The 72,089-nt window shown below is 35.4% G+C and overlaps 3 protein-coding genes and 2 pseudogenes across 3 annotated transcripts; 4 read left to right on the top strand and 1 right to left on the bottom strand.

Moving 5' to 3' along the window:
* Positions 1 to 12,116: 12,116 nt before the first annotated feature.
* Positions 12,117 to 22,963, top strand: LOC136223997 (uncharacterized). The gene is made up of 11 exons (XM_066012198.1): positions 12,117 to 12,338; positions 14,100 to 14,220; positions 14,295 to 14,449; positions 15,827 to 16,111; positions 16,218 to 16,347; positions 16,593 to 16,700; positions 16,784 to 16,886; positions 16,978 to 17,103; positions 17,260 to 17,453; positions 17,567 to 17,692; positions 22,656 to 22,963. The coding sequence occupies exons 2-10, from the start codon at positions 14,168 to 14,170 to the stop codon at positions 17,658 to 17,660; spliced, it is 1,248 nt and encodes a 415-aa protein (XP_065868270.1). The 5' UTR covers positions 12,117 to 12,338; positions 14,100 to 14,167; the 3' UTR covers positions 17,661 to 17,692; positions 22,656 to 22,963.
* Positions 20,777 to 21,550, bottom strand: LOC136222825 (uncharacterized; the record flags this gene model as incomplete). The annotated part of the gene is made up of 1 exon (XM_066010532.1): positions 20,777 to 21,550. A coding segment is annotated over exon 1 (774 nt), but the record flags the coding sequence as incomplete, so codon positions are not given.
* A 10,286-nt stretch (positions 22,964 to 33,249) lies between the features above and the next one.
* On the top strand, positions 33,250 to 38,329 carry LOC136223999 (receptor-like protein EIX2). The gene has a single exon (XM_066012199.1). It carries the CDS (start codon positions 33,266 to 33,268, stop codon positions 35,672 to 35,674), a length of 2,409 nt encoding a protein of 802 aa, XP_065868271.1. The 5' UTR covers positions 33,250 to 33,265; the 3' UTR covers positions 35,675 to 38,329.
* A 10,541-nt stretch (positions 38,330 to 48,870) lies between these two features.
* On the top strand, positions 48,871 to 51,710 carry LOC136222826 (receptor-like protein EIX2; annotated as a pseudogene).
* A 15,785-nt stretch (positions 51,711 to 67,495) lies between these two features.
* Positions 67,496 to 72,089, top strand: part of LOC136222828 (receptor-like protein EIX2) — a 5,329-nt pseudogene continuing 735 nt past the window's right edge.

Consider the following 72,089-nt stretch of genomic DNA (forward strand, 5'->3'; position numbering starts at 1 on the left):
ATCTGTATCTCCTACTGTTGGCGGTACACCCATATCTGCTTCATCAAAAGGAAAGAGCAGTACACCAATTCACGAGGTATCTTGATTTATTGTAATGTTTATTGTTCTTTATAAGCTATCTGCTGTTCTTCTGATCTCTTTCCTTATGCGTTCGCAGCCTATTCCCGATATTAGCGGGTGGTGGACTAGGACCTTTGGCATGGCCGTGAGTTTCTCCTGTAAGGACATTGTTTCTTCCATATGCAATGTCCTTGTGCGACTCCCCTCTGCTTCCCGCGTGCGAGAACAAGTACCGCTTCCTACTGCTATGGAGGGGATCGAGAAGCGCGCCATAGAGGTATATTATTGTTTTGGGGGTAGAAGCTTGTCATTCCCTTTCAAGGATTTTGTGTCCATAGTAATCGCATGTTTTTATTCGCCCTTATTCGCGAGCCGTCTTATATGCAGATTATCAATTTCGCGGAGGGCGCTCTCCGAAGGGATGCTGAACGAGCCAAAGAGTTGGAGAACCTTGGTACTGAATTGGCGACTCAGAAGTCGCTTTATGATGATGTCCAAGGGAAGGTAAAGGCTCTTGAAGGCGCTTGCCAGAAGGCTATGAGCGAGAAGGAGGAAGCTCTCAAATCCCTCCAGGCTAAGTCCGACGAGCTGCAAAAGGTCCTTGATGATCTAAATTCATCCAAGGAGGCTCTGGAGATGCAAAAGAAGAGGGCTGAGGAGATTCTCGCTGAAGATGGTGCTCGCATCTATTGGTATGGGGAGCGAATTCATGCCGCTTATGAGCATGGACATCCAGATCGAATACTTAACCGCCCCAAGGTTCCCATTCCTGAAAAGGATTTAACTGAGAAGTGGGACAAGCTGGAAGCCGAGGATGCTGATATGGATGAGGTACTCCTCTTAGATTGGCAGAGTTTTCAGGCCTCTCCAATTAGCTGCGAGATCCCTAATCAGAACGCGGAAGAAGAGGTACCACAAGGCGTTTCTCAGTCTGAGCAAGAGGTACCTCTCTCTGAAGCGGTTACTGATTCGAGGGTTGAGGATTCGCTTGAAGCAAATCCGCCCACTGGAGGAGATGAGGGAGCCGCTGAAGGCGAGGAGGGCAATATGGGTGAAGGAGAGGAAGTTGTAGCGTAGTTTGATTTATATTTTGAACTGTTGTATGCAACAAACTGCCCGTATATATTAATTTTCTTTTACTTGCCGCTTTACCTACATGTGCGATTGTCGTTTTATTCCTTGTTGCCCCTTATTTTCATATGTTACCCTTGTCTTTTGCCGACTTCATCCTTGTAATTCTTTGTAGTTAGTTTCGTTTTCGCTAGGGTGGCCAGACCCTTTTTGCAATTTTTTGAGTACTCGTTTATTCGCTTAATTTTATGCCTTATCTTATGATTTTTCTTTCGAAAATAATCATAAGGTTAATCATAAGGTTTTGCGAGTGATGCGTAATCATGCATCTGCCTTTCTTTAATAGGCAACACATTTATGTGTTTTTAAGATTAACCATAAGGTTTTGCGAGTGATGCGTAATCATGCATCCGCCTTTCTTTAATAGGCAACACATTTATGTGTTTTTGTGATCATGTTGAAAAGGATCCGCATTCGGACGTAGTATATTGAATAAATGTAATAATTGAATACCTTTATTGATAAAGAAAAAAGGCTTCTTATTACATGGGTACATAAACTGCGTGGGATCAAAGCCTCATTAAAACCTTTTATCAGAAAATCCATTGGGAAAAACTCATAAAAGGAAAAAGAGTACTCGTCATTTCCTTGAACTACTCGGCCTGTTTATATAGGCGTAGATTCTCTAGATTCCAGGTGCGCGGGAGCTTTTTGCCGCTCATTTCTTTTATTTCAAAAGTTGATGGTCCTAGCTTCTTGGATACTTTGTATGGTCCGATCCAGTTGACGCCTAATTTGCCTTTGCCTTCTCTGGATTGTATTTTATCCGCTTTTTTCAAGACCAAGTCGTTCTCGTTGATTATCACTTTTCGCACCCTTCTGTCATGATATTTCTTGATTCTATTGCGGTACACTGCCATTTGCATGTAAGCTTTTCCCCTTCGTTCTTCAACAGAATCCAATGCATCCCTAATATTGATAGGATTTTGTGTGTCGCAATAATAAATTATCCGATCTGTAGGCGACTTGATTTCAATAGGCAGGACCGCTTCGGCTCCATAAACCAGCGAGAAAGGTGTTTCGCCCGTTGCTGCTTTTACAGAAGTTCTGTATGCCCATAGCATATGGGGTATCTCATCCGCCCAACCTGTTTTTTTTATCACCTAGCCGCTTCTTGATTCCCTGAATCATGGCCCTGTTGGTAACCTCTGTCATACCATTCGATTGAGGATGATTTACAGAAGAAAAATGATTCTTGATTCCCATGCTTTCGCAGTATGTTTTGAATTTGACACAGTTGAACTGGGTGCCATTGTCGGTTATAAGCTTTTGTGGGATTCCAAATCGCATGATAATGTTCTCTCGTAAGAACTCGATCATTCGCTCAGGTGTTTGAGCGGTTACTGCCTCTGCTTCTACCCATTTGCTGAAGTGGTCAACTGCGACTATCAAGTACTTCCTTTTCTTTGTCGTTTCTGGGAATGGGCCCACTATATCGATTCCCCATGTTGCGAATGGCCATGCCGTCATTATAGTGATTTGTTCGGCTCCGGGAACATGCTTTTCATTCGCATGGATTTGACAGCTGCGACATTCCGCAACCATCTTCTGGGAATCCTCCACCACCTTGGGCCAGTAATATCCCATCAACTTAACCTTTCTTGCCAACGCCGCCGAGGCTTCATGTGCGCCACAAATTCCTTCATGTAGTTCTCGCAGCATGTAGTCTTCTTCATTGCGGCTAATGCATTTCAACCATGGACATGTATACGATTTCCGATACAAAGTTCCATCTCGAATTGAGTATCTCGCTGACTGCCCAATTAGCTTTCTGGCTAAGCTTTTATCAACCGGCAAATCTCCCTGTTCCAAATATTGGCGAATGGGCATCCGCCAATCTTCATCATCTACCAGTTCTTCGATGACCATAATCTGATCGACTTCGAACGCTGGTGCCGATCTTATCTCCAAATCGCATGCTTTTTGACTCCATGGTTCTCTACTCGCCGCTGCTTTTGCCAATTCGTCAGCCTTTGTGTTTTGGCCCCGCGGAACATGCACCATTTCCCAAACGACTCCCTTGCGTGTTAGCTCCTGCGTCAATCTGCCGACCTCTTTATGGTATTTCACCAGATCCTCCTGTTTCACCAGATAATTTTTTGTGATCTGATTTATCATGAGTTTAGAATCGCTGTAGATTATCACTCTTTCCGGCGTAAGTTCATTAAGCAACTTCAATCCGCATATCATTGCCTCATACTCTGCGGTGTTATTGGTAGTTTTGAAAGTTAACTTTGTCGCATAGTACAGGTGAATAACCTCCGGGCCTTTGATGACGACTCCCAGTCCAGCTCCATCTGTGGATAATGCCCCATCTGTGAACATGCTCCACTCTTCTTTTTGTGCCTTTGGACATTCGTCATCATCCCACGTGAACTCATTCACGAAATCGGCGAGTACTTGACTCTTTAGTGCTGGTCTTCCTTCATAGCGAATATCGAATTCTCCTAAGCGAATTGACCATTCCATCAATCGGCCGGATGCGTCAGGTTTCTGCAGTACCTTTCGCATTGGAATACCAGTTCTCACAATGATAGTATGCGCCTGAAAGTATGGTTTTAATCTAGCCGCCGTGGTTATCACCGCGAGGGCCATTTTGTCTAACTTCGAATACCGGAGTTCTGCATCCTTCAAGACTTTGCTCACATAGTACATTGGATATTGTTGTCCTTCTTCTTCTCGAACCATCACAGTGCATATCGCCATACTGGTGACGGATACATAAAGAAATAAATCTTCTCCATCCTCCGGCCTGCTCATTAAGGGCGGATCACATAGTAATCGTTTTATACCCTCAAATGCCTCTTGACAATCCGGCGTCCATTCAAAGGACTTAGATTTTTTGATGGCATTGTAGAAAGGTAGACATCTCCTAGCTGAGCATGATATGAATCGCCCTAATGCCACCAACCGCCCATTCAGTCTCTGTACTTCTCTTATGTTCCTCGGTGTTTTCATCTCCATCACCGCTTTTACTTTCTCCGGATTCGCCTCAACTCCCTTGCCGCTAACAATGAAACCCAGGAATTTTCCTGCTCTTGCTCCAAACGTGCATTTTTCTGGGTTCAATTTGAGGCCATATTTGATCAGCACTTCCAGGATTTCTTTAATATCCTGCGGGTGGTCTTGCATCTTCTTGCTTTTAATGATCATATCATCTACTTAGATCGAGAAGTTCTCGCCTGACTTGTCTGAAAATATCTTGTTCATCATCCGCTGATATGTTGCTCCCGCGTTTTTCAGTCCAAAGGGCATCACCTTAAAGCAATAAGTTGCCTGATGAGTTATAAATGATGTCTTGATTTCATCCGCCTTCTCCATGGGTATCTGATGGTAACTGGATTTCACGTCGGTGAACGATAAAGCTTCAAATCCTGCCGTCCCATCTACCAATATATCAATGTTAGGTAGCGGATACATATCCTTCGGACAAGCTTTATTCAGATCTTTAAAGTCGACGCACATTCGGTACGTTCCATTTGGCTTTTTGACTAGCACCACATTGGCTAGCCACTCCGGATAGGTGACTTCTCGAATTGCATCTGATTTTAGCAAATCCGCCACAGCTTTTTCAATCGCCTTCTGCCTCTCTGGAGCGTGTCCTCTTTTTTTTGTCGCACTGGGGTTGCACCTTTGTCCACATTCAAACGATGGGTTGCTATGTCTGGACTTATTCCTTTCAGCACTTCATTTGGAGCTGCGAATGCCGACTCGCATTGGATCAACACCTCGGTAATGGCTTTCTTCATTTCTTCTGGGAGTCCTGCCGCTATTCGTACGTTCTTGTCATTTGAGATGGCGAATAGTTCCGTTTCTCCCAACGCTTCCACCGGCAACTTCTCATCAACCTTATCCTCTTCATCTGGTCTTGGTTCAAGTGACAATGTATAGGCTTGTTGAGATACAAGTTGATCACCTTCCACTATGACTCGCCCTTGGTGTGTTGGCAAATGTAACGTCAAATGCTTCATTGAGATGAGCGATTCCGTTTCCGATAGGAACAGACGCCCCAGAATTATGTTGTAGGCCAATGGGAGATCAATAATTGCGAATTCTAGATCACCTCGCCATTTTAGATTCTTATCACCCATTTCTGCCTCCAGCACCAACTGTCCACTTGTTTGAGATGATTGACCTCCAAAACCAGTTACATCCATGAACGTATGTTCCACTCGTTCGTCATTAATTCCCAGCTTGTTGAATGCAGTCCGAGTAATAACATTACAAGAACTGCCTGTATCAATAAGGACCCGCTTAACGTCCCATCCTTCTACAGCCATTATAATCACCAAAGCATCCGCATGTGGCTCCGTGATTCGCGCAAATGAGTAATTGAGGGCATCCCCCCTATGTGTGTTGCTTTTTCACTGTTCACGGCGAGCCCTTTTTGTTGGAGGCTCATAGATCCCGCCTGCTATCACGTTTATCACCCCTTTTTTCTGCTTCTTTTCTGGCCTTGCATCCACTTCACGCGGGAGCGTTGTTTTCTCGTCACTCGCCTCTTTTCTTACGAATTGACTCAGTTTGCCTCTCTCGATCAGCTTTTCAATCTCCTTCTTCAATTCATAGCAATCGTTTGTGTCATGGCCATTCAATCTGTGGAACCTGTAATATTTGTTAGGATATCTCCCCAAATTGGTTCGTCCCTTGGCCTCAGGAAACTGCACATCCTTTTTCAGGGGGCTTTTCTCAATCCAAAGTAGCACCTCATGACGAGTCGTGTTCAATGGTGTTTGGTATCCCCCCCTTGAAAGGAACGATTGCCCTTTCGAACAAAATTATCCTTGTAATGTGTTTGGTTTTGATGCCGTCGACCATCTGAAGTGTGTCTAGCTGCCTCCCGTTCTCGCCTTGTTTGAGCTCTATGCTCCCTGTTAACGTCGTCCACTTCCATGAATTCTTTTGCTATCTTCATGAGTTCAGCCACGGTGCGTGGCTTGTTCCGGATGATTTCCTCCCGCATGCTCCAATCCGTGGTTCCATCCGCCATGATATTGTGAATGCTCACTATATCCGGGTTCTGTAACCGCACCAGAATATCATTAAATGCGACAACAAATTCCCTTAGGGAATTATAATTTCTCTGTTTGATCTCCTTCAGCTGCCTATCCGTCACATCCGCTGATTTACAGCCCACGAACTTTGCACAAAAATCACGACTGTATTGATTCCAGTTGTGAATGGATTCAGTAGGTAAAGACCGAAACCAATCAGATGCTGCTCCGCCCAAAGTGGTCGAGAATAATCTGCAAATTATGCTTTCACTCGCTCCTGCGACATCCATTAATTCTCTATAGTTCCTGACATGTGCTTCAGGATCAGAATTTGGGTCCCCATAGTATTTAGGTATCACCGGCGCTTTTATCCTGTGATCTGGAATAAATTCCCGCAACGATGGAGCGAAGGGCGAATCGCTCTGCACCTCTGCTCTCGCCCTAGGTGTGTACCCCATTCGCTCTATCATACTCCACAGTTGATCTTCCAATTCAATATGGGGTATTCGCCGATCCTCTTCCATCCGCTGCTGGTGAACTCTAGGTGGCATCCACCCGCCAATTGGTGTTGAAAGTTGTTCCTGCCGTGGTTCTAGCCGCCGTCCAGTTATAGGATCAAAGTTCCAAGTGTGCTCCTGTCCAGACGTATTCGCCCCAGACGTCATCAACTCTGAATATCCGTGAACAAAGGGCTCCGTTTGTCGTAGCGGAAGGATTCCTGACATTCCCGGCGTCGGTTGGGATGTTTGCCAGGTCGGATGGATCGTCATACTAGGATCGTGATACGAGTAGTTGCCTGGGTGGCTGTGTGGGTTCATGCGACTACTCTGACCTATCTGATTTGGCTCTCGAGATGGCTGCGGAAGCGCAGATATGGTGGCAGTAGTCAATGGTTGTGTGGAGATGACAACAGGTTGTTGAGGAGCAGCCGCCACGGCGTTATTGTGATCAGCGATTGCGGTTAGCAAACTAATCATTCGATCCCCCGCCGCTTGGCTCATATTTGAAGCCAAGACTTGTCCTGCCATTTGGACGAAATCGCTATTGGACATCTCCATCTCAGTTTGCGCTTGGACTTCCAATAATGGACTCAATTGTCCCGAAGGGTTCGTCGAGCTAGGCACCATAGGTTGTGTACTCGCAGGCTGCGAATTCGCAGTCCGTGGACCCCTTGAGTTCATACTAGTTGATCTTGTTGTAACGCCGGTCGTTCGTGATGGTTCTGACATGTTCTTTGTGTACCTTTAACCAAATGTTGGTAAAAAAGGTCCACGATCACCGCACCAATGATAACTTGCTGGATCCGATTAGATGATCTCCACCGTAGTTACCTGCAAAACAGAACCGGAGACAGGATCTCCGGGAAAACTCTCCGACGATCAAGTCAGTTTTTGTAGGAGGGTTGGTAAATTGATAATAGTATTGCTGGAAAAATATGAACGTACCTCCCCCTCTGGCCTTATGGCTTTTTATAAGTGTTCTGAAGTAACCGCCGAGGGCGGTTACTCCTTCTAGGCCACGTCCCTTACGTGGCAACAAACGTGTTTGAGTGGGAGTTTTAATGCTCCGTTTAGGATGTCGGGGTGGTTATTCGCTTTACCCGCTTCCTTTATTCGGAGCCCTTTGATCTTGGACCATGGGTCTAAGTGTAGATTGGGCCCGTGTTTATGATTCGGCCCGTTTTGGCTTCGCGGATCATCAAACGGGTAAATTATATACATGGTGTACAATTTTTTTTATCATTTTTCATATTTTTGTGTATAATTTTTAATTTTGCACATAAAAGTATATAATTTTTTAGTGATCTCCTACTAAAATGTACAACCAGTAATTGTGATTTGTCAACACGCCACGTCAGTAAATTGACATTCTTAAAAGTTGACTGGTTAACGCAAAGTCAACGCACCACATTAACAACTTTAACTTTTATTGAGGTCAAATTTTTGACGAGACACATTGACTGATCATAATTACCGACTATACACTTTAGTGGGAGGTGACCAAAAAATTATACAGTTTTGTATGCAAAATTGAAGGTTGTACACTAAAGTGTAAAAAGATGACAAATGTTATACACACGTATGTAATTTACCCTGGTAGCAACACTAAAATACAGCTAAAGAAAGTAAAGAAAATATGACTTAGGATAGAAAAAATATTCGAGTAGGGTTGATAATTTTTAATACGAAAACACGATTGTCATAAAAGTTATTTTCAAGTATTTTTTTTAATAACCATATGAAACATATATATGAGATAACACGATTCTTACACAAAACACAAAATTGTCACCTCTAGATTCGAGATAGTTTAAGTAGATAGAGATTGTACATAAAAATTAGGATATAAGTCTTTAGTCTTTTACTTGGATATATTAAGCCCGTGATGACCATAAAAGTCAGCTTTGAACATAAAACTCGGCTAACAAAGTGTTATTCAATTCACATGCATTAATTCAAAATTTTATTTCGACATATTAAGCCTTTAAAATTTATTTTTCAAGTATTTATATCATATATAACCATATAAAACATATATATGAGATAACACGATTTTGACATGAAACACGAAATTGTCACCTCTAGATTCAAAATGGTTTAAGTAGATCGAGCTTGAACATAAAAGTTATCATATAAGCCTTTAATCTTTTATTTAAGCATAATAATCCCCCGATGACCATAAAAGTTAGCTTTGATCATAAAACACGGCTAACAAAATGTTATCCATTTCACATGCGTTCAAAAAATTTAATTTAATAGTTTGAAACAATTTTTATTATATCTAATATGTCTATAGAAAAACTGTAAAAATCTTATTTCGAGTTGTAAAAAATATAATTTTAATATAGATGAAATGCATAACTCTTCTATAATTCAATTAGATATTCACAACTAACTAATTTGATAAGCAGAGCCTAATGTACCAAACATAAATGATCGGATAAAAAAAAATCAAGAGGTTAATGCACTAAATAAAGAAAAAAACCGGGGTGTGTTTTTGCCGTTTAATAATAATAAAACATTATTATTTGATTGAAATATTTTGTTTGGAGCTAAAATATTCGGATAAGGTAAAGAAAATATGACTTAGGATAGAAAAAAGAAGGAAATAGATTTGAGTAGTGTTCAACAATTTTTGGCACGAAAATACGATTTACATAGACAATTCGACTGATATGATATGATTGACATAAAAGTTAATTTTTAAGTATTTATATCATATATAACTATATGAAACATAACACGATTTTGATACGAAATATGAAATTGTTACCTCTAGATTCGAGTTGGTTTAAGTACAGAGAGCTTGAGGTTAAAAATTAGAACATGTCATCTTTGATAACCAATTTCAGCACTTAAAATTAATACTTAAGTGTTCATAAAAAAAAAAAAAATTAATACTTAAGTGCTTAATGGGTTTAAGTTTGTTTGATAACACAACTTAAATATTTGTGTTAAGTCACAGAATCACTTGGCCTTGTTTGATAAACCACTTAATTGCTTAAATTAAAGTGTTAAGCACTTATTTAATTTAAGTGCGTTTGATAACAGTTGTTTCTCTACCACTTAAATTAGTTAATTAAGTTAAAAACCACTTATTTTGATAAGTCAGAATATTTAACTTAACATTTTAAGTTAAACATTATCAACTAATATTTTTATAAAATAAAATCATTCAATATTTTCAGCACTTATAATATTCAGCACTTAAAATTCAGTACTTATTTTTTCAGCACTTAATTTTCAGTTTTATCAAACAGCACCTTATTCTAGTAAATCAAAAAATTTAGCTTAAAAGTTTAAGGTCAAGATTGTTATTGAGTACTTATTTTTAATATTTATCAAACAGTTATATCATTTAATACTTTTAGCATCTATAATATCCAACACTTAAAATTCAGTACTTATTTTTTCAGCACTTAAGTTTAAGTTTTATCAAATGCCACCTAAATAATTTATTAGTTCTTATATTTTAACTTAACACACTGTTTAATTCTTGTATTTTTAATAACACATTGTTTAGTTCTATTTAACAGTTTAGTCCCTCAAATATTTGATTATTAAACAGTTTAGTCCCTTATAAGTAGAGATGACGACAAGTATGGTACCCACGGGTAGTGCCAATCCCAAACCTTTACCCGTTTATATTTTCATTACTCGTACCTGTCCCATTATCCCTTAATGGGCATACTTCATAAATCCCATCCTCGTTCCATTTAAATCGTGGGAACCCTTAACGTTAAAAAATAATAAATAATAAAAAAAAAAAATATATTACAAATTTAACAAAGAATAAATTTAATAAACCATCCATAAACAATGCATCTACAAATTTAACAAATATTCCAAATTTTAAATTCTAAATCATTCAAATTATCAAGAAATTAAAATACACTTAAAATAAAGAGATAATGTGCAAAAATATCCTAACATTTACAGCCAGGAATAATTTTACCGATAACATCTAAAGTGGTGCAATTTTACCCATAACATTGTCAAGTTGGGTCAATTTGAGAAATAATTCACCAAACTGTCATCTCGGTCATAAATCTTGTCATCCACACTTCATGTGTGAGTCATTTTATCTCTCATTAGTAACAAATCATAAACATACAATTAGACGTGAATTTTTAAAAAAAAAAATTAAAAAAATATAATATCTATGGTACGAGTTGGACAAAAAAATTCAAAAAAATTTCGCTGAATTTATAAATTTTAATCTTCAATTCTATTATTCAATCACATAAAATATTAATTTTTTTAAAACGAGTTGATATGTAATTGGTGTAGAATAAGAAACAAAATATTGGTATTTTATAATAATGTATGAAATTGACCAAACCTACCAACGTTAAGGGTAAAATTGCTATTGACTGCAACGTTAAAGGTAAAATTGCACAATTTTAGACGTTAGGAGTAAAATTACTTCTGACTGTGAATATTAGGCGTATTTTTGCACCTTATTCCAAAAACAAATAGGCAAAATATATAGAGTGTACCAGGTAACGGGTACCTTAAGGTTGAATTATGGGGCATCCACCCAGGGTCCATGATTTTGAGGGGTCCAAAATTTTATTCTTTTATCCAGTATATGTCAAATTTTATTGGCACTACACCCATTTGGCTCTCCAAACTAAAATTTTAAAGTCAATTGGGACCATAAATTATCAAAATCACCAATCAAGTCCTTGAACAAAACAAAAATCATCAATTCAGTCATCGTCTTATCCTAAAATTAGAAAGAGTGATTATTTGATATAGACTGTAATAATCTCTGTGTGTTGTTTCAAAATGAATTTGAGGAAGATGGTATGAAACTGTTCAACATAATGATTTTCGATGAGACCTTAATTGATGATTTTCTTAGAATGATGATTCAATTGATGATTTTTGCATAGTTTAAGAATCTGATTGATGATTTTGATAGTTTAAGGTCCTAATTGAATTTGAAGCCTTAGTTTTGGAAGCCAAATGGGTATTGTACCAATTTTATTCTTGGCATTACACTCATTTTTGTCCCTAAATTAAAACTTCAAAGTCAATTAGGACCCTAAACTATCAAAATCATCATTTAGGTCCATAAATTAAGTAAAAATTATCAATTGAGTCTCTATCCTATCCTAAAATTAGAAACTGTAATTAAGTAAAAATCATCAATTGAGTCAATAATCTCTGTGTTGGTTCAAAATGGGTTTAGGGAAGAGAGTCTAAAACTGTTCAACCGAATGATTTTCGATTGATGATTTTTTTTAGAATGAAGACTTAATTGATGATTTTTGCTTAGTTTAGGGACCTGATTGGTGATTTTGATAGTTTAAGGTCCTAATTGAATTTGAAGCCATAGTTTAGGAAGCTAAATGGGTATTATGACAATTTTATTCTTTTATCCAGTATAAATTATATTAGTAGTCTTATATATTCACCTAGGTCTAGTGTTTATCACTGTCTGCTCTCCCTCCCTGCGATTTCACAAATCTTCCACTGAAATTTAACCTCTGCAAAAGTGCGATCAAATTCAAGGATTCAATTTCTTCAAGTGATTTTATCTATTCGTTTGCCTCTCCTTCTTCAATCTTCCGGCTCTGCTGCTGATTGCTGCGATTGGCTTCTCTCCCTTCAGTTGATTTGCTTCTTCTTAGGGCTGCGATTCTAGGTTAGCATCTTCATTTCTCAACCTAATGATCAATTCTCTTGTTGGTTCAATCCTCTTAATTTTCACTTTTCAACTTAATTTGCATAATAAGGTTTTCAAATTTGCATAAGTCTTCTGTTCATTCTCTTGTTGGTTATGTTCAGCTCCTTGAGGTTAGATTCAAACATAAGGTTTTCAATTTTGCTATCTCTTGTTAGTTATGTTTGTGTCGAAACCTCAACCGAAATTGAGCCATTTTTGTTTGTGTTTGATCAATTTTGTTTGTGTTTGAATTATGTACTGATCAATTCGAACATGCTTATTGCCCTGCCTTTCTATTTTCTTTCTTATAACCGGAGTGGTGAGACCCCAAAATTGAACTTTTGGGGCTATACTACCAATATATATTGTATTGAACTTCATTCTGTACATTTATTAACGGATGGATATTCTCCATGTCATATATTGTTTCTTGGATACAGATTGATGGTTAGTGTCAGATGGATACATTTATTGTATTGAACTTCATTCTATAGCTTTTAAGTGTGGAAGAGCCATAGGATTTGATTTTAGATGATAGATTAGTAAATTCTTTTATTGCACTAGTAACAGATGATATCATAGATGACCATTAGCTTCTATGTAAGTTTCTTTCTCTTCCTTTATGCAGCATATGAGAATTCAGAGAACAATTTAGTTATTGTGTGGAAATTCTATTTATTCGTTAATGATTAAGAATATGTGTTTCTTGTGGAAGCAAATGGTGTGTTAATTGGTTTGATTCAACTCATGGTTTCATTTGAGGAATATGAGAGATCATGGGAACAAAACAGAGAGTTGGGATGATATGGACACTTCTTCAGCTGATGCTGCTTATACCTCAAACCACAAATTAGATTAGTAAATCAACATTGTATAATTATTACATGATCTCCTTTATCTTCAAAAAAAGAAAGAAAGTATATATGAAGGGCCCCATATTTATCATCTTGCCCCGGGCCTCTAAACAGTCAGGAACGGCCCTGCCCATCCCATACCCTTTCATACAGGGTACGAGTAATCCCATTAGGGTCGGGTAATATGCCGGGTACCTGTTGCCATCCCTACTTATAAGAGACTAAACTGTTGAGTAAAACAAAAGTGAAGGACTAAATAATGTATTATTGAAATATAAGGAGTAAACAGTATGTTAGGAAAACGTATAGGGACTAATAAATTATTTATCCAAAATTAAATTCCAAATTCAGCCCAAACAGATCATTGTGAAAGTTGTTGGACTTCGTTGCATTTTACCCTGGAAAAGAAGAACCCATAAGGCCCAAATCGGCGAGTCTTCAGTTCTCTTCTCTCTTCTCCATCAAGCTCTTCAACACTCTTTCTTTGTCGTATCAGTGAAACCTTCCCCTCCTTGGTTCACATGCTTCTTCGACCTCACCTTTAGGTGTGTTTTTAAATGTTCTTAATGTTTTTGTTGTTTTCGCAATCAATTTTCTGTTTCTTTCTCTGTAATTTGCTGCTGTGAATTCCTCTTTCGACCATTTTCTTTTTTCTAAATTGAAGCTTTCATTTATTGATTTTCCATGACTTTTCGTCTCTATCTTTTGAGAAATGAAATCGTGATATATCTAGCTTTATTCGATTCGTTTCAGTTGCGATTAACTGCTGATAATTTGGTTTTCCTAAACTCTGTTTTGTTGTCGAGAAAACTAAGACATGTTGGCTTTAAGACTTAAAGTAATTATTTTATTTGCTCGTGATTTTATTTTTCGCTGTCTATTGTAGGAGCTAGCGGGGTAGTCGTGATTGGACGTTGAGACTCAGCAGTTTCGGGGGGAAATTTTTGGGTTATCATGCCAGACGTGCAATCTCTTGTCAATGATTTTGTTAACAAGCTTAAGAAGCGGTAAATTCCTTATTTGAAATAGAATTTCTGTTCTTCTGTTGATGTTATGTGCTAATTTTGTTTGTTGTGGCCAGTAAGATTGAGGGCTCACAAGCCACGGCCAGGCAGGCAGCTGAGCTGCTAAGGTCTGTAATTTCACAGCAGCGAGTGCCTCATACCAACCAGGCTGGAGCTTTGATTGATGCCATCAAAGGTGTTGGAGAGCAGCTAATTGCTGCAAACCCTGTTGGTATGTATGGCATTTAGTTTTCTAGTGTCTAAATGGTATGTTACTTGTTCTATTTTGTTCAATTGAATTGGTATTGATTGAGTTATTTGGTTATTAGCTGAGCTTATAAAAGTTACGAATTATATGGGAATACTGAACAGGGTACACTTTGATATGATTGCTAGAAGCACTAGTCAAAGAGGCAATGACATATATGTTTTTCTTATATATATGAAGTTGTATCATATAAGCAAAAGGTTGTAATTGTTGTATGTTCTCCAAATTTATTGAGAATTTTGATTTTTGTTACTTTATTTTTCTTAGAACTTGCAAAAAACATCTTGCTATTGAAACAACTTTTTTGTGTGTGTAGTGTAGACTGTAGAGTATGTTATGGGTCCGGGAATAGGATCTCGTCACGGGTCTTTCCACAGTGAAATCAGATACGATTCCTTTGTTGGTATTTGTACCTTTCTTTGAAGGACCTATTTGTACCCTTAAGAGATCACAATCTCTTCCTGAGATTTTTGACTTAAAATTCTGCTTTCCTTATGTTTATTCGATAAAAATCCCCTTTTAAAGAGGTACAATGACTCCTGATCACATAAGGTATCCTACCCTAAATAGGATTATACCAAAATAGGATTCTAAATGATAAAGACTAAAGATATTCCTAAATAACAAAAGACTCCTAAATAACAATAAAAACACTGTTAGTCTTCCTAAATAATAAATAATAAAAGACTCCTAAATAATGAAGACTCTTAAATAATAAAAACTCCTAAATACTATAACATAAAATACAACGATTGTAACGGAGTACTGCTAGAAAGAATTCAACTCGACCAAGATTCATTTCAATCTAGCTATGGAGGCTTACACTGGTAATTTTTACTGTTCTGGATTCTTTTTTGAAATGGTGATGCCAATGTGGTTTTTTCATGTTATCATGCACACTTATTTTTACTCCTTTTTTCTCTAGCTTCTTTCGTTTTGTTAATTTTCTGCACTAGCATGCTGTTGATCATCTATATTGTAAATGCCCCAATCATCTCAGCAACATTTCTTCGACTTATCCAAGATGCTATATTCACTGATTTATGTATATAGCCATCTTAACAGCATTCTCCTCGACATTCTTGTCTGAGCCATTCTTTTTTATGGACATGCTATGTGTTGTGGATTCCATAAAGAGAGAATAGGGAGAAAAAGGAGATGTATATAGGAATCACCCTTGTCGGTCGAATTCAATATGCCTAAAACGATGCATGGGACTGTTTTTCATTTCAGGAACAATTTCTTATCCACAATGTTTGTTTTTGTGTCGTTTTCCGAGGAATGTTGATGCTTGTATGTTTTCTAATCTGTTGATCTCTGCATTGTATAAACACGTTGCAGAGCTGGCTGTGGGTAACATAGTTAGGCGTGTTTTGCACATTATTAGGGAGGAGGATCTTTCTGTTGCAACAGATGCTATTGCGGGCTTGTCAGTTGTGAGTGATGATGATGATGATGATGGTAACCGAGATGATCACCCAGTTTTGTCTGCCGCTGCTGTTGCTGCTGCTGCAAGAAGCACTTTGCGCCCGCCTTCCTTGCAGACCTTGTTGGAGGACATGCCTGACTCAGCAGCTGTTCCTCGTACTTCTTCATCCGGTGGTGATTCTGAAGGAAAAAGCAAATGTAAGTTCTGTGTTTTTTATGATCCTTTGTGCTTTATTTTACAAATACTCCACTAGTATTCTTTGAATCTGAATTGGTGTAACCATCATTTCGTTGCTGTCATCAGCTGCTGATAAAAGTTGTAGAAGCCGGAAGCTGAAACACGATGTCATTGAAGCAGTTAATGAGCTTATACACGAGATTACAACTTGTCATGAAGAGATTGCTGAGCAAGCTGTGGAACATATCCATCACAAGTAATTAGTTTCTCCTTCCAATGAATTTATACTTTTCTTGTTTATACAGATCCATATGGTATTTTTGCTTGATTGTCTGCAGAAACCTCCTATTTTTGTAAGATGGTTATAGAATGTATAGTTCTCTGTTCTTGTTTATTGATTGTCATGCGGATCATATTGTATTGGATACTATTTTGTTCTGCATCACTAATGTCTTCATAATTTCTTTGTTTACTGATTCAACTACTAATTTATATCATCAGCGAGGTAATCTTAACTTTAGGCAGTTCAAGAACAGTTTTGGAATTTCTTTGTGCTGCGAAGGAGAAGAAACGATCATTCCGAGTATTTGTTGCTGAGGGTGCACCGAGGTTTGTTCAAATGGCTTGATCTTTGTTCAGTTTTGGCATTCTCTGTCATTGGATTTTCTCATCTTTAGTTGGTATTCCTCTAGGTATCAAGGGCATCTTCTTGCTAAAGAATTGGTTGCGAGAGGTTTGCAGACCACTTTGATTACTGATTCTGCAGTTTTTGCTATAATTTCTCGAGTGAATATGGTAAAAAGAGAAGTCCCCCCCACCCCCCACCCACTTTTTATTTCCTGCAGAAGTTTATGGACTGCTATTCATTTGGAACTTGTATGTGAAGGTTATAGTTGGAGCTCATGCAGTCATGGCTAATGGAGGTGTTATCACGCCTGTTGGATTGAATATGGTTGCACTTGCTGCTCAAAAACATGCAGTTCCTTTTGTTGTGCTTGCTGGAAGTCATAAGGTAACTTGTTACAACTTGCTCTAGATGTTCGGGAGTGAGCAAGCAAACCATCTTTCCATGGTCCTCTAAGTATCAGAATTGGAACGCCAATGTCACAAAACTTAATTTCTTAACATTAAACTGTCTTTTGACATGTGGTATTTTCGTACATGGCAGTTGTGCCCGTTGTACCCGCACAATCCTGAGGTCCTATTGAATGAATTGAGATCCCCATCTGAGCTTTTGGATTTTGGAGAATTCTCCGATTGCTTGGATTTTGGGGTAGGCACTGGTTCACCTCTTCTACATGTTGTCAATCCAACATTTGACTACGTCCCACCAAAGCTTGTTAGTCTCTTCATTACTGACACGTAAGTTCAACTACTCTTTGAAGATTGCCCCTTTGTTAGTCATTCTTCTTTTCGGATCAATGCATACAGCATTTAGCAATTCAACACGTACTAATCATCAATTTTGTTAACAGTGGAGGACATAATCCATCGTACATGTATAGACTCATTGCTGATTATTACTCTGCTGATGATTTGGTGGTGCAAAGAAGACCTTCTGGGAATTGAGGGAAAGATTTGATAGATTTACTAAATATTGAGTACGTATTCTCTTCTTTCTTCGTTTTCTTGTGTTTTTCTGTGCATTGTGCGTTTCGCCTTAAAGTCACATTATGTTATAGTGTGCTTGAAAAGCAAAATAGCTAATTTAGACTTCCTGTCGAATCTGGCCATGCCTCTTGAAACCCAAAAGTTATAGTTTTGCAGTCTTTTTCTAAGCTAAATTACTCTAACGGTCACTGAAGTTTGTCTTCTATTTTATTAAGGGCATTGAACTTCATTTTCTTTTAATAAAATTATTAAATTTCACATTTGATTTCAATACAGTTGTTTCGGGCCAATTTGTATATAAAAACTCACCAGAATGTTGACTTGACATATTAGTATATGCCAACTAAGCACCACGTCAGACAAGAATATGAATCTGGCCCATCAGTGTTCTTCTACACAAATGGGCCTGGAATGACTTTATTGAAATAAAATGTGAAGTTCTGTGATTCTAATGAATGAAAATGAAGTTCATTTACTTTTGTGAAACAAATCCTAAACTTCAATAACCTTTCTTGCATTTTACCCTATTTTTCTATGTTATCCAGCAGCGTATTTTAAATTGTTTTTCCAGAAAAATCAACCAACCACGAATATGAAATCTGATTCTTTTATTGGTTTGATTTGGGTTCACATATCCGTATTTTGCTTAATCTTCATATTTCAACAAAACAGCAATCCATATACTATTGTAGGTAGGATGAGATGAGAGTACTGAATCAGTCAGTTCCGATCACATGGACCTTAATGCCATGTAGTATTTGGTCATTCACCGTTAGATTTAGGAGTATTAGAATCTTAGGGTGGAGATTCAAAGCATCCTATGGTTTAGATTTAATAAGCCTAGATCTTATGTTACAACAACAACAACAACAACAAAGCCTTAGTCCCGAAATGATTCGGGGTCAGCTAACATGAACCATCATATAAAACCGTGAAATCAAGTCGTGTCAGCGACACAAATTCTCTCCCTCCACTCTTTCCTCTCCACTACCATATTTTCCTCAATCCCCAATACACTCATATCACTCTCGATCACCCTCCTCCAAGTTTGCTTAGATCTTCCCCTACCCCTCACCACTACATCCCTTTGCCACTTTTCAGTCCTCCTAACCGGCGCATCAAGCGCTCTTCGTCTTACATGGCCAAACCACCTTAGTCGGTTTTCCCTCATTTTATTCTCAATAGATGTAACCCCTACTTTTGTCCTAATTATTTCATTACTCACCCGATCCTTTCTCGTATGACCACACATCCATCTCAACATACGCATCTCCGCCACCGACATCTTATGAGTGTGACAGTGTTTCACTGCCCAACACTCCGTACCATATAACAGTGCTGGTCTGATTGCCGTGCGGTAGAATTTTCTCGTCAATCTATTTGGCATGCCGGGGTCACAAAGGAAACCCGTAGCGCTCTTCCACTTCGCCCAACCACATTTAATCCTATGAGCAACATCTCCATCTACTTCTCCATCCGTTTGGATAATAGATCCTAAGTACCGAAAGCAATCCGATGCCTGAACAACTCTCCCATCTAGGGTGATTGTCCCTGCCTCCCTACTCCTATCGCGGCTAAACTTACACTCCAAATATTCTGTCTTATTTCGGCTCAGCTTAAAGCCTCTAGATTCTAAAGTTTGTCTCCATAGTTCCAACTTCCTCTCCACGCCTTCTTTCGTCTCATCAACCAACACAATATCATCTGCAAACAACATGCACCATGGTATACCATCTTGAAGTGAACTCGTTAGTTCATCCATAACGATGGCAAAAAGAAACGGGCTTAGTGCAGAACCTTGATGCACTCCAATCGTAATAGGGAACTCTTCAGTCTTCCCAACACTGGTGCGTACACTCGTGCATGCTCCCTCATACATGTCCTTTATGATGTCAACATATTTCCGCGAAATGCCTTTCTTTATTAGGGCCCACCAAAGTACTTCCCTTGGTACCTTATCATATGCCTTCTCCAAGTCAATGAAAACCATATGCAAGTCTTTCTTCTTATTTCGATAGTGCTCCATTAATTGTCTCATTAGGTGGATGGCTTCCATAGTTGATCTTCCCGGCATAAAACCAAACTGGTTTTCCGAGATCTTCACCGTCCTCCTTAGCCTTTGTTCGATCACTCGCTCCCACAATTTCATAGTGTGACTCATTAATTTGATTCCCCGATAGTTGGCACAATCTTGGACATCGCCTTTGTTCTTATACAACGGGATTAGGATACTTTTCCGCCATTCGGATGACATCTTATTGTTTCTCCAAATTTTGTTGAAGAACGTCGTCAACCATTCGATTCCTCTCTCCCAAACATCTCCAAATCTCAATAGGGATGCCATCAGGTCCTACTGCTTTCTTCAATCTCATCTTATTTAATGCCATTTTGACTTCACCCTTTTGAATTCTCCGTATGCATTCACGATTTATCATATCGTGAGGGATACTTATATCTCCGACCTTTTGTCCGCGATCTCCATTAAATAAGTTATCAAAATAGGACCTCCATCGTTCCTTGATATCCTTATCTCCAACTAGGACTTTTTGGTCCACATCCTTCACACATTTAACTTTTCCGAGATCTCGCGTCTTCCTATCTCTCATCCGAGCAATTCTATATATGTCTCTTTCCCCTTCCTTCGTATCCTATCTTGTGTACAAATCCCGATTCACCTTTGTTCTAGCATCTCGTATGACCTTCTTTACTTCCCTTTTAGCCTCTTTGTACTTTTCGTAGTTCTCATCACTCCTGCACTTCCCTAATATTTTATAGGATTCTCGCTTACTCTTTACTGCTTGTCGTACTTCTTCTGTCCACCAAGATGTGTCCTTACCCGGTGGCATGCTACCTTTAGATTCCCCTAGAACTTCCTTCGCTACTTCCCTTATACTATGCTCCATCTTAGTCCATATCGAATCTATATCTAAATCCATATTACATGTCCAAATATCTTTTTTGGCCATCTCATCCACAAATTTTTGTTGATTCTCCCCTTGCAGTTTCCACCACTTAATCTTAGTCTCTACTTGTGGTGTTTGTTTTCTTATACATTTCATACTTCGAAAATCAAGCACCACTACTCTATGTTGGGTTGTCGTACTCTCACCAGGGATCACCTTACAATCAATATAACTCTTTCTCCAAGCACTCCTTACTAGGAAGAAGTCAATTTGGCTCGCATTACCGCCACTCCGATAAGTCACTAAGTGGGATGTTCTTTTCATAAACCATGTGTTCATGATACTCAAGTCATAGGCTGATGCGAATTCCAAGATATCATTTCCTGCTTCATTTTTATCTCCAAAACCATACCCTCCATGAACACTCTCAAACCCATCTCGTCTAGAACCTACGTGTCCATTGAGATCACCACCTAGTACCATCTTTTCATCGTTAGGAACCTGTTGCACCACTTTCTCTAAGTCCTCCCAAAAAGCTTGTCTTATAGAGACATCTAATCCTATTTGTGGCGCATATGCACTTATGACATTCACAACCTCATCTCCTATCACAAGCTTAACACTCATAATCCTATCGCTCTTCCTAGACACCGCTACTACATCATCAATATACTCCCTATCAATAAGAATACCTACTCCATTTCTACCCTTATTTTTTCCTGAGTACCACAGTTTATAACTCCAAGGAGCTATCTCTCTAGCCTTGGCTCCAACCCACTTGGTTTCTTGTAGGCACATTTTATTTATTCTCCTCCTCTTCATAACATCTACAATTTCAGCTAATTTTCCTGTCAAAGAGCCTATGTTCCATGTCCCAAAGCGTAACCTATTACCCCTACCCCTACCAGTACCATGGACTAGCTTATTTACCCGCAACCCTTGCATATTTTTCACTACACCCGGGTCTAAGAAGTGCAGCGCGTCGCTGAGTAGGGAACGCCCCCACGATATTCATATTATGGTTCATGTCATAAGATGTGGCTAAGTTTTACGCTGGCCGCCACAAACCTACCGCAACCCTCCTCCTTTGTCCGGGCTTGGGACCGGCTGTAAATGCCACCAAGTGACCCTCACAGGCGGAGTTAAGCCTAGATCTAATGTTAAATGACTAAATTCATTTGGTCATTAAGGTGCATGTGAACACGGCTGCTGAATCAGTATAGTAGCTTTGTTTCAAGCTAGATGCTCAACTCGAGTAGAGGTGTGCATTATTCAGTAAAAACCGAATTATCGAACCGACTCAATTCGGTTTTTTTAGCTTTTCAGTTTGGAATTGGTTATAGTTTTATACATATTTCGGTTCGATTTTGGAAAAAAATGTAAAAAAACCGAACCAAATTGAACTACTCATGGTATCATGCATTTATATATCTATTTTGAATAGAAACTGGGAAGAAGAGGGAAAAGGAAAGCTGCTGGACTTCCCAACTAGTATTTATATATGTATATATAGTATGAAGCACCGACATGGGTGCAACAAACGTCAATTTAGAAAAATATGAGACATGGATGCTGGCATGTATATACGCATATTTGATTTTAGAAGTTTATTTTATTTATTTTTTAATTATGGTTGAGATAATTTAGTATCTTTGGAAAGTACTCTAATTTTCCTTTGTTGTTGAGGCAAATTAATTGAGGAAATATACAGTGATTTCATTTGTTTGTATTTTTTTTTATCAAAATCCCGTTTAAAACTGAAGCTCGATTCTGTTATAGTTCGGTTTTACATGCTATTTGGTTCAGTTTTAATAATTTTGGTATGGCATTCCGTTTGATTTAGGAGCGGCCTCTTGTCCCCAGTACACCCTTGTGGTGGGACCCCTCCCCGGACCCTCGCTTAAGTGGGGACGCGTAGTGCATCTGGCCGCCCTTTTTTTTTTTTTTTTATAAACCCCTATCAGTTCGACTACCGAACGCAGATGTTCATCTTTACAGAATCCTTACATCTATAAGATTTGTAATATATTGAACAATTCCTACATTTCAGGGTATACGCCTGTATGTAGAAGCATGGTAGCAACTCAGTCAGCTGCTGTTCGTGACATTTTCTTCGTTTTGCTTTCGGACAGTTCGAAAAAGGCGGATGGAGAAATTAAGGTAATTAGCTGTGTAAGGTACAATCTTAACGTTCCTGTAATCTTGGAAAAGGAAAAAAGACATGAGTAACATAGAGACATGCCCGGGAATGGTCATTTTTGTTATTGTGACAGAATTAAAGAATGGAAAATCGGATTTTGTATCTGTGAATTAGAGGCTTCGTATATTACGAGAAAAGTGATGATGCTTATTTTGAAACACCGGTATTAGATGTTAGAACAACTGCTGTAACTTTTTCTGTTGCAGCAACATCTGATATTGAACATCGGTTTCGTATAATCTCTAACAACCTAGACAAAAGTCGGGAATTTTTTGAACACCGGTTTCGTATGCTCTCAACTTTGACCTAACTTTATGGTTACTGAAATTTTGGGATGGGACATAAAATTTCTTGAATTTTGCCTTTTACGCTTCTTTTGGAAGGACAATGGAAAGTGGATGATGTACTAATGGACAATGTATATTATATTGGCTCTTATTTGAGAAATATCTCCATTTAATGCCACGATCAAGATCTTCGTGATTTGAATCATACGATTCGACTCGGTTCATGATTCGACTTTGTTGCAAGTAAAAAGGAAGTTCTTTTAAAATTTATCCTTCTGATATTAGAACCTCATATTCCGTCTTTAACTGCCGTAACACATTTTTTACATGCAATTTTTTTTTTTTTATGCAATCGAGTGGTTAATTGACTACATTTTAAATAAGTTGAGTGGGCGATTGGAACATTTTGAAAGACTAAAAAATTAAAAAAAATCATAATCAAAATTCAAAACTGAATGCAATTTATAAGAATTGTTGTGATTTGAGAATCAAGAGATTATAATTCCATCTAGGTTAGGTTGATATGAATTCTTTCGGGACAAATTAGAATTGCATTTTAAATTAATATTATATGCAATTTTAAGTTTAATATGAAAAATATTTTATATTTTATAATATTAAGTATTGGAAGAAAATCTTATGATACGGTCACGATTCACAAAATAAGTAGTATTTCGATTAATGAGTTGAATTTCAATTTGACGTGCCTTTTAGGCTTCTGATATTAGTTGGATGGCATAATCCAGATGATTTGTTGCTTTTAATTAAAATGCATTTTTTAAACATCGAGTTACATTATACGTACATTTTTTAGTAGCGTTTCAGTTTGTGTTGGTTCCTCCTTTTAATAACCATTCATATACACCTCCTTCAAACAAAGTCTTATTAACATATCTACTATTAGCAAAGTTATTTCTAGGCGCTAATTGAATGGATAGAGTTCTTAGAAATTAATTGGGAATTAAATAGATCTGTTTTTTTTTGTATTTTTAAAATTTTAATAAATAAACTATTATAAATACAATTAAAATATAAGTTATACAATATAAAAATAATAATATAAAATATTTAAGATAGAATATATATATATATATATATATATATAAATTAAAAATTAAAATAAAATTCAAGAGCCAATTTGTTTAAATAAAATTTTAATAGTATTTTATCTAAAATTAAAAAAATTAAAATAAAATTCAAGAGCCAATTTTTTTTACACGGGGCGTCTAGAGCCGTCTAGGTGGCAAAAAAATTGGTAAACCGTGCCCGACTTGAAAAATTCCGGATAGTGTTCTAAAAATTCTTGCCTAAGCGCCCAATTTTTAGAACACTCACTACTAACAATAAATGCACAATAAAATGAAGAGTTCCTTTTTTTTTTATCTTTCTTGGAACAAGTAATAAAAAGTAGGATAAGGTACAAAAATACTTTCAAAGTTGGCAGTCAAGAGTAATTTTACCATTAATATTTAAAATGATGCAATTTTATCACTAACCATATTGACAACCCAGATTAAATGTTAGTTGTATAAATTTGAAAAAAAAATTTATCAAACCATTTTCTGTGTCATTAATCATGTTATAACCGCAAATGTGCGTCTTTTTTTATCATTAATTAGTAACAGTCTTAAATATAACCATAAATTTCTTTTTGTACAAGTTGGACAAAAAAATCCAAATATTTCCTCAAATTTAAAAATATTAATATCAAATTCTATTATGAAATTATAAAAAATGTATTTTTCTTAAGAAACAACTGATATGCAACTCATGCAAATTACAGTAAAAATATATGTGTTCTTAATTATGTCTAAAATTGGTCCAACTTACAAATGTTAGGGATAAAATTGATGTTGGCTATCAATGTTAGGTGTAAAGTCGTACTATTTTAGACGTTAATAGTAAAAGTGTTCTCGGTTGTCAATGTTAAAGGGTATTTTTACACATTATCACATAAAGATTTGGAAAACGTTACACAATCAATACTATGATTATTGGATAAGAACAAATTGGGATCTCACATGTAAAATGTTGCATTAACGTTTCAATGACAAAGCAATTTAAAACCGTATAGAGAATATCTAATAGAGGGTGCTTGATTGATTGTTTGGTGAAGTGATGATGACTTTGAAAACCTTGGAGTGTGCCATATATATTGGAGTGACAATCGGTGCTTAAAAATTTCTAGTAATGTTGTCACTTTTTGATACTATTATTTTGCTTTTTTTAATATAAAAAATTATTTAATTGCTTACTATAATTATAAATAAAAAAAATTGAGCAATAGAGGATGTATTTTTGAGATAATATTTACTATTAAAATAAATTATATGTAAAATAATTATTTATAGGCGATCATTGTCATTATTAAAACATTTTTTTTAATAAAAGTTAATGAAAGTGATGCGCAAGATTGATGAAATAAAATATTATATTTTAATACAATATGTTAAGTTTTGGTAATTTTTTAAACATATTCTACTGGAGATGCTCTTAACCGAAGATGTCACATTAACTTCGACTCATATTAAGAGTTTTCCATGCGGTGAAGCTCTTATTCTAGTGGTTGAGAACATACATATGACTAGGAAGGTCATAGGTTCGAATCACATGAGGTGTGGTGATGATTTTTCTTTATTATTTACTGTAAGCGCATTGTGCGCAATTTAAATAAAAAGGTTGTAAGAACTGGACCTGGTAGGCAAATAAGTTCAGAGGTACTTAAAATAAAACATCATTGAAACTTGTTGAATCGATCGGTTGAACCATTAAACTGAAAAATCGTTCATGGATTAGTGGATTTCACGGATCAAAATTTTAGCTCTATTAAGGAAATTAAAATTTAAGTTGGATTTTACTATTATTTTTTTAATAATTCATTAATGAATTAATTATTAGATAAGTTTTTGAGAATTTGAGGGTTTGTGCGTTACAAAAACTTTATTACTTTAATTTTTATTCATACTTTCAGTTTTTTCCACAGTGATACGGAGATATTACCTCTTTTACTTTCGAATTTATAATTATATAATACATAAAAAATTTAATTTCTAATTCTATATTTATAATTTCTATTAACTTTCTATGAATTAAGATAGAAAAGAAGAGAAAGGATTTCTGTTATTGAATGAATAAAAAACAAAACAGAGATTACAAGTATTTATATACAGCAGCAATTAAAACCTAGCAACTTGACTTTCATATAATGTCAATAATACCCTCATTCATTTCTGCATATTACTAACTATAATTCAACAGTCCTCCCTCAAGTTGAAATACTTGACAATTTTCAACTTGACATCTTTGAATTTCATGTGCAGTTTGCTTCTGCTACAACTTCATAAGTGTACAACTGCATTATATGTAATGCTGATGCCATTTGAGCACCAGTTAAAGGCTTTGTTAACAAATCCGCTAGCTGTTGTGATGTACTGATATAAGGTGTACTTATAAAACCTGATTCCATGTGCTGCCTGACTATGTGACAATCAATCTCTACATGTTTCATCTGTTCATGGAACACAAGGTTAGCTGCTATATGTATTGCGGCTTGGTTATCGCAGAATAAAGGGATATGCAACTGTGGTTGATACTGAAATTCATTCAACAAATATGATAACCACTTGAGCTCACATGAAGCAGTGGACATGGCTCTATATTCTGCTTCTGCAGAACTTTTGCTCACTGTGCTCTGCTTTTTGGACTTCCATGAAATTAAATTCTGACCAATAAGTACACAATACCCTGTCACAGACTTTCGTGTCACTTTGCATCTTCCCCAGTCAGAGTCACAATAAGCCTCCATATGTATCAAATCACCATCACTTCTGTAAAACAACCCTGTATAAATTGAACCTTTTAAATACCGAACCACATGCATTGCTGCTTCCATTTGCAAGGTTGTTGGAGCATTCATATATTGAGATAATTGTTGTGTAGCATATGCTATATCTGGTCTAGTGAAACCCAGATACAGTAATCTACCAACAAGCCTTCTGAATCTTTCTGGCTCATGACATGAAGGAGATTCATCTTCCAGGTTAATTCCACTCTGAAAAGGACTGCTCACACTGTTAGCTTTGTTCATTCCTGTGTCTTCAATCAAGTCTTTTATGTATTTAGACTGTGAAATCATGAGCCCCTTGTCTGATCTAGCTAGCTCAATTCCAAGGAAGAATTTTGCTTCTCCCATATCCTTGATAGTAAAAGACTCATCCAGTGCCTTTTTAGTTTCATCTATTAGCTTCATTGAAGTGCCAGTGATTAAAACATCATCAACATAGACTATTAAAGCTATGAAATGATTATCTGTTGTTCGTTTTGTGAACAAACAATATTCATGAATAGATTTCACATACCCCAATTGTAAAAGCTTGTTCGTGAATGCCTTATTCCACTGCCTTCCAGCTTGCTTGAGGCCATACAAAGATTTCTCCAATTTGCACACCATACCCTGACTGTCATATCCTTCTGGCGCTTCCATATAAAGTTCTTCCTCAATAAAACCATGCAAGTATGCATTGTTTATATCAATTTGCTGAACTGGCCGATTGTTTGAAGTAGCCACTGCAAGAAATACTCTGACAGTTGTGACTTTTGTCACTAGAGAATAACTGTCATGATAATCTATTCCAAACCTCTGGTTGTAACCCCTAGCCACAAGTCTGGCTTTATACCTGGAAACAGTTCCATCTGCATTATATTTCACTTTAAAAATCCATCTTGAGGTAATGGTCATCTTCCCTTCTGGAAGTGTAACTAATTTCCATGTTTTGTTTCTTTCTAATGCTGCTATCTCCTCAGCCATTGCTTGTTCCCATTTAGGATTCCCTTTTCCTTCAGCATAATTTTTAGGCTCATGTTCCTTATGTAATTCAGCTAAATAAGCGGACTGTGTTGTGCTCATTAATAAGGAACTTTGCCCTTCATGTGCTACATGATTAACCACGAAATCCTTCATCCAGATAGGTTGAGAGTGCTGCCTGGTAGATCTTCTACCTTGTGTATTATTTGATGTATTAATTCTTGCTATTTCAGAATTGTGCACATCGTGTTCCTCCATATGATCAGTCTCATCAACTGCCTCTGAAAGCTGATTATTATCAAAAGATTCTGATAATATATTTGGTGTTGCATGGTGATCTTGAACGTCATCATCATCTGAAATAACACTTGGTTCAACTCTTATCAAAGGTGATTGAATTGTCTACATGGATGTGAGAGTATCCTGCAAAATGGAAATGTTAGTTGCATAGGGAAAACATGCTTCATTAAACTTCACATCCCTGGATGTGCACAGTTTGTTTGTGATTGGATTATACATCTTCCATCCCTTCTGTCCTGTAGAATACCCCAGATATATACAAGGTATAGATCTATCATCAAATTTTCCCCTGTTTGGATTTACATTGAGCACATATCCTTTGCAGCCAAAAATCTTAAGATCAACATAATTTGGCTCCTTGCCATACAAAACCTGGAATGGTGATTTCCAATTCAAAACCTTGGTAGGAGATATGTTGAGTAATGTTGTGGCATGTAACATAACCTCCCCCCAAAACTTGGTTGGTAAAACACTCTCTTTCAATAATGCCCTTGCAACAGACGTCAAACTTCTATATCTCCTCTCTACCACTCCGTTTTGCTGAGGTGTGTATACACAAGATTTTTGATGCAGAACTCCATTTTTGTGTAGTACAGATTGAGTTGCTTGACTTATAAATTTTGTACCATGATCAGTTCTTATGCATTTGACAGTTTTCTGAAATTGTGTTTTGATCATAATCAAGAAATTGTCAATTAAGACACTCACTTGATCCTTGTGTTTGAACAAAATTGTCCACATTGCCCTACTATGATCATCCACAATAGTCAGTATGTATCTGTCACCACTTAAGGATACCTGTTTATAAGGCCCCCAACAATCAAGGTGTAACAAATCAAAAACATTTATTGACTTCACTGTGCTATTACAAAATGACATCTTTGTTTGTTTAGCCCTTATACAAACGTCACACTGGCTAAAACATTGAGGATCAGCAAATTGAAATACATGAGACAAGTTCTCCGCAGACATATGCCCTAATCTCTTATGCCATAACAACATATTTTGAGATTCTTCTTTTACAGATAACACTGTAAAATCATTATTCAAACTACAAATTTGCATTATTACATTTTTCTTAAAGGATTCTTCATCCAGATAGTACAATCCATTCCTCAATCTCCCCACTGCTATGACATTCTCACATTTCTGGTCCTGCAAAATACAGTATTTAGCCCAGAATTTCACTGTAATCTTCTGATCAATCATCAATCTGCTAATTTATAATAGATTCTGCTGAAAATTTGACACATATAACACATTTTGCAAATGAAATCCTTGCTGAAAGTGTACTTCACCTTTGTGATTTACCACATGTACTTCACCAGTTGGCAAAAATATTCTTCTAGGATGATCTAATTTAACAATATTACTCATAATTGCTAAATTAGAGGTCATATGTGTTGTTGCCCCTGAATCTATTATCCATTCAATATGTGTGACATTAGCATTAGTGAGAGAGCTACCTTCACAGGCACCTGCAAATCCAGCAAAAGCAGAGAATTCTTGTTGCTGTTCAGGCTGTTTCCCCTTCAATGCTCTTTGAACCTCCTTTTGCATGATCTCTAACCTTTGTAACATATCTTGCATTGAGTCTTTCCTGCATATCTCACTACTTTCATCAAAATCATTGTTAGACAAAGGATTTTCAAGATCAGATGATTGCTCTTGAGTCATATTAGCTTGATGTTTGGCAGGTCCAGTTATTCTTTTCCCTTTGAACCAATCTGGATATCCTTTGATCCTAAAACAGTCTGCACGTTCATGTCCTTCCTTTCTACAATATGAACAAAGCTTATCTGACTTGTTTTTGGTGCCATAACTACCTTTTCCACCAGCATGATTATTTCCAAAACTTTGCTTTTTACCAGTAGACATATTCACAAATTCAATTGAATTATTATTAGAACTTCCGCTCCGTTGTTTCTCAATGCGAGAAAGCATAGAGAATGCCTTATTAACTGAAGGCAAAGGCTCCATTATCAAGATTTGATCACGCACATGATCAAATTCAGCATTTAGACCAGAAAGAAATTGCATTAACTGTTCATCCTCAATTTGAGTTTGAGCAAGTTTTCTTGATTCTCCACAAGTACAGTTTTCAATAGGCTTCAAAATTGAATACTCATCCCACAACATTTTCATTTTATTGGAAAAATCAACCAATGACATACCTCATTGAGTGAGACTGCAAATCTCCTTGCGAAGTTGAAAAATCAGCGGTCCATTGCTTTCTCCGTACCTTTGCTCTATCTCTTTCCACAGTCCTCGAGCAGATTTAGCATGTATAAACACTGCAGCTAAATCTTTGGTGAGAGAGTTTAGAATCCAGGAAAATACAAGATCATCTGTTTCTTTCCACTTTAGATGTGCTGCTGAGGTTCGATCTGTTGGTTCTTCATCATGTAAGATGAAATTTGACCTTCGCTTTGCACTTATGGCCAACAATAGTGCTCTTTTCCATAGATTGTAATTCTTGCCATCTAGAATGATGTTTACAATCACCAAACCTGGATTATCATTGCTCTGATTGTTCGAAGTATTCATTGTGGTTTCTGAAATCAAATTCTCAGAATTGTTGTTGTTTGAGATGCAATTATCAGAATCGCGATCGTCTCCCTCTCTATCTTCAGACTCCGAATCACTTGATTCTTGCGTTTCTTCACGGCTTGCATTCAATACATCAACGTACGATCTGTACTGTTGTTTCTTCTTTCTCATTCTCTGGCGATCTCAATTCTAGGTCATCGGAAACTTCTTGGATCCGCCACATTGCTCTGATACCATATTAACTTTCTATGAATTAAGATAGAAAAGAAGAGAAAGGATTTCTGTTATTGAATGAATAAAAAACAAAACAGAGATTACAAGTATTTATATACAGAAGCAATTAAAACCTAGCAACTTGACTTTCATATAATGTCAATAATACCCTCATTCATTTCTGCATATTACTAACTATAATTCAACAATTTCCAATTGCGTTTTTGACTTTATATTTCGTATATCCCATTTTCAATCTACAAAAGAGTATATTAGCATTAGTTGTGCAGTTTTTATTTATAAATTATTCTCTGTGGATTTCAAGTTTCATATCAAGTCTTTATAGAATTTATCAATCAATTAAGGATTTGAGAGGAAAATTTTAATTTTGTTAATGTTTTTCTATATTAAAAGTTAAGGGGGTATTTGATTGCTCCTTTTCATACTTATGATTGCCTTAATTTCAAAATGGAAAGTTTTATGTGTTTGGTTGAAGATCTCGTGTTTGCCTTTTACACCTGAAAAGTACTATCATTTTACAAAAGCAGAAAATTTGGAAAAACAGTTTTTTCTAAGAGCAAACAACAAACTGTAGCAAACAGTAAACAACAGCATCAAACAGTAGATAAACCAAAATAAACTAAAAATTTAATAATTTTTAGAGAATTTTTTTAAACTTCGGTTTAACTCCGATTAGCCTTCGATTGAACCTTAAAACCTTAACTCTTTTATCATTACCAATTACTTTTATTTGTCCGATTTTAATAACCATGATAATGTTAAATCATAGGCCTAAGATTTTTGAAAAAGTAAGGTTTACTTTGTTTTTTCTACCATTAGATGAGATTACTTTGTCAAAGTTCAAAAACAAAGTAAGCATAGCCTAACCCTAAATTTAATGGGATAAGGTACCAAAATAGGCCTAAGATTTTTGGGGAAGTACCAATTTAGGCGCAACGTTCAAAATAGATTCAATATAGGCTTAACGTTTACAACATAATACCAATTTAGGCTTAACGTTTACAATATAGCATAAATTTAGGTCTCACGTACAAAATAGCACTAATATAGGCTTAACGTTTACAAAATAATACGAGTTTAAGCTTAACGTTTATAAAATATATACAATTTAAGCTAAACGTCATAACTAAATTAACCATATTATTATTATTTTCCTATTAACTTTATATGTTATCTTATTGTTCTTCTCCAAAAATCTTAGGCCTAAATTGATGCTATATTGTAAACGTTAGGGCGGAACGGGACAATTATTGAATGGGCATGTCTCAAAGGCTTGCTGTCCCACACGAATTCATTCGCTACCTTCCAGGAACTTACCAATATTTGTGTTTTATTCACTAAGATTGATGGGTAAATTACACCCATGGCCACTGAATTTTGTTTTTTTAATAATATGACTACTGAACTTTAAAATTTAATATAAAAGTCACTCAACTTTATACTTTTTAATACCGATGACCACTTAATTTTAACTAACTCATCAAAATAACCGTTAACAGTCTCAAAATGAAAACATTTAAGAATTAAAGTTATTCAGAACGACATTTACCATGAAACTGTATTTTTTATTTTTCAAAACCACATTTTTTGAAGTTTTCTCTCTCTAAAAATTCATTCTCTCTCATAACCAAACACCACCTAAATGACATCAAAACGAAAATTTTCAAGAATTAAAATTCCTTACAGTATCATTAACTCTTCGAATTTTTTATTTTGAGGCCGTCAATAATCGTTTAAAAAATTTATAGCTCAATGATTTTACCATTAATTATTGAAGTTTAACGGCCACAATATTAAAATGGTAAAACTCAATGGGCATGGGTGTAATTTACCCACAATGAGAATGATAAATCAATAGCAACGAGAACCTCGTTTTATTGAGTAGTCATATTTCAACATTCTTTCTTTCACATGTGTTGGTCATAAAGACTTTGACAAAATATGCTTAAAAACAAAAGACTTTTACAGCAAAATATTCCTATATTTTAATGTTAAATAGCCATCCTTTCTCACCTTTAAAAACAATGGGCTAAGGTGCAAAAATACCCCTAACGTTTTGGTCAGCAATTTTACCCTTAACGTCTAAAGTGGTGCAATTTTACCCCTAACGTTGGAAGCCACGTTGATAAATTGGGTCAATTTCAGACACTATTATAAAACACAGATATTTTTATTCATTATTCTGCACCGCATAATAATTCGTTCTAAAAAAACAAGGATTAATGTTTTTTTAATGTTAAATAGCCATCCTTTCTCACCTTTAAAAAAATATATTCTTATCAACAATGGCTTCTACTTGTGTTTGTGCAACTAATTTCATTCTCTTCTTCTTTTTCATAGCAAGCCTTTGTTCCGGGGGTTGCATTGAGAGCGAGAAAAATGCTCTTTTACAGTTTAAAGATGGTCTTTCCGATCCTTCTAATCGTCTTTCTGATTGGGTTTCTGACGGATCTGACTGTTGCAGTTGGATCGGAGTCGTCTGCAGCAACGTTACTTTTCATGTCCTTGAGCTTTATCTCAGAACTCTTTCTTTTGAAGAATATTATGGTCCTGATCCTGATTATTTAAAGCACAAAGAATATGAAGAATACCGTAGGAAGTTAACATTGGGTGGAAAGGTGAGTTCTTCTTTGCTTCAATTGAAACATTTGAGCTACTTGGATCTGAGCTACAATGATTTTGGAGGTATTTCTATTCCTAAATTCTTTGGTTATTTGCACAATTTAAGATATCTTAACCTCTCTGATGCTGGATTTGGAGGAATGGTTCCTTCTCAGCTTGGAAATCTCTCCAATTTACAATATCTCAACCTTGGAGAGATGTATGATCTTTATGTTGAGAATTTAGATTGGGTTTCTAGTCTTTCTTCTTTGGAATTTCTAGATATGAGCTATGTGAACCTTAGTCAATCTTTTGATTGGTTAAAAGTGATCAAATCAGTTTCTTCTTTACTTGAATTGCACTTGTCAAGTTGTAGCCTTTCCGTTTTCAATCCTACACATCTTCCTAGTCTCAACCTATCTTCTCTTTTGGTCCTTGATCTCTCAACTAATTCTTTTAGAGGTCCAATTCCAAATGAGTTTCAAAATATGACTTCTTCTTTCCTTAGGGAACTCGATTTGTCTTGGAATTATTTTAATTCTTCCATACCTGACTGGTTATATGATTTAACCCAACTTCAAATCCTCAACCTCAGAAGAAATCAATTGCAAGGTCAAATTTCAAGTGGCATTGGAAACTTGACATCTCTCATTACCATTGACTTGTCATACAATCGTGAACTTGAATTTGAAAAAGAAATTCCAAACTCATTTAAACATTTCTGCAATTTGAAGTCACTCCATCTTTCAACCATCAAATTGAACCAAGAAGTGAATGACATCTTGGAAATTTTATTGTCAGGATGTGTTTCCGATGGGCTACCATCATTAACTTTGGATAGTTGTGAGTTATCTGGTCAATTGACACATGATCTCAACTATTTCAGGAATCTTATTACCTTCTATATATCATATAATTCAATCTCTGGTCCAATTCCTTTGTCTTTGGGAGAAATGAATTCCTTAAAACGTGTAGACCTTAGCAATAACAAATTGGAGGGTGAGGTTTCTCATCTCCACTTTGCAAAACTCACAAGGTTGGTTGATTTTGATGCATCTGGGAATAACATTGCATTGAGAGTTAGCTCCAATTGGATTCCTCCTCTTCAACTTCAAATTCTTGGTTTAGGATCTTGGCAAGTTGGATCTCAATTCCCTAAGTGGCTTCGTCTATTAAAGCATTTGATATATTTGGATTTATCCAACTCTGGGATTTCAACTCCAATTCCGTTTTGGTTTTGGGATTCATTCCAAAATTATATATATTTAACCTTTTCTCGTAACCAAATGCATGGTTCCATTCCAAATATCCCTTTTGCTAGTGGAGTATTTCCAGTGATTGATTTGAGTTCCAATAATTTCAGTGGACCGATACCTTATTTTTCTCCAAATGTCATTGCATTAGATCTCTCCAATAATTCATTTTCGGGATCTATCTTTAAATTTTTATGCAACAAGATAAACCAAGAAAAGCAAATGCGATTTCTTAATCTTGAAAGGAACTTCCTGCATGGTGAGATACCAGATTGTTGGAGCAGTTGGAAAAATTTGGCAGCACTAAAATTAAGTAACAACAAGTTTAGCGGCAATATTCCCAACTCTATTGGAATTCTAAGTTTCCTTGAATCACCCCACCTTCACAATAATAATCTCTCAGGCGAAATACCTTCGACAATTCAAAACTGTAAAAATTTGTGCATGCTTGATTTTAGTGAAAACAATTTGGTCGGAAGCATTCCAACATGGATCGGAGATGGATTTGCTAATTGGAGCATTCTCATCTTACATGAAAATAAGTTTGATGGCTACATACCTAAGGAGTTATGTCATTTGGTTTCATTACACATCTTGGACCTTGCTCATAATGGTTTATCTGGCACAATACCAAGTTGCTTCAGTAATTTCACTAAAATGGCTATTAGGAATGATGATACAGGAGTATTTATTAAGAAATATTGTGACTGTGATGATTTTCTGTTAGCTAATAAAAATATTAAGAAATCATTGTCATTTTGGTGGTTTAATTACAAAATCAGTTCCATTAGTTACTATTTTTCACTATGTTCTGTTCCAAGGAAAATAAGTTTAATTTGAATAAATAATTCATAATTCTGAGAAATATTATTCATAATTTTTTATAAACTCTGAGAAATATTATTCATAATTTTTATTAAAACTGAAATATTGAGCAGAAAACAGCATTATCAAACAATTTTCACAAGCCTCTGAGCCTGGATCAAGGTGCGCCTGAAGGTTTTAATTGGTATTTTTTTTTTTTACTGTTTTCTGTAAAATAAATGTATTTGAAGGTATTAGAAAGCTTACAACAGACAGCATTGCTCCTTGTTCTGAACTTACTATGAAACGAAAATGCAATTGGCTTGGCGGTGTCTCCTGGTCCTCAAATAAACCCGATGATAAAGTGTCGTAGCAATTCAACATTATAGACTGCCCAAAGAAGCTGGATGAAAAAGAACCAACATTAAAATGAATTTTTTAAATATTGAGTTACGTTGTTCGTACATTTCGTGTTCGTTTCTTTTTTCATTTGAAGGATATTTCCAAATTTGAAGGTTAAACAGTTTCCTATCAAAACTTTCCTCAATTCCTCCCTTTAATAACCATCCATACACATCTGCTTCAACCAAAGTCTTACTAGCATAATTACTACTAGCAAAATTATAAAAAACATTACGCGCTAATTGAATTGATAGGGTTTTCGGAAATTAATCAGGGATTAAACATGTTTTTATTTTGTATTTTAAAATTTTTAATAAATAAATTATTATAAATACAATTAAAATATAAATTATACTATATAAAAATAATAATATAAAACATTTAAGATAGAAAACATATATAATTTAATATTTGTTACATTAGTGTTCTAAAAATTAAAAAATTATCAATAAAATAACATTAATATCCTTAAAAATAATGTTTGATAGTTTTAGGTATTTTCTTTTAGTTTTTTTTATTTAAAATTAAAAAATTGAAATAAAAGTTAAGGGCCAAACTACTTTTTTTTTTACATGGGGCATCTAGAGCTGTCTAGATGACAAAAAAAAAAAAAAAGGTAAGCCGATTTATCCCGCTCGATTTGAGAAAATCTAGACAATGTTCTAAAAATTCCCACCTAGGCGCCCGCTAGGCTAATTTTTAGAACTATGACTACTAACAATAAATGTATAAGAAAATGAAAAAACCAATTTTCAGTTCTTTTTTTTTTCCTTCTTGGAACCAATTTTCCTTCTTGAGAAAATTCTATGGATGGATGCAAAATGAAAGTTTTGGAAATTCATGGAAATTTGTAGTTGAGAAAAAATATTAAACCAATGGAGTGAAACATATGATAACTAAAAAACTGTGTGCAACGTATTCTCACGGGAATTAATTAATTACAAACTTCATTTGTATGTATTTTGTAATTAAGGAAGATGAAGCCGAGAGCTATATTATCTCTAACGTTTAAAATGATGTAATTTTACTTCTATCATTGGCGGTTAAGAGCAAATTTATCTCTAACGTCTAATGCAATTTTATTTCTGACATTTGCAATAAAAAGTAAATTTACCTCCTAATATTGGCAAGTTAAGTCAATTTAAGAAATAATTTATTAAACTGTCTTTAGTCATGAATCATGTTATTTATACTTCACATTTGCGATATTTTATCGCTCATTAGTAACAGTACAACAATATAAATAGATGTGAATTTTTTTTAACAAAAAAGTTACAAATTTATACTGTATTTTGTACTGCTTGGAAAAAATATAAATGTTTCATTGAATTTAAAAATATTAATCTTAAATTTGTCATTCAATCATTAAAAATGTGAATTTGTTTTTTTAACCAATTAATATGCAACTATTGTAAAATAAAAAACAAAATATGTCTTTTTAGAATGATTTGTAAAATTGCACTAGTTTAATCGTTATTCTTGACTATTAAAGTTAAATTTATTTTTGCAGATTATCCTTTTATTTATTTATTTTTTATCTTAATAGAGGGGATGAAACCCCGGAGAACAACAAAGAACTTTATCCTTTTATTATCGATTCATACTTATAAACACAGTATTATTTGTTGGAGATTTGAGGTGAAATGACCTTTTAGTCATTTGTCTTTACTTTTGTAACTTTATGTATCACACATTGGAAACTTATGAGATAGTTGAAAGGTTTATATTGGGTTGGGCTTTATGTGATATCAAATTGTGTTAAGTGGGTTTTACAAAATATACCACACGTGTGCGCTCGCTCGTTCGTGCGATGCCGTCCAGTCCCTTATTATTTCAGTATAACATTCATTTGGATCCCCAAACTATAGCTTCAAAATCAATTAGAATATTAAACTATCAAAATCATCAATTAGATCACTGAACTAAGTAAAAATCATTAATTGAGCCCTCATCTTAAACAAAAATCAGTAATTGAGTCCTCATAAAAAATCATTCAGTTGAATAGTTTCAGATTCTCTTCCCCAAATCCATTTTAAGCGAACACAGTGATCATTACAGTTCATGTCAATTAGTCAGAATTTCTAATTTTAAAATAACATAAACACTCAATCAATGATTTTTATTTTGTTCAAGAATTTAATTGATAATTTTATTAGTTTAAGATCCTAATTGACTTTGAAGTTGTAGTTTAGGAATCAAAATTGGTGTTATGCCTATTATTTTTGTTCTTTAAATTCTGTGTTCTTTAAACACTATTACTTTATTGTTTTTTTTGTATACCTGGACCAACGGCAGGTTTGGCTCTGCACGGGTTGAGAGTAGATTGGATAGAGCGCTCCCTTCTTCCGATTTTCATGAGTTCTGGAATAGTTACAGCAGTGCGGTCCTGGTCCGGCATCAGTCAGATCATAGCCCGATTGTTTTTAGCTGCTCAAATCAGGCCGGTTGTTACCCGCGGTTCAGATTTCAAACAATGTGGACTGATCACCCCAGCCTGAGAGGGACAATCAAAGACTTTTGGCAAGGTACACATCTCAAACTCCCGCCTATGCAGGCTCTTTGCATTAAACTTCGGCTCCTCCGCCCTATTTTACGAAAGTGGAACAGAGATGTGTTTGGAAATATCGACAATAACATTGTTGTGGCTAATGCCGAGCTTCTGAATATTCAGACTGAGATATCATCGGACGGGTTGACAAATGACCGGCATCTCCGCGAAATGCAAGCGCATGAAAGGCTCAATATTGAAATGAAAAGAAAGGAGACTTACCTGCGGGAAAAGAGCAGGGTTCGCTGGCTATACGATGGAGATAAAAATAGCGAGTTCTTTCACCGCACTGCTGCTGTCCGTTCTGCGACTCAGGGTATCAGAGCCTTACTCGTGGATGCTCAGATTACAACTGATCCAGCAAGGATTAATGAGCATGTTACTGGCTATTTCTCTGACCTGTTCAGAAACGATGCAGGCAGCCCACGAGACCTCTCCCTCATCCGCTCAACTATTCCGCGGTTGGTAACGGAGGATGAAAATAAGACACTGACAGGTTGTCCAGACCGGAAGGAGGTCAGGGAGACGGTTTTCTCAATGGATGGAAGCAGTGCACCGGGGCCGGATGGGTTTACAGGGGCCTTCTTTCAGTATTTCGGGGACATCGTTGGTGAAGATGTCTTTGCGGCAGTCCACAGTTTCTTCACTTCTGGCACGGTTTTACCCGGAATGAATTCAAGCTTAATGGTCCTCATCCCAAAAGTGGAAAATGCTGCCTCAATTGATCAGTTTCGCCCAATTGCCATGAGCAACTTTTGCTATAAAGTCATTGCCAAGATCCTTGCGGATAGGCTGTCTTCTGTGGCTTCCTGTATCATCTCCGACAACCAGTTTGGATTCATACCGGGTCGAAGCATACATCAATGCATCTCAATAGCCTCTGAAGGAACCAATATGTTGAACAAACGATGTTGTGGTGGACATATGGCAGTTAAAATTGATATCAGGAGGGCTTTTGACACGCTGGACTGGAATTTCATACTCGAAGTTCTGGACTCCTTTGGATTCTCATTGCAATTCCTTGATTGGATCCTCAACGTTCTATCCTCAGCTCGTATTTCCATTTTAACAAACTCTGGGGCAACTGGCTATTTTTAATGTTCAAGGGGCGTCAGACAAGGTGATCCTCTCTCCCCTTTACTCTTTGCAATTGCGGAGGATTTCTTAAGCAGATGGCTTTCGAGGCTGGGTGATCTGGGTGATTTAACGGCTATGAATTACTCAAGGACGACCAGGTTTCCTACCCACCTCTTGTATGGAGATGATGTGTTGCTCTTCTGTCAGGCTACAAAGGTTAATGTTAAAGCTATCAGGGATGCGTTCTCTTTCTATGGCTCTATCTCAGGGCAGATAGTAAATTGGCAGAAATCTGACATATACTTGGGCAGCCACATTACCAGGCGCAGGGGCATGGCTCTTTCTGAGTTAATCGGAATAAAACAAGGCGCTCTCCCATTCAGATACCTTGGGGTACCTCTGTTTTATGACTGCCCGCGCAATGCACATCTCCATGGTACAATGGATAAGATCATTTCCCACTTCGCTCGCTAGAAGGGATGTTGTCTTTCCATGGCGGGCCGCGCTGCACTTGTCAACTCAGTGATAACTGGGAGCTGCATTCACTCGTTTCTGGTTTATAAATGGCCCTCTTCTTTCCTCATGCATCTCTCTAAATCTATGAAGAATTTTATTTGGACAGGATCGGTTGATGGACGGAAGTTCATGTGTGTACCTTGGCGGAATTGTTGTTGGCTTTTTAAAGCAGGTGGTATCAGGATTAAGGATATTGCATCTTTTAACACGGCTCTGCTTGGTAAGCTTGCTTGGGGTATCATACAGGAGAAGTCACCTTGCTTCAACCTCCTTCGGGGTCGGTTCATAAGCTCTATTGGCTTGCCTAGAGTAGTGGTGAACTCGTCAATCTGGGGATCTGTTCGTCGGATTCATAGCCTGCTGTTAGAACACAGTACTTGGTGGATCGGCAGTGAATCAAACCTGAGCTTTTGGAATGGTCAATGGATCTCACCTACTGTCGCGGATCAAGTGGGCTTAAGTGCAGCTGCTAAACGGAAATGCAAGTCGAGGGTTAGTGACTTCCTCTCTAATAATGGCTGGCGGGACTTGCCTCCGTTGCATCCTGATATTCTGACCCGCGTCCTCAATTTCAGAACGAACACAGAGCTTGCGGACACCTGCATCTGGATGCCTTCTGTCACTGGTACTCTCTCCGCTAAGCTCTTTTATGCCTGGCTGAGACCACCGGAATTACGCCAGAGATGGTGTACCTTTATCTGGCAGCGAACCATCCCACCGTCCCGTTCTATGGTTTGTTGGCGTGAATACTTTGGTAAGCTCCCTACTCATGATAGGCTGCATCACAGGGGTATTCAGATAGTATCAAAATGTGTTCTATGCAGTAACTCTCAGGAAACAGCTGATCACTTGTTTACCAACTGTCAGTTCTCGCAGCAGATTTGGGGAGGGATCAGCAAACTCTTTGGCAGGCGGATTAACACTAATGATTCACTGGTTGTTCTGCTTAATGAAGTTGCAAAGCAGCGTTTTAGCCCTCAGATGGCCACGATATGGGCTGCGGCAATCGTTAGTGCTGTGTGGTTGATTTGGAACCTAAGAAATCACGCAATATTTGAAGATGACCCCCCAAACATATTCTCTGCGCTCCGTCGCCTCTGGGATTACATCCGGGAATCAGACAAACTCGCTACATGGGGCATGTGGAATTCGGTTTCTGAGCTTCATGTCATTCAGGAACTCAGCATTCAACAACGAACACATAGAGCCCCGAGGATCATCCCGATCTGTTGGCAGTCTCCACCGCCGGGTTGGATCAAACTGAACACGGATGCGTCGGTTTCGGGCAGTCCTGGCTCTGCTAGCGGAGGGGGTATATTGAGATCTCAGTTTGGTTTTGAGGGAGCGTTTGCTGTCCGTTTTGAGGATTGTCTTTCATATGCAGCAGAATTAAATGCAACAATTTACGGTATTGACAAGGCCTGCAACCTTGGTTGGACAAAGCTCTGGCTCGAGAGCGACTCTACATTTGTGGTCAATCTCTTTCGTAGTAGAAAGGGTCTAGTCCCATAGAGGATTCAGACGCAATGGCTTCAATGCCTTCGGCAAATCGACTCGATAACTTTCGTAGTTTCACATATTTATAGAGAGGGGAATCAGGTTGCAGATCTGCTCGCAAACTTCGCTCGAACTAGCACAAGAGAAAACTGGTGGGACACAATTCCGGATTTGTGTAATTCGGCTTACTTTTGTAATTTGAGCAAACGACTTGTTTACCGCTTTGCTTAGTTTCTTAGCTTCTGTTCTTTCAACATTCTTTGTAATTTTTTGGTTTCTCTTTAATAATATTGGTTTGGGTTTGCGGCTCGGGGTGCCAACATAGTTGGGATGTCGACCCTCTCTCATGCAGCAGGCTTTCAATCAAAAAAACTTTATTGTTTTTTAATTTTATTTGTTTGAATATCAAAATGATGGAACCCATATGCTGGATTTTCACGTGATTGATAGAGAATGATCTTGTTTTTTTATTCAAAAATAGCTTAATAAAGAAAAAGCAGATCAACGTAAATTGGGTAAAAAATCTTTATAGGGTTGCATCTTCTTCAATGAGTATGAGCTGTCATGATGTTAATGTTTCACAGTAATTCCTTATCCTTTTGTCATTTTGAGATTCCAAATAAGCTTGACAAATGTTTTCCATTGTTATTGATAGATCGTCACGTTTCAGACTTTTTCTCATCACGGATCTTTACGAAACCAGATTAAGCGAAGTGCTTTTTAGAAAACGTAGAGACAACAGTAAATACTTACATTTTTCGTACCTTTCACCATTAAAATCGTCAATAACAAAATGATAAACTGGGAAAAAAATGAAAATAACGTAGAATAACCATTTCTTCGATGGTCACAAGGAAAAAGAAATCAAGAAACGAGCAGGAACAGGAAGATGAAGAACCATGACTTCGTTTTCTTGGATTAGGAAGATGAAGAATCAAGAGATGGAGACTGGAAGAAGAGAAAGAACGGTGATGTGGAGAAATGGTGCAGATTTCGCAAAATATAAAGGAAGAGAGAAAGATCAAAGGTCGGGGGAGCAATCGTTCGCGTAAGGAAAAGAATGTGGAAGGGGAAGATGAAAGGGCGAGGGTATTTTGGAAAAGTCACACAAACATAGTCTAGATATAATGTTTTCACTCTCACTCATAACCAAACAACACCTAAATCACCATAAAACAAAAAAAAAAATTCAAGAATTAAAGTTCCTTAGAATATCATGAACTCTTAGAATTTTTTTTTGAAGCGTTCAATGATCGTTTTAAGACGTTAAGTGGCCATCAATGTTAAAAAATGTAAAGTTCTGGTCATACTGTTAAGAATTGAAGTTCAATAGCCACAATATTAAAATAAGATAAATTACACCCATGACCATTGAACTTTATCCATTTTAACATTGTGGCCACTGAACTTCAATTCTTAAAGGTATAATCACTGAACTTTAGACTTTTTAACACCGGTGACAATTCAACTTTAACTAACTCCTCAAAATGACCGTTAAAAACCTCAAAATGCATATATTTAAGAATTAAAGTTGTTCAGAACCACGTTTACCATGAAACAATATTTTTTATTTTCCAAAATCAGATTTTTGAAGTTTTCTCTCTCATAACCAAACAACACCTAAATGACTTCAAAATGAAATTTTTTAAGAATTAAGGTTCCTTAGAATATCATTAACTCTTCGAATTTTTATTTTAAGGCTGTCAACGATCGTTTTGAGGTGTTGAGTGACCATCCATATTAAAAAGTATAAAGTTCAGAAACCTTACCATTAAGAACTAACGTTCAATACTCATAATATTAAAATTGGTAAAGTTCAGTCTTTATGTAATTTACCCACAATGATAATGATCAATAAATAGCAACGCCGTTTTCTTGACATGCAAAAAGACATTTATTGAGTATTCATATTTCACATGAAAAACATCATTCTTCTTTTCACATTTGTGAGTCATAAACACCATTCTTCCTTTCACATTTGTGGGTCATAAAAGACTTTGACTAAACATTCACATGTTAAAGTATTAAATAGCAATCATTTCTCAACTTTAAAATATATTTCTATATTCATTTATAAAAAATGACTTCTACTTGTCTTACTGCTTTCATTCTCTTCTTCTTTTTCATAGCAAGTCTTTGTTCTGAGGGTTGCATTGATAGCGAGAGAAATGCTCTTTTACAATTTAAGAATGGTCTCTCTGATCCTTCTAATCGTGTGGCATGCCGGCTTAATACAATAAGCCTAGCCTATAATACTATTTCAGATTCTAACTTTAAAATAGTGAATATTAAATGTTGGTTTGGTTTATCTGATATTTGTTGTTGTTGCCATTATAGTTTGCTGTGTTAAAAGCAGAGATTCCGTACTTTTATAAAAACTACTTTTCATATATGAAAGATAAACTATTGCTTCTTAACAATACACCTAAAACTCTCATTTTCAATATGAAAAACGAAATGGAAAATAAGAGGTGAAAATGGAGTAAACAAACACCCTAAGACTACCGTTATACTAAAACAATCCGGATCGACTTGACCGGCTGAACTGGACCTGGTAGGCAAATCGGTTCGGAGGTACGTAAAATAAAACATTATTGAAACCCGTTTAAAACCCATTGAACCGATCGGTTGAACCGTTAAACCGAAAAACAAATCACGGGTTAGCTGGTTTCACGGATCAAAATTTTAGCTCTATGTTTTTAAGAAAATCACAATTTAAGGTGGATTTTACTATTATTTTTTAATAACTCGTTAATGAATTAATTACTAAATAAGTTTCTTGGGAATTTGAGAGTTTATGCATTACAAAAACTTTAGGGGGCGTTTGGTTCGCACAAGGGTAACATAATAGAATCATGAAAGGGAAACAAGGAGAAAGGAATAGAATGATGAATTTATTTCTTTGTTTGTTTCAGTTCCACAAAGGAAATGATATATCCATGATTCATTTTGTGGCTATTCGGTTCAAATGAGATAATAAACTGGAATGAAAATCAATTTATTCAACCATTAAAATCAAAAGACGATGAAACTGAAGAAACTGAAATAAAATAAATAAATAAAAATGTATAAATATTCTATTTTAAAAAGAAAATAATAATTTTAAAATAATTAAAAATAAATACCAAAACAGAATAAGATGATAAAAGAAAAATATTTGTCAAAATTATTTTTCAGGATAAAAAAATAAAAATAAATAAGTATAAGGATCAAAAGTTATATTAGTCTAGGGATAAAAAAATAAAAATAAATATAAAGATCAAAATAACAATAAGAAAGTAAAAATTAGTCAAAAAAATTGGAGAATAAATAAATAAATAATATATAAGTATAAGGATCAAAAGTAAAATTAATCTAAGGATTAAAAAAGTAAAAATAAATAAATATATGGACTAAAATAAAATTTTATAAGGAGAGTAGATGTTTAGGGGGGTTGGAGGATGAGATTAGAGGAGTTAGGGGTAAACCCAATACTAAAAAATTGTAAAAAGAATTATTGAATATATAAAACAAACAACAACAAAAGGAATGAAACCGACTCTTTCTCGTACTCTTTCCTGAAACCCCTAAAACAAACGGCTCCTTATTACTTTAATCTTTACTCATATTTTCAGTTTTTTCCATAGTGATACGCAGATATTAACTCTTTTACTTTCGAATTTATAATTCTACAATACTTAAAAAAAAATTTATAATTCAATATTTATAATTTCCAATTAAGTTTTTGATTTTATATTTCGATATATCCTATTTTCAATCTACAAAAAGTGTATTTTAAGATTAGTTGTGCAATTTTTATTCATAAATTATTCTCTTCATTTCTTGGTGGATTTCAAGTTTTATGTCGAGTCTTTATAGAATTTGTCAATCAATTAAAATTTGAGACGAAATTTTTAATTTTATTAATGTTTTCTATATTAAAAGGTTAAGGGGTGTTTGGTTGTTCTTTTTCATACTCCTAATTGCCTTTTCACTTCAAAATGAAGAGTTTTAGGTGTTTGGTCGGGACCTTCTGTTTGTCTTTTACACCTGAAAAAGTAACATTTCACAAAAGCAGTGAATCTTTGCTTTTTAGAAAAACAGTTTTTCCAACAGCAAACATCAACATCAAACAGTAAGTAAATCAAACGGGTCATAAATAAAACTAACAATTAATAATTTTTAGAGAATCTTTTAAACTTCAATTCAATTTCGGTTTAACTTCGATTGAACCTTAAACCCTTAACTCCTATCATTACTAGTTATTTTATATTTCCGGTTTCAATAACATGATAATTATCATGATAAATCATAAAGGCTTAATACATCATTTGCCTCCTGAACTTGTTAAAAAAGGTTGATTGGTCCCCAGAACTTCTAAAGTATTACAACAGCCCCCTGAATTTATATAAAATATTCATTTAGCCCCATGAAGTTGCATAAAATGTAATAAATTGATCACTCGATAGCAAAAAAAGTAAGTTAAATGCGGAAAATATATTGTGCGCGTCTTAAAAAAAGTAAAACAATTAAGATCGGGGTATTTCGGTTGTAATATTAGAGAATACAAGGTTTATAATTGAGCAAGTAATAACTTCATTTTTACTCTATTCTTGAATTCTATAATTACATTCTAAGACACGTGTACTATATTTTCCGCATTTAACTTACTTTTTTTGCAACCGAGTGATCAATTAATTATATTAATAGGGATAAGGTACTAAAATAGGCCTAAGGTTTTTAGGGAAATACCAATTTAGGCTCAGCGTTCAAAATAGTACAAGCTTAACGTTTACAACATGATATCAATTTAGGCTCAACGTTTACAATATAGCATCAATTTAGGCATCACATACAAATAGCACTAATATAGACTTAACGTTTACAAAATAATACGAATTTAAGCTTAACGTTTGCAAAATATATCCAATTTAAGTTAAACGTCATAATTAAATTAACCATATTATAGAAGACACCTTAACTTTATATGTTATCTTTTTATTTAGTTCTATTTTTTATTTATTATAATACATTAATTAGTATTCTTGCCTATTAAAGCCTTATATTTGTTTTTCATCAACCATTCCATGACTTCTAAATTACATGGCTCATGTAATATATGCAAACTAAAAGTAATTGAATATCCATAATATTTCGAAAACCGACATATATCAATATTATTTTAACTAGTTTGCATATATTACATGAGCAATGAAATTTAGTAGTCATAGAATCATCGATGAAATACAAGTATAACTTAAATTAAATTAAAATATTAAGCACTTATTTCATTTAAGTGCGTTTGATAACAATTATTTCTCCACCACTTAAATTAATAAATTAAGTTAAAAACACTTATTTTGGTAAGTCAAAATATTTAACTTAACATTTTAAGTTAAATATTATCAACTAATATTTTTATAATAATTATATCACTCAATATTTTCAGCACTTATAATATTCAGCACTTAAAATTCAGTACTTATTTTTTCAGTACTTAATTTTCAGTTTTATCAAACAGCACCTAAGATCTTAATGAATAAAAATACTAATTAATTGTATTATAATAAATAAGAATATAGAACTAAATAAAAAGATAACATAGGAAGTTAATAGGGAAAGAATATAATATGATTAATTTAATTATAACGTTTAGCTTAAATTGTATATATTTTGTAAACGTTAAGCTTAAATTCGTATTATTTTGTAAACGTTAAGCTTATATTGGTGCTATTTTGTACGTGTGGCCTAAATTGATACTATATTGTAAACGTTAAGCATAAATTGATATTATGTTGTAAACGTTAAGCCTATATTGATATTATTTTGAACGTTGAGCCTAAATTGGTACTTCTCCCAAAACCTTAACCCTATTTTGGTACCTTATCCCTATATTTTATGCAAATTCAAGAGGTTAACGAAATATTTTACACAAGTTCAAAAGGCTATCATGATATTTTAGAAATTCAAAAAACCAATTAGTCTTTTTAGACAAATTCAGAGAATAATAAAATTATCATAAAAAAATAAAATCTCAACGTGCTTTTTGTATGCGTTTTTTTTATTAAGATTAATGGGTAAATTACACCATGGCTACTGAACTTTCTCTTTTTAATAATAATATGACTACTGAACTTCAAACTTAATATAAAAGTTACTCAACTTTATACTTTTTGATATTACTAGCCACTCAATGTTAACTAACTCATCAAAATGATCGTTAACGACTGTAAAATTAAAAATATTTAAAAATTAAAGTTGTTCAAAACGACATTACCATGAAACCATATTTTTTATTTTCTAAAATCACTTTTTTTACCCTTCTCTCCCTAAAAATTCACTCCCTTTCATAACGAAACAACACCTAAATGACTTAAATTTTTTTTAAGAATAATTAACTCTTCGGATTTTTTATTTTGAGGCCGTCAACGATTGTTTTGAGATGTTAAGTGGTCACCGGTGTTCAAAAATATAAAGTTTTGTGGTCATACCGTTAAGAATTGAAGTTCAGTAGCCAAAATATTAAAATAGGATAAATTACACCCATGGCCACTGAACTTTACCCATTTTAACATTGTGGCCACTGAACTTCAATTCTTAAAGATATAGTCACTGAATTTTAGACCTTTTAACACCGGTGGCAATTCAACTTTAAGTAACTCCTCAAAATGCATATATTTAAGAATTAAAGTTGTTCAGAACGACATTTACCATGAAACCGTATTTTTTATTTTCCAAAATCACATTTTTGAAGTTTTTTCGCTATAAAAATCCACTCTCTCTCATAACCAAACAACACCTAAATGACCTCAAAACGAAAATTTTCAAAGAATTAAAGTTCCTTAGAATATATCATTAACTCTTCGAATTTTTATTTTGAGACCGCCAACAGTTGTTTTGAGGCGTTGAATGGCCACCGGTATTAAAAAATGTAAAATTCAGTAACCATATTATTAAGAATTGAAGTTCAATTGCCATAATATTAAAATTTATAAAGTTCAGTGGTCATGGGTGTAATTTGCCCACAATGATAATGATCAATCAATAGCAACGAGAGTCTCGTTTTCTTGACATGCAAAAAGACATCTATTGAGTATTCATATTTCACATGAAAAACACCATTCTTCCTTGACTAAACACTGTACATGTTAAAGTATTAAATAGCAATCATTTCTCATCATTAAAAATATATTTCTGTATTCATTTATAAAAAATGACTTCTACTTGTCTTAAGAATGGTCTCTCTGATCCTTCTAATCGTCTTTTCGATTGGGTTTCTGATGAATCTAATTGCTGCAGTTGGATCGGAATTGTTTGCAACAATATTAATGCTCGTGTTAAGGAGCTTCATCTCAGAACTCTTTCTTTTGAAGAGTTTTATGGTCCTTATTCTGATGATTCAAAGTATGAAGAATACCATAGGAAGTCAGCATTTGGTGGAAAGGTGAGTGCTTCTTTGCTTGAGTTGAAACATTTGAACTACTTGGACTTGAGCAATAATGATTTTGGAGGTATTTCGGTTCCTAAATTCTTTGGTTCCTCCTCAGCTTGGAAATCTCTCCAATTTACACTATCTCAATCTTGAAAATTACCAGTATGATCTTTATGTTGAGAATTTAAATTGGATTTCTAGTATTTCTTCTTTGGAATTTCTGGATATGACTCATGTGAACCTCAGTCAATCTTTTGATTGGTTAAAGGTGATCTATTCCCTACCTGCTTTACTTGAATTGCACTGGGTGTAGTCTTTCTATTTTCAATCCTACAAATCTTCCTAGTCTCAACTTATCTTCTCTTTTGGTCCTTGATCTCTCATTCAATTATTTTAAAGGTCCAATACCAAGTGGTCTTCAAAATCTGACTTCTCCTTTCCTTAGGGAACTCCATTTGTCTGGCAATAATTTCAATTCTTCCATACCCAACTGGTTGTATGACTTAACTCATCTGCAACTCCTCAACATAAATTTTAATCGGTTGCAAGGTCGAATTTCAAGTCGCATTGGAAACTTGACTTCTCTCATTACCCTTGACATGTCATACAATGATGAGTTTGAATTTGAAAAAGGAATTCCAAATTCATTTAGAAATTTTTGCAGTTTAAAGTCACTTGATCTTTCATATCTCAAATTGAACCAGAAAATAAATGATATCTTGGAAATTCTATCTACAGGATGTGTCTCTGATGGGCTACAATGGTTAACTTTGGCTCATTGTGAATTATCTGGTCATTTGACAGATGAAATCAGATATATGAAGAATCTTATTACCTTTGAGATATCACGTAATTCAATCTCAGGTTCAATTCCTTTATTTTTGGAACAAATGAATTCCTTAAAATATGTAGACCTTAGCAATAAAAAATCGGTGCCAGGTTCAACCTCAGGTTTCTCATCTCTACTTTGCAAATCTCATAGGGTTGGTTGGTTTTTATGCATCCGGGAATAACATTGCATTGAGAGTTAGCTCCAATTGGATTCCTCCTCTTCAACTTCGATATCTTGGTTTAGGATCATGGCAAGTTGGATCTCAATTCCCTAAGTGGCTTCGTCTATTAAAGCATTTGATAGATTTGGATTTATCCAACTCTGGGATTTCAACTCCAATTCCTTTTTGGTGTTGGGATTCTTTCCAAAATTATATATATTTAAACTTTTCTCATAACCAAGTGCATGGTTCCATTCCAAATATCCCTTTTGTTGGATTCTCGTCATTGATTTGATTTGAGTTCCAATAATTTCAATGGATCAATACCTTATTTTTCTCCAAATGTCAGTGCATTAGATCTCTCTTCATTTTCGAGATCTATCTTTAACTTTTTATGCAACAAGATGGACGAGGAAAAGCAAATGCAAGTTCTTAATCTTGAAAGAAACTTCTTTCATGGTGAGATACCAGATTGTTGGAGCATTTGGAAAATTTTGGTAAGACTAAAATTAAGCAGGTTTAGTGGCAATATTCCCAACTCAATTGGAACTCTAAGTTCCCTTAAATATCTTCACCTTCGCAATAATAATCTCTCTGGTGAAATACCATCTACAATTCAAAATTGTAAAAACTTGTTCATACTTGACTTTAGTGAAAACAATTTGGTTGGAAGCATTCCAACATGGATCGGAGATGGATTTGCTAATTTGAGCATTCTCATGTTACATGAAAATAAGTTTGATGGCTACATACCTAAGGAGCTATGTCATTTGGTTTCATTACACATCTTGGACCTTGCTCATAATGGGTTATCTGGCACAATACCAAGTTGCTTCAGTAATTTTACCAAAATGGCTATTAGGAATGATTATACAGTAGTATTTTATACTTTTACCAATGGTTTTTTATTTAGGGAGAGTGGCTTTTTAGCGATGAAGGGAAAAGTCATGGAGTATAGCACCAATCTTAGATTAGTAAGAAGTATAGATCTTTCCAACAACAATTTTTCAGGAGAAATTCCTACAGAAATAACAAACCTTGTAGAATTATTATCATTGAATTTGTCACAAAATGCTTTAACGGGAAGGATCCCCAATAACATAGGTGACATGAAAGCATTGGAAGCTATCGACTTCTCTCGCAATAAACTTTCTGGTGAAATTCCTCAGAGAGCATGTCTACCTTGACATTTCTTGGTACATTGGATCTTTCTTACAACGATTTGACAGGTAGAATTCCTTTAGGGACTCAATTGCAAAGTTTTGATTCTTCCAGTTTTATGGGCAATCAACTTTGTGGGCTTCCTCTCATTAAGAATTGTACAGTGGATAACGATGAGCCTGATTTTGAAGAAAAAGACGAGAATGAAGATGAAGTAGATATATGGTTTTACGCAAGCATGGTTTTTGGGTTTGTATTTGGATTCTGGAGTGTGGTAGGTTCTCTTGTTTTCGTCAGGAGATGGAGACACTTTTATTTTCGTTCTCTTTACAATTTAGGAGAATATTTGGTGGAATTTTTTTCATAGGTTTCATTAAAGTAAGAAAAATTTATGTTTTGCTCTATAGTATTAGTATATATGTTTTTTCTTTCTTTCTTGTAGTGATGTAATGTTGTAATTGTAATGAGTTTCTGGTACGAATATATTATGGTGAAATTACCACCATTGCATATAATGATGTAATGTTGTTATTGTGATGATTTTGTGTAATAAAAATGGAGATAAAGACTAATTTAACACTAATATTTTTAAAAAGTACAGATTTAGCATTAGCGAATGAAACAATGCAAATTGAATCCTAATGTTTTCAAGTAACATCAATTATAGCCATGCGTTATAGAAAATTAGAAAAGACTGGTTCGACTGGTATTTAACTGTCACTTCAGACCTTCCAAATATCAATTATGTCTAATATATTTAGTGTATTACTAAACAAAAAAATATATTTTAAAATGCTAAATTTTAAATATGCTACGTATAAGTTAATCACAATTTTTTTTCTTTCAAATTGCCTAAAATATTTAATGTGTTATTAATATAGGTACAAAAAAACCAACAAAAAATTTCCAAAAATGTTCAATTTATCAACAAACTTATTTGAAAAGTCTGATGTGACAGTTAAATAATATCCGAACCAAGCTTTTCAAATTTTCGATAGTGCATCACTAAAAATTGATCTTACATGGAAACGTTAAAGTTAAATTTCCACAGTTTCATATTTAAGGCTAAAACTGCACTTCGCTTGAAATATGTTACGGTTAAATTTGACTCTTATTCCATTAAAAATATTAAAAAGTGTTTGTTTCACCCTTTTAGAGTTGTTATTTGTTGTTTTGCTCCAAACAACTAATAAAACAACTCGTGGCCGATTGAAGAGCAAATTGCTCATGTTTGTATCAGCTTTGTTTTGGTTATGTAACAGTTTTGTTTTGGTTATGTAACAGTTAATTTAATTTTCTAAAAGAAGTCATCCCATTTTATCTTTACTCTGCTGAATGTAAGATCATTATTAAAAAACTCGAAATGTAGCTTAAACAATTTGAAGCCCTTAACCACTCAAATCAACCTTAATCGGTAGAAATCATTTTTTTTTGTTAAGAGTTTTTAATCAATTTATAACTGATTTTCGTCAACATGGATTTCAACGGCATAACAATAAATTTGATTTTTTGACATAAGAAAATTCGTGAATAAATATGCTACGGTTAAAATGATCGTCATGTATGTTCTACATCAAACCAGAAATACACAGAAGCTCGAGAATAGATAACACGAACTCGTTGCCCCCATTGGTGAGAACAGCCTTGGCACCTCCTTCAATTCGAGTTTGCGAAACAGAAACGTTGTCACCACGAGTAGTCTTAACTGAGGAGAGCACATAGGCTGCACCGGCTGTGCTCACAATTGGGCATGATAAGTAGGGGTGAATTTCATCAACGGTGTACAACCTCTACCAAATTTCACACTTTGGTGTACAACCTTCAATTTGTCTTACTAATATGTACGAACTTATAGGTGACCTCCCACTTTGGTGTATAGCCGGTTTAAATGACCGGTCAACTCAAAAGTCAACGCACCAGCTCATTATTTTTTATCTTACCTAGCCCAAGTTCATGTTAACCAGGGAACTAGCCCAAGTGAATTTTAAGTTTAGAGAAATTTAAGTTTTTGTTGTTGTTTTTTAAAAATCTGTTGTGTGTTTGGTAGGCATCTTTTGTGTTAGGCATCATACTCTACTTCGTATGCCTTAATGAATCTGGTTCTCAGCTATGACTCATCTATCCAGAATTATGCAAACTAAATACTAAGCATTTAATGAATAAACCAAACTAAGTACTCAAACATTAAAACTCAAGACGCACTAAGGCCATATCTAGCCACACATCCTGAGTTTATTTCGAAACAAAAACATGAAAAATTCAGAAATAGATGCAACCCTTACGGGGGAGCAGCTTCCACATGGAAAATAAAATCAATCATGGGGCAACTTGTAACTGAGTTCCATAATCATGTATTTTGCCAACATCAAAATGGGGGAGTTTATTGAAACACCTTTCCACAAGATTTTGATTTGACAAAATCATCCATGATTAAGAGGCAATTAAATTTAGATGTTTTGATTTAATTGTACTAATGTGTTTGTTGAATCTTGAGTGCAAAAATATATAAAGTAAAAGACAGGTCAAACAAAGCTGAGTAGCAACGAACTCAGCATGACAGAAGAGAAGCTGAGTTAAGTTATAGTTCAGAAAACAAAACAGAGCTGACCTTGGTAAAGCTCATCATGAACCATAAGAATCAAAGAGAATGATCGAAGCTGAGTAAATACATGTATATCAATGTCAGGACAGCATGAAGGTTTCGGTTTGTTAAAACGACAAGTCTGCCAATCGTCTGCAACAAGATAGAACCTCGAAGAAACCTAAAACGACTAATTCCAAGAGTCATGGGATGTTGGATTATTGAAACAGACAACTGGCACAAACAAACAAAACAGAAAAAGACAACCTGACACCTGAAGAAACGCAGAACCAAGGAATGGCGAGCAGACTGCAGATTTCCAGAAGATGTTCCCCAAAAAGAGTCGTTTTGGATTCAACGGCTACATCATCATCAAAGGATCCAAACATCAGATCCTTCACCTATAAAAGGACAATCAGAGTCCTTGGATAAAAGCTAAGACTTGCAGCGAAAAATACAATATAGAAAAATCTGAAAAGCACTCAACAACAAAAGAGATCTTACACCAAGCTTTCCATTTTCGTGTAAATGCTAGAATGATTCATTGTAATCTTCTAAAGTGTTCTTTATCTAATAGAGAACAGTTTCTTTATCAATTGTAATATTGAGAGTGTTAGGCTGAATACTTGGTTGTAAGTATTCAGTGGTAGCAAAATCTAAGTACTGGGTTGTAGTGCTTAGTAGGAGCTGAGTAGACGAATAGAGGACATACTCTTGCATACTCACTGCCTTGTAAAGGGTTTGTGCTCTACCTTGAAAGAGCTCAGTATTGGATTGAAAATCCCAGGACGAACTGAGGACTGGACGTAGGCAGAGAGGCCGAACCAGGATAAGTCGTGCTGAGTAATTTCTAAACTCTCTCTCTAAATATATATATCTGTATGCATATGTGTTTCTTGTTGTGTTTACTCAACTTATAAATTTGTTAAAATAGAAACTGAGTAAATATTGAGTGCTGAGTTGAGAGCTGACTCTTCAAGTGTCAATTCCTAACTCTTAAGTTAAGCAGTCTTAGTCAGCATAAGTACTAAAACTGTCTGACTAACCATTCACCCGTGCTGACCTACATACTGAGTTATCAAACTCTTAAAATAACTTTAAGTCAGCATAATTAAGAGTGAAAAAGTTACATTAGTTCCTAACCCCCCCCCCCCCCCCCTTGGAACTAATTATTAGGGACCAACACGTACATCCGCTGTCCAAGATCCAGTCAGTGTTTGGACCTTTATCAGTGACAGCAAGGACCTCAGCGCTCTCATAACCTTCTTCTACCACAGCGGCTTCGCCTTGATCTTTAGGCTGACCTTGACTCTTCTTCCTCTCAGGACAGTTTTTCCTGAAATGTCCTTTCTTATGGCAATGGAAACACTTGTAGACCTTGCCTTCTTTATTGCTTGAGGATGGAGTTTTGGACCTTTTGCTGTTCTTGTTCTTTGGCTTGTGAGAGTCCTTTTTCTCAGACCTTCCACGAACAAGCAATCCTTCTGCAGATTCAGTGTTGGTGCTGGCCTCAATCTGTTTTGACTTTAGCGCCATAAGAACTTCTTTCAGACTTAGTGTTTCTCTAGCGTACTTCATGGTTTCAACGAAATGACTAAAAGAATGGGGTAAAGAATTCAAGATCATTATGGCCTGATCTTCATCATCAATCTTTACCTCTATGTTCTCTAGGTCAATTATGATCTTTGAGAAATCATCAAGATAGTCTTCAACTGGCTTGTCCTCGTTCATCTTGAAGCCGAAAAGCTTTCCCTTAAGATAAACCCGATTGGTGAGTGTCTTCGTCATGTACAACTGTTCAAGCTTGAGCCAAACCCCAGCAGCCGAGGTTTCCTTCGAGACTTCTCTCAACACCTTGTCGCCAAGATACAGGACGATCGTACTGTAAGCCAATTCAAGAAGATCTTCTTTCTCCTCCTTCGTCATTGTCGCCGGAAGTTCCTTCTCGCCCTTCAGAGCCTTCACAACCTTCATTTGAACCAAGATTGCTTTCATCCTCTGTCTCCATAGAGCAAAATCTCCCTTACCATTGAAACGCTCGATCTCGATCTTTGTAAAACCCATTGCTCTATTCTTGATTAGCTCTGATACCAATTGTTGAACTATACTTCGAACGATCAATCAACCACACAGATAAACAAAGTTCACAAAGATCACAGATTGGATCTTGAAACAACAATCAAAAGAATACACACAGAATTTACCCTGGTTCGGCTTAACTGCCTACATCCAGCAACTTCACTAATCAATGGAGATTACAACAAGATTGAAACAGTTTCCTCTCCAGAAACTCTCGTGTTTTCCCAATCCCCAACTCAGTATATCACAGTGTACACTAATGACTTAGTCTAAGATAATCTCTCGTATTAAAACTACTTCCCAACCCAGACCTTTTATAGCCTTTACAAGATTGTGAAAATACCCAAAATATCCTTACTCAAAATGTACTAACTCAGCAAAACCTAATGACCAGTGGTAACACAACAAGACCATGTTGTCCTGAACACAGCACAAACATATTGACCTGTATTAACACCTCAGTATCATGCTGCCCACAACCATGCTGACTTGATAACTCAACATTATACCGACTTGTTGAATTACTCATGCTGACTTGATTACTTACAATCATGCTGACTGGTTGGCTTACAATTATGCTGACTTGATAACTCAGCACCATTCTTGATTACCCAGCATCATTTTTGTAATAGAAAACAACAACGACTTACAATGTTGACTTGTTGACTCAGCATCATGCTAGCTTGTTGACTCAGCATCATCAGCTAGTGATAGAAAACAACGGCTTACACGTAAATATATTGACGAGCAAAATAATCAATAAAAGTGACACCGGTAATTTAACGGACTACGTCCATGAACAAGCTTGAGAGTCCCAGTATAATTATCTTTACTATTTTGTCTCTCCCCGAAAATAATTAAACTACCCTCAAATCACTAACTCTCAAATTGAAAAGACTCTCGTAACTCACTCTCAATTTTGAGAACTCTCAAAATTGGCTCACCTCAACTCTCTGGATTTTTACTCCCTCAAAATCCAATAAAAATTAAGCATCTCCTTGGCTTATAGCCAAGGAGGAGACAAGGCCAGCAATTATTGCTGGCCTAGGCAATTAATTAGGCAGCAGCAAATTGCTGCTGCCCATTATGTTGACCACCGAAATTTCGGTGGTCAACTTCATTTACTTGGACCACCAATTTCGGTGGTCCAACTTTCATATATATTTTTTTTAATTATTATTTACAAATTACATAAATAAGTCCCTAATTAATAAAAATTACATAAATGATCCCTCATTTAATTGGGACTTCAAACTAACAATTCTCCCCTCCCGATTACATGAGGGTATCGTAATTCCTGCAGCCATTCGACAGTATTCAAATTTCTCTCTTGGTAAAACTTTCGTTAATATGTCTGATCCATTTTCATCTGTATGGATCTTCTCAAGTTGTAATAATTTCATCTCTAGCACATCCCTGATCCAATGATATCTCACATCAATATGCTTTGATCTGGAATGGAAAGAGGAATTCTTTCCAAGGTGAATAGCACTTTGACTGCCACAAAATAACTGATATTTTTTCTGACAGAAGCCAAGTTTGTTAAAGAACTTCTTCATCCATAATAGCTCTTTACACGCTTCCGTTGCTGCAATGAATTCTGCTTCAGTCGTCGAAAGTGCGACACACTTTTGTAATCTTGACTGCCATGACACAGCTCCCCCTACAAATGTAATCAGGTACCCTGATGTAGACTTCCTTGTGTCAGTATCACCAGCCATATCCGCATCTGTGTAGCCAACTAGCACTGGTTCGGTATCTCCAAAACATAAACACATTTTTGAAGTACCGCGAAGATACCTGAATATCCATTTAACAGCTTCCCAATGTTCCTTTCCTGGATTTGAAAGGAATCTACTCACAACACTAACTGCATGTGCAATATCTGGTCGTGTGCATACCATGGCATACATTAGACTTCCGACTGCTGAAGCATATGGAACTCTGCTCATTTCTTCCTTCTCTTTCTCAGCAGAAGGGCTCTGCTTGGAACTGAGTTTAAAATGATTAGCAAGAGGACAACTAACCATTTTAGATCTATCCATATTAAACCTTTGAAGTACTTTCTCAATGTACTTCTCCTGCGACAACCATATCTTCTTGGTGCTTCTGTCTCGAATAATTCTCATGCCAAGAATTTGTTTTGCTGGCCCCAAGTCTTTCATGGCAAAAGACTTGCTCAACTGTTTCTTCAGATTGTTAATTCTGGAGATGTTCCTGCCAACAATCAACATATCATCCACATAGAGCAATAAAATAATGAAATCATCATCAGAGAATTTTTGAACAAAGACACAGTGATCTGAAGTAGTCTTCTTGTAGCCTTGCTCCCCCATAACTGACTCGAACTTCTTGTACCACTGCCTTGGTACCTTCTTTAAGCCATATAGACTCTTTTTTAGCTTGCAAACATAATCCTCTTTTCCTTTCTTCTTGAAACCCTCTGGCTGCTCCATGTATATTTCTTCTTCCAAATCACCATGTAGGAAGGAAGTCTTCACATCCATTTGCTCAACCTCCAGGTTCTGACTTGCTGCTAACCCCAGCACAGTACGAATGGATGTCATCTTCACCACCGGTGAGAAAATCTCGTCAAAGTCGATGCCTTTTCTTTGACTGTATCCTTTCACAACCAATCTGGCTTTGAATCTTGGTTGTGAGCTAGCTTCTTCATTCTTGATTCTGAACACCCATCTATTCTTCAAAGCTTTCTTGCTTTCAGGCAACTTTACCAGCTCAAAAGTTTTATTCTCATGCAAGGATTTCATCTTATCTTGCATGGCCTCGAACCATTTTTGCTTGTGTTCATCATCCATGGCTTCTTCAAAGCTTTCTAGTTCTCCCCCGTCAGTCACTAGGACATAATCATTCGGAGAATATCTGGTAGAACGTTGAATGGCTCTACCGGATCTTGTTCGAACTGGAGAACGTTCTGCAATTGGTGGTTGATGGTGAACTTCTTCATTAGCATCAACTGGTTCATTCTGAATGGGAGCGTCTTGAGCAACTATCTCTGGTTGATCAATTTGAATTTCTTCTCCAACCTGTCTTGGCACCGTAGTTGGAGGCACTAACTGAAGGCTTGGTGAGCTAGTTTCAGGTCCGGAAGCATCTTTTCCAGACTTCTCAATGTCTTCAATTGGTTGGTCTTCCATAAAGACCGCATCACGGCTTCTGATTAACTTCTTCTGGACTGGATCAAAGAACTTATAGCCAAATTCATCTTGACCATAACCAATAAATATGCACTCTTTGGTTTTGACATCAAGCTTGGATCTTTCATCCCTGGGAATGTGGATAAAAGCTTTACAACCGAACACTCGCAGATGTTTGTAGGAACAATCTTTTCCAGACCACACCTTTTCTGGAACATCGTAATCCAGCGGGACACATGGTGAAAGATTCAGAATATAAGCTGCTGTGACTAGAGCTTCACCCCAGAACTCCTTTGGCAACTTTGAATGTGAAAGCAAGCATCTGACTCTTTCCATTAAAGTTCTGTTCATTCTTTCAGCCAACCCGTTCAACTGTGGTGTTTTTGGAGGAGTTTGTTGATGTCGAATGCCATGCTCCTTGCAGTACACATTAAATGGACCAATGTACTCTCCACCATTGTCTGTCCGAATGCACTTCAGCTTCTTGCCAGTTTGTCTCTCAACCTGGGCTACAAAGTGCTTGAAAACCTGTAAGACTTGATCTTTTGATTTTAGAGTGTATACCCATGTTTTTCTAGAGTGGTCATCTATGAAAGTCACAAAATAATGAGCACCACCAAGTGACTTTGGAAATGGACCACATAGATCTGAGTGTACCAGATCTAATATATTTTCCACTCTAGAAGGAGAGGAACTCTTGAAAGCAACTCTGTTTTGTTTTCCGGCCAGACAGTTAGCACATTTATTTAAATTAATAAGATCCAATCCAGTCATAATATTTTTCTTGGCCAATTTTGTCATGCCTTTCTCGGGCATGTGTGCGAGGCGTCTATGCCACAATTCAATTGCGTTTTCATTCTCCACTGCGTTGATCGCTTCTTGGGAGACCTTTGTCTGTATAAGATACAACCTTGAATATTTTCTGCCTCTTGCAACCACCATCGAACCTTTGGTGAGCTTCCATTGGCCATTGCGGAAGGTATTACAGAAGCCTTCTTCATCAAGCTTGTCTACGGAGATCAGATTCAGGCGCATATCTGGAACATGCTTGACATCTTTCAATACTAACTTCATGCCATTCTCAGCTTCTAGGTGAACATCACCTTTTCCCACAACTTTAGAGAAGTTGTCATTTCCCATCCTTACAACACCAAAATCTCCTTGTGTGTAAGATGAGAAAAATTCCCTTCGAGGCGTGGCATGAATAGTAGCACCACTATCAATCACCCAACTAGTCTCCTGGGTCACAAGATTGATAATATCAGCATCGTAGACAATATTAAACTACGCAACAACATTTGTTCGTTCGTCGTCGGTACTGTCATCTCTCTTCTCTTCCTTGCCTTTGCTTTTTTCTTGCTTGAGCTTCTTGCAAAATCTTTTGATGTGGTCCTTTTTCTTGCAGTGATGGCATTCAACATTGGCATACTTGTTGGATTTTCCCCTGCTCATGCCTCTATCTTTGGATCCTCTAGCTTCGCTCCTTCCTCTAGAATTTACAATCAGAACATCTGATTGTGGTGTAGAGGCTCCTTGCATCCTGCGCCGCATCTCTTCATTTAAAATTCCACTTTTGACAAACTCCATGGAAATTTTGCCATCTGGTGCTGAGTTTGAAAGTGAAATTCTTAGAGTCTCCCATGACTCCGGTAAGGAAGCCAGCGTATGTAAAGCAGTGAGCTCATTTTCAATTTTAAGCCCCATGCTAGAAAGTTGATCCACGATCCCTTGGAACTCGTTCAAGTGATCTGCGAAAGAAGTACCGTCTCGATATTTCAGTTGAATCAACTTGGTCAAATAAAATAATTTGTTGTTGCCGGTCTTTGAGGCGTACAAATCCTCGAGCTTATTCCACAACGTCCGAGCATGAGTTTCGCCAGCAATGTGATTATACACATTATCGTCAACGAACTGTCGGATAAATCCACAGACTTGCTCATGCTCGAAACCCCAATCTCCATCCGACTTGTCGTCGGGCTTGTCTATCCCGAACACCGGAAGATGCATCTTCGTCACATATAGGAGATCCTTCATTTTGCTTCTCCATATGTGGTAGTTTGAGCCATTTAGACTGATCATTTTGCTTGTCAATTTTGCCTCCATGTTGACTAGGCTCTGATACCAGTTGTTGGGAATAAACGCGGAAAATTTATTCCGTAAATATATTGACGAGCAAAATAATCAATAAAAGTGACACCGGTAATTTAACGGACTACGTCCACGAACAAGCTTGAGAGTAAAATTCTTCCACTATAAAATAGTAGGCGCACAAAGAGGGTGTTCTCTAGAAACTTTCTAGAGTTACAATGAGATAAAACCAAAATAGTAGCACTAAGGTGTTTCCCGAAAAACCCCAGTATAATTATCTTTACTATTTTGTCTCTCCTCAAAAATAATTAAACTACTCTCAAATTGAAAAAACTCTCGTAACTCACTCTCAATTTTGAGAACTCTCAAAATTGGTTCACCTCAACTCTCTGGATTTTTACTCCCTCAAAATCCAATAAAAATTAAGCATCTCCTTGGCTTTTTAAGCCAAGGAGGAGACAAGACCAGCAATTATGCCTGTCCATTATGTTGACCACCGAAATTTCGGTGGTCAACTTCATTTACTTGGACCACCAATTTCGGTAGTCTAACTTTCATATTTTTTTTTTTAATTATAATTTTCAAATTACATAAATAAGTCCCTAATTAATACAAATTACATAAATGATTCCTCATTTAATTGGAACTTCAAACTAACACATGATACTATCTGCTGCTGAAGTAAAAAGATGACATTTCAATGATTTTCATCTTTCAATATATGTTGGATTTGCTGTTCATCTAATCCATTAGTGGTTTTTTTAAAGTATATGAACATGTTTGGAAGAAACAATCTCTCAACCAGCCAATCCATGTTTATAATATTCATCCTTTTTGTCGTGCTTGGCATAATAATTTCTTCCTGCAAATCATATACATTAAAGGGCTTTTAGCAGAAATTTTATTTTACTTTATTTGTTTGTTTTTTTATAAAAGTAGCATAGTTTTTTTGGGATTAATTCAGCATTTGTAATTGGTTTCTAAGCTAATAGATAAATGGTTTACTTATTTCCACATTACAGGGGTTGAAAGCAACTTGCTGCAAATTTTATACTAAATGGGTAAACGGGGATTCCCGTACCCGCGGTTTTCCCATGGGGCGGGGACGGGGACAGTTTTTGTCCCCGTTTAGTTGGCGGGGACAGGGACGGGGAATCCCCATTTAGACGGGGACGGGGATGGGAAACCAAATCCCCGCCCCGTCCCGTTTACATCCCTAACCTTAGGCCTTTAATTGTGCTATTTTTTTTATTGGGTAAATTACATAGTTGTCAGATTAGGTGAAATATTTACAACTATCTAATCCTAAAAAAGAATTTTTTAAAATATCAAATAGTTCAAAATAAAACTACTTTTAACATGATGTTCTCAATCTAAAAACTATGAAAACGGAAGGGTTGAGTTCCAATAATTAGAAATAATTAATAATTTGAAAATCTTTAAAAAATAACTGACATTTTGACAAAACTAAAAATAAAACCTGAAAGTTTGATAAATATAAAAAGAGGAGTTACATAACTGTAAAATAAAAATCAAAACTGATTTTATATGTAATTTCCTCTATTTTTAACGTTAGAGGTAATATTGCTCCTTACAGTCAACGTTAGGGGTATTTTTGCACCTTATCCCTATTAATTATCAAGAAAAAGTACAAAAATAAATTTTGTTGTTACACCTGTTTTTTATTGGTACCCTAGTAGTTTAAAAATTTATACAATGGTAAATTGAGGTTCATTCCGTTAGCAAACACATGACAAATTGACTAACGGTGTTAAAAGTCAAAAGAAAAATAGTTAATTCTATCCTTATATTTATTTATTTTATAAATTAACCCCCTTATTATCTAATTATAACAAAAAACTCCAAAATAGAAAATAAAAATCAATTACACCATCTCTTTCTCTCTCCTTTTATTAATTTCTCTATCTAAAATCAATTTAATTAATAAAAAAAACTCTTTTTTTACCTTTTAAAACCCAAATCCCATAACTGTTGTAAAGAAGAGTTTCACTGCAGTATACGGTAAATTACACCCATGGCCACTGAACTTTATCCATTTTCATATTATGGTCACTGAGCTTCATTTCTTCCCGATATGGCCACTGGACTTTACACTTTTTAACACCGGTGGTCACTTAACGTCTCAAAACGATCCATGACGGCTAAAAATAAAAAATCCAAAACGTTAATGATATTCTAAGGAACATTAATTCTTGAAAATTTTCGTTTTGAAGTCATTTGGGTGTTGTTTGGTTAGGAGAGAGAAAGTGAATTTTTAGAGAGAGAAAGCTCCAAAAAATGTGATTTTGGAAAATAAAAAATGAGGTTTCATGGTAAATATCATTCTGAACAATTTTAATTCTTGAATATTTTCATTTTGAGGTTGTTAACGGCCATTTTAAGAAGTTAGTTAAAATTGAGTGGGCACCGGTGTTAAAGAGTGTAAAGTTAAGTGGCCATACCAGGAAGAAATGAAGTTCAGTGGCCATAATATGAAAATGAGTAAAGTTTAGTAGCCATGGGTGTAATTTACCCCTGCAGTATATGATGGTAAAAGCTCAAACATCACCTTAAACATCTTCTCTTCTTCGATCTCATCAAATCTCAAAACTTTCGGCTCAACTTTAACTGAAATTCCATAAGGTTCTTTAATTCGAGCCACATACTTTCCCGGAAAGCCCACATTCTTCAATCTCAGACCAAGAGTCACCATCCAGAGAGTTAAGGGATAGAAATCAAAGGGTAATTGAAATCACCAACACTTGCAGATTCAGAACATTCATAACCATCAGAGAAAAACATTAATCTTTAATTCATCGATTGATTATATCCGAGACCACAGAGGAAATCTTACCTCAAATTACTTGATTACAGTGCCAACCTATTAGACCAAGTTGATTAATTCACTTGATTTGATTTTAGTGGTAGAAATTAATAAAAAAGAAAGAGAAGAGAGAAAAAGATGAAAAAAATAAAAAAGAGAAGAGTGAAAAGAGACGGTGTAATTGATTTTTATTTTTTATTTTTAGGTTTGTTTGTGATAATTAGATAATAAGGGGAGTTAATTTATAAAATAAATAAATATAAGGATACAATTAACTCTTTTTCTTTTGACTTTTGACTTTTTTTTTTAACATCGTTAATTAATTTAGCATGTGTTTGCGAACGGAATGAATCTCAATATATCGTTTTGTAATTTTTAAACCATAAGGATACAGATCGAAAACAAATATAACCACATAGTTTATTTTTATACTTTTCTCCCATTATTATATTCAATCTCATAAACTAGTAGTAAATTTGAAGTACAATAATATCATCATGAAAGCAAAACTAACACTTTTTTTTTTTGTAATTAATTAAAGTTTTTGCAATAAAAATTAAACAAAATCATCCGTGAAAAACATTATTATATATACTATTCCATCAATATACATTTTTCACATAAAAAACATGCATCCAACAAAATATAAATTTAAAGGTATAAAAATACGTTAAATTGCGAATTGATTGTTAAAAAATAGATTACATATTTATAATATACATGTTAAAAGTAATAGGATTAGGCTATGCTTATTTTGTTTTTACCACCGTTGGATGGTGATGAACTTTGACAAAGTAAGCTCATCCAATGGTAGAAAAAACAAAGTAAAACTTACTTTGTGAAAAACAAAGTAAGCATAGAAGGCACCGTAATATTATTATATATTAATAGACATACCAATAAATAATTCTAAAGGTAATAAGTTGGGATGTATATAGAATAGGGATAGTTGTTATTGTTCTCGACCCGTATCTTCGGGAATGGAAATAATTTCCTCCCTATCCTCAACCTGTGAAAATGCACATTGAAGATTTCTTGACTTTAACCGTTTTGACTTAATAGGTATAGGTATACCGTTCAGTGGCTACACCGTTAAAAATTAAAGTTCGGTGACCATCAGTGTTAAATAATATAAAATTCATGGTTATACCATTAAAAATTGAAGTTAAGTGGTCATAATATTAAAATAGGTAAAGTTCAGTGACCATAGGTGTAATTTATCCTAAAATCAAATGAAGTCTTTGAAATGACAGCTGACATCAATGTTATTGAAACTTCAATTTCTTTGAAATGAACCAACTTCAACAATTCATAAAATTTTAATCTAATTCTCCAAAATTTTAAAACTTTATTAAAATAAGGGTTAAAATGTAAAAATATCTTCAACGTTGACAATCAAGAGCAATTTTAATTTTTAACGCTTAAAAACTGTGCAATTTTACCAATAAAAGTTAAGTTAAGTTTAACATTGGCAAATTGGATTAAAGAAATAATTCAACAAACTGTTTTCTCAGTCATGAATCTTTTAGTACACTTCACACCTGCATTATTTTATCACTAATTAGTAACATATCCAAGAATATGAATGAATGGGAAATAAAAAAAGTAAGACTTATACTATATTTTGTATGAGTTGGACAAAAAAAAATCCAAATATTTCACCAAATTTAAAATATTAATTTCTCATTTTATTATTAAATTACAGAAAAAATATGAATCTTTTTTTAGAACCAACTAATATGTAACTGGTGCAGAATGAGGTACAAAAATGACTTTTGGAGTTGGAGTTGGACCGGTGTTATCTGTCTCAACATTACATTTCATCTCCTTGAGCTTCATTTATTATTTGTCAATTAATTTCAATACTACTTACTTCTCGAATGAAAGGTTTGGAAGACAACCACCTTTGTAAGGATCAAGGCCGCAAAGAAACTCTCCAGGAGTGGACGCAAGAGGGCCCGGTTCTTCAGCGCTTGAGCAGTGCGGTGCAAAAGCATAATAGGCAGAGAAGTTAGTTACAGAAGCCAGATAAATAAGCAGTCTAAAGCCGGGCTATAATTATTATTATATACGTAATATCTTTTACATGCCCAAAACTAGGCAGGGAAGCCTTTTTCAAAATTAATTTCAATAGTAATATTAATTTAAGTAGGTATCTGTCAATTTAAGTTGAAATTTCCAATAATTTCCAAATTCAATTAAAATTTGAAAAGAAGAAGAAAATGATTTCTTTATTTAAACAATGAACATCAATAAGATAGAGATAATGTGTAAAAATACTCTTAACATTTACAGAAATGCACAATTTTACTTTAATATTTAAAATGGTGTAATTTTACCCTTAACATTGATTGCTAAGAGCAATTTTTTTTTTTTGATGAAAAAATACTTTATTAATGAATCAAAGAATCGTCCTTTCTTAACTCACACTCGAGCCAAGAGCAATTTTACACTTCAACGGTTGTGTCCACTTTAGCGGTTGTGTCCACTTCAACAGTGGTATCACAACTTGATTGAATAACATTTTCTGTCTTCATAGCTTGCGATAGTTAGGAGTGAGTATGGTTCGGTTCGGTCTAAAAACCAAACCAAATCGAATTGGACCAAACTAAATTACCTGTATTTTTTAGGACCAATTCAAACCAAATTATAATTTGGTTTGGTCTGGACCAAACCGAATTATTTCGGTCCGGTCTGGCTTGGTTCATGTTTGGACCAAACAAAGCATTAGAGACTTACTGTTGCTTGTGTCTTCACTAACTAAATAATTATATAAAGCCATAATCATATAATTAGTTTTTTTTCTTTTGTATATATAATTAGTTAAGAGAGAAGAACATGTTTAATTGTTTTTCTTCTCTATATATAATTACTTAATTAATTTAAAACTCTAAAACTAAAAGCAGTATATATTTCGGTTCGGTTTTGGATTGAACCGAACCAAAAATCAAACTAACTTAAAAATTAGGACCGAACCAAACCAAAATATAATTCGGTTCAGTTTGGTCCGGTTTTTTTGTTCTTTGGATTTTTGGTTCGGATATGCTCACCTCTAGTGGTAGTTGTGCATCTATTGTTCGTGATTCAAAATTAACATATAATAGAATAACATCGCTTGAATTCATTTGACAGTGCTCTATAAAGCAGTCAACATCACTTGAATCAACAATCCAAACTACTATCCCAGAACCGCATGTAAACTCTACAATTTTACAAAATTAATTTTGATAGTAATGTCTATCCATTTAAGTTGAATTCGTCAAATTATATGTACAAATTCATTTAAAACAATGACTTTTGAAGAAAAGGAAAAACGAAATGAAACAAAATATTTCTAACCCTATAGAAAAATTCATGTTTATCTTCATTTCTAACCTCATTTTGTTAAAATGTAAAAGAACATTTATTGAGGTCATAAAGACTTTGACAAAACTATGCTCAAAACAAAGATTTTTACAGCAAAATATTCGTATATATTATAATATCAAATAACATCCTTTCTCACCTTTAAAATTACTTATCAACTATGATTTCTACTTGTGTTTGTGCTACTACTTTCATTCTCTTCTTCTTTTTCATAGCATGCCTTGAGGGTTGCATTGAGAGCGAGAGAAACGCTCTTTTGCAGTTTAAAAATGGTCTTTACGATCCTTCTAATCGTCTTTCCGATTGGATTTCTGACGAATCTGATTGCTGCAGTTGGACTGGAATTGTCTGCAACAATATTACTTTTCATGTCCTTGAGCTTCGTCTCAGAACTCTTTCTCTAGAAGAGTATTATGGTCCTGATCCTGATTATTCAGAGTACGAAGAATATCAAGAATACCGTAGGAAGTCAACATTGGGTGGAAAGGTTAGTGCTTCTTTGGTTCAGTTGAAACATTTGAGCTACTTGGATCTGAGCTACAATGATTTTGGAGGTGTTTCTATTCCCAAATTCATTGGTTTCTTGCAGAGTTTAAGATATCTTAACCTCTCCAGAGCTGGTTTTGGGGGAATGGTTCCTCCTCAGCTTGGAAATCTCTCAAATTTACACTATCTCAATCTTGAAAGTTACGAGGTATATGGTCTTTATGTTGAGAATTTAGATTGGGTTTCTAGTCTTTCTTCTTTGGAATTTCTAGATATGAGTTATGTGAACCTTAGTCAATCTTTTGATTGGTTAAAAGTGATCAATTCAGTCCCTTCTTTACTTGAATTGTACTTGTCAATGTGTAGCTGTAGTATTTGATATTTAAGAGTTTGGAACCAACATATATTTCTATTGAACTTCAGGAAATTTATACAAAAATACAGACATCAGTTACAACTGACTTCCATAACTTCTCCTTAATCTATGCAATAACTAAATAACTTCTCCTGAATTCAAAATAATTAAATAAAACATTATCTCATAATAAATTAACTAAGGCATATTTCCAACAAACTCCTCCTTGCCTTAGTATTTACAAAACCTTCTGGCTGCTCAACAAAAAATTTCTTCATGAAGATAGCCATTTAGAAACTTGACTACCCTTTATCAACTAGCCTCGCTTTGTGTTTGTTGATAGAACCATCAGCATTGAGTTTGGTTCTGAAAACCCATTTAACTCCAATTTTCTTTCTATTTTGAGGCATGTCAACTAGCTTCCAAGTGTCATTCTTCTCAATCATACGAAGCTCCTCTTTCATGGCTTCTATCCATTTGTCATCCTTCTCAGCTTCTTTAAATTCTGAAGGCGTAAAAACAGCAACATTACTTCTTTCATATATATCAGATAGAGATCTTGTGCCACGAACAGGAACATCATCAATATTTTCATCAATAATCTGCAAATTAGTTTGTGATTGCATTTCAAGTGACTCCTCCCAACTCCATTGTTTATCTTCCATGAACTTGACATCTGGGATCACAATAATTTTCCCATTTTCTCTAGTGGGCAGCCTTTTTTGTAGAAAAACTGCAGTACTCGTTGCTTCTGCCCAAAGATTTTTTGGCAATTCCTTTTCATGAAGCATGCATCTATTCATCTTCATGACACTCTGATTCTTTCTCTCACTTACACCGTTCTGTTGTGGTGTGTAAGGTGTTGTAAGTTGATTGCTAACATGACTTGCTGGTATTGCTTGCTTATCCTCCATCAAATTCAAGGCAAAACTTTTGGCTTTCATCTTCACTTTAAACACATCTTTGCCCCTTGTATCCTTGATGAAGCACCACTTGTCTTCAAAAATAACTTTGAAGCCCTTTTCAACAAGTTGTCCAACACTAAGCAAGTTTTTATCAATGTCAGGCACGTATAAAACATCAGTAATATGTTTTACACCTGCTAAGCTTTCAATGCCCACTGTTCCTTTTCCTTTCACTGAAATAAACTCACCATTTCCAATTTTGACTTTAGAAATGAGAGTTTTATCTATTTCTGTGAAAAGAGTTTGATCGTTGGTCATGTGATTTGTGCAACCACTATCTATCAACCACGCATCACTGGAGGTGTTGTTAACTGCAAAACACGTTGCCACAAAGAGTTGCTCTTCATCTTGTTCTTCTGTAACTTTTGCGGCTTCACTTTGTTGTGATCTGCAAACCTTTTCCATGTGGCCCATATTACCACATTTCCTGCACTTGATGTCAGGCCGCCACCAGCATCTTTTTGCCATATGATTCATCTTCTTGCAATATGGACAAGGTGTGCTCACATCATTTTTGTTATCACTGCTGAACTTGTTATTCTTCTTCTCCTTGTAATTTTTGTCTGGGCTGCCTCCTGGACTTTCAATTTTGGCCTTGAAAGCACCCTCTACCATTTCTTCTTTTCTCATCATTCTCCTTTGCTCTTGAGCCTGTAAAGCATTAACTAATTCTGCCAAAGATATGTTTGACAGATCTTTAGACTCCTCCAAAGAAGAAATCTTAGACTCATATTTTTCTGGCAAAGTAACAAGGATTTTTTGGACAATTCTCTCATCAGAGAACTCCTTACCAAGTAGCCTGACTTTGTTAACAATACCCGGCATCTTGTCAGAATAGTCTTTAATTGTTTCTGACCCCCTCATCTTCAACATCTCAAATTCTCTAATCAAATTGAGAACCTGCATGTTCTTAGTTCTTTCATTTCCCTGATACTCCTTCTTGATGTAGTCCCATATATCTTTTGCTAATTCCAGACTCATAATTCTAGTAAATATGGTGTTGGAAACAGAAGAAAAAAGACAGGCTTTAGCTTTTGACTTCCTTGTCTTTCTCTCCTTATGATTCTTTATCTGTGCCATTGTTGGATTTTGTGGAAGCGGAGCAACTTCATAATCTTCTTCTACAGCCTCCCAAAGATCCAATGCATCAAGATACACCTTCATTTTAATAGCCCAAACTTGATAATTCTGGCCATCAAAAACTGGTGCAGTAACATGATTAAAAGAGACTGCATCTCCTTCCATTCTCACAGATCCCTCAAGATAATATGCTCTGATACCAATTTGTAGTATTTGATATTTAAGAGTTTGGAACCAACATATATTTCTATTGAACTTCAGGAAATTTATACAGAAATACAGACATCAGTTACAACTGACTTCCATAACTTCTCCTTAATCTATGCAATAACTAAATAACTTCTCCTGAATTCAAAATAATTAAATAAAACATTATCTCATAATAAATTAACTAAGGCATATTTCCAACAGTAGCCTTCCTGTTTTCAATCATACGCATCTTCCCAGTCTCAACCTATCTTCTCTTCTGGTCCAATCCCGAGTGGTCTTCAAAATATGAGTTATTTCCTTAGGGAACTCTATTTGTCTGTCAATCATTTCAATTCTTCCCTACCCAACTGGTTATATGATTTAACCCATCTTCAAATCCTCAACCTCCAAGGAAATCGGTTGCAAGGTCAAATTTCTAGTGGCATTGGAAACTTAACTTCTCTAATTACCCTTGACATGTCACACAATAATGAACTTGAATTTGAAAAAGGAATTCCAAATTCATTTAAACATTTCTGCAATTTGAAGTCACTCGATCTTTCAACCATCAAATTGAACCAAAAAGTGAATGACATCTTGGAAATTTTATCGTCAGGATGTGTTTCTGGTGAGCTACAATCATTAACTTTGGCTGATTGTGAATTATCTGGCCATTTGACACAAGAACTCAGGTATTTCAAAAATCTTATTAACTTTGGTATATCATATAATTCAATCTCTGGTCCAATTCCTTTGTCTTTGGGAGAAATGAGTTCCTTGAAATATGTATATCTTAGTAATAACAGGCTGGAGGGTGAGGTTTCTCATCTCCACTTTGCAAATCTCATAAGGTTGGTTGATTTTGATGCATCTGGGAATAACATTGCATTGAGAGTTAGCTCCAATTGGATTCCTCCTCTTCAACTTCAATATCTATATTTACAATCTTGGCACATTGGACCTCAATTCCCAAATTGGCTTCGTCTATTAAAGTCTTTGACATATTTGGATTTATCCAACTGTGGGATTTCAACTCCAATTCCTATTTGGTTTTGGGATTCATTCCAAAATTATCAATTTTTGAACTTTTCTCATAACCAAATGCATGGTTCCGTTCCAAATATGCCTTTTGCTAATAGCGTCTTTTCGAGAATTTATTTGAGTTCCAATAATTTCAATGGACCGGTACCTTATTTTTCATCAAATGTCACTGCATTAGATCTCTCCAATAATTCATTTTCGGGATCTATCATTAACTTCTTATGCAACAAGATGAATGAGGAAAAGCAAATGCAAGTTCTTAATCTTGAAAGAAACTTCCTGCATGGTGAGATACCGGATTGTTGGAGTAGTTGGAAATATTTGGCAGCACTAAAATTAAGCAACAACAAGTTTAGCGGCAATATTCCCAACTCTATTGGAATTCTAAGTTTCCTTCAATCACTCCACCTTCACAATAATAATCTCTCTGGTGAAATACCTTTGACAATTCAAAACTGTAAAAAAAACTGTTCATACTTAATTTTAGTGAAAACAATTTGGTTGGAAGCATTCCAACATGGATCGGAGATGGATTTGCTGATTTGAGCATTCTCATGTTACATGAAAATAAGTTTGATGGCTACATATCTAAGGAGTTATGTCGTTTGGTTTCATTACACATCTTGAGCCTTGCTCAT

The sequence above is a fragment of the Euphorbia lathyris genome, chromosome 3 (assembly GCF_963576675.1).
Source record: "Euphorbia lathyris chromosome 3, ddEupLath1.1, whole genome shotgun sequence".
NCBI lineage: Eukaryota > Viridiplantae > Streptophyta > Magnoliopsida > Malpighiales > Euphorbiaceae > Euphorbia > Euphorbia lathyris.

Coding starts and splice junctions, on each gene's coding strand:
- LOC136223997 (XM_066012198.1), top strand. CDS start 14,168: ATGCCAGACGTGCAATCTCTTGTCAATGATTTTGTTAACAAGCTTAAG. Junction 16,112..16,217: donor TTCTGAAGGAAAAAGCAAAT/GTAAGTTCTGTG, acceptor TGCTGTCATCAG/CTGCTGATAAAAGTTGTAGA. Junction 16,348..16,592: donor GTGGAACATATCCATCACAA/GTAATTAGTTTC, acceptor TTATATCATCAG/CGAGGTAATCTTAACTTTAG.
- LOC136223999 (XM_066012199.1), top strand. CDS start 33,266: ATGGCTTCTACTTGTGTTTGTGCAACTAATTTCATTCTCTTCTTCTTT.